We start from the raw sequence: 69839 nt of genomic DNA, 5'->3' as shown, positions 1-69839 counted from the left end.
ATCATACTTCCCCCCCCCCCCCCAACACGTGAAGAGTCTTGATTTTTGGCGTGACACCAGTGACTTGGTGTCAGACCTCCCCTGCAGTGATTTAACATTATATTGTTGAATGTTGACACTCACTCAGCAGTACTGCCACTGTGGGTGTGGACTGCACAGACGTGCCAGGGGGATTAAATCCATTTAATCCAGCAGCTCTCAACATTATTACGTTTAGCGCCCTTTACTGCAAACGTCCCTCAAAGGGTAAATGTAAGGATCAAATTTTCACAAAGTTATCAAAGTGTAAACCCTATTTTGTAGTCAGAAATGTGTTTATTTTAGGGCTGCAACTAACGATTATTTTGATCGATTAAATTTCCCATTGCCTTCAAGATGATTTGATTGTGATGTCTAAAAGAAAAACAATGCCATCAGACTTACCTAAAGGCGAGTTGACAATTTAAAATCTCCTTGTTTTGTCAGACCTACAGTCCAAAATTCACAAATATATAACATAATACTGTATACAATATATGGTGGACTATTTTTTTGAAAAATTAACAAACAAACATCAGAAAGTTTAATTAAAATGTACACTGTTCATCTGTTGGCCTGATCTACAGTTTTTGTCAGTGAAACTACAGATTTACTGTTTGTAAAGAAAACGGTGGATTACTTTGTTACAGTTTCTATGCCATTAATTATTTTCAAAGGTTTTCACATGTGCATTCATATCTGCGATAGGGACTTAACAGATGTTTGTTTAAATGAAATCTTTGAGATTATCACTTTTAAACCCACAATAATTTTCTCGTGTGTGCTCGCAAACAGCTGTTTATTTAAACATCCTGCAGACACAGAGAAATATTAGCCTTTATTTGTTGTGTTACTGACAAACTGATAAATCAGAGTCCAACATTTAGCTCAGTTTTGTTCTCCACCATCTTCTTAGCTTAATATCTGGAACTTTAAATGCTTAATGCTCCATTCGCTAGTTTATAGTAGGTCATTAGACCTTTTTTTACTAAAAACAACTGCACACCATTATGGAAATATAGTGGAGCATAGCAGAAAAGGTTTGGTCAGAAAACCAAAGTAATGAGCTGAAAGATGCAAAAAAAAATTGTAGAGCTGTGGCAGTTCGCCACAGGTCAGTTGCAATGAAACGCAACCCAATTCTGTGTTTCATTGCAACTGACCTTTGTCATGTATATAATTATATTCACTGGAAAAAATGTAATAGCTGAATGACCTTCTTTTACCAAAGCTTCTCTTTGAGCACCTTAAAAGGATCGTTTTTTTGGAAGTCCAGCCCTTAAACACAGTTTTTTGTTTACCAACATGTCGGGTGAATCAACGCTGAAAGTAAAAAAGAACGCAAAGGTTGAGATATCTGTAAAAATGGTCCGAACATAAACTATGCGTCACCTCTAAAATATTTTGCACCAAGTGTGAACTACGTTTTGATACAGGTTTGGATTTTGACCATTCTAGTCAAAAGAAGTATATTATGAAGATACACGGACTCAAACATGGCTTAGTGTTCACAGACCCAAATTCATTGTGTAAATATTTGGGCCTGGGTACACTCCATAGGAAATAATTTGCAGTTGTTCCATCCTGGTGGGCGTCGACCTCGGGTTAATCCTCGTTAATTTTTTAACTATTGGAAAAGCTTTAACCAATCGGTGTGTGGTATCCGGCCGAACCTCCACCACCGCTGTAACTACATTTAGAAAAAAACGCTCGACTTTAACGTCTCCACATTTACCCACTGACACCGGCCTCTGATTGGTCAACCCATCAAAGTGGCTGTGCTAATGTGAATGCAAACAGGGTTTCCAGACTGTAATAACAGCAATCTGAAACTGTGAGCAGCAGTCTGGTGGAGATGAAAATAAACTGAGCATCGATTGACCAGAAAATGTAAGGCTGTTGAGCTCTTCCTGGAGTGTCTTTAGTTTCCCTGTAACATTATCTCATAAGATCTGATGAGAGCTGGCCTGAGACATATTACCAGAGTCAATGAGAGTATCAAGTGTGTAATTAGATGTTTGATTCCACGTACAGATATAATGGAATAAATGAATTCGTGCAGCAGGACTTCCTGAAGAAATTGCAGCAGAATGCACTGCTTGCATTCGATGCAAAGGACTTTGTGTCTCTACAAGCTACAGGGTTTTATAATACTGGTGAAAAATGTCCGAAAGAAACAAATTGCAGATTATGATTGCAGAGGAGCTAAATCACCAGGATAATCAATGCTAAAGATAGTATCTGTATAGTATTTTTCTTGAAGAGACCAGTACAAAGTGTCACGTAAACATTTACCACTAACAGGAACTATGACTTCTCAAAGTTGTCAAGAAGATGATTTCCATGCTTTCCAAATCTCCAGATATGTGATGGATTTATTAATTCTTTATCTATTTTCCTGCCTGTTTTCACTTGTTGTTCTGGATCACATTCCTGGTAGAGTTATTTTTCTCAATGAAAGGCAGCTTTCCCAACAGTGTGTTTGTCTTCTATGTTTGTAGAGAGTTTTCTCTTAGCTTGACATAGAAGATATGGCAGAACAAAACTATGTCAGTTAAATATACTTCCTATTATTTTCGAGCTACTTGTACCCACAACAGTGAGGTGACTCTTGTCAGCAAAAGAGTGTTTCCACTTTTCTGCTAACAGATTACAGCAGGATTGTTGCTAAGTCACGTACATGTGTTTTTTTTGGACCCACCCGAATCCTGCCAGCAGCTAACTGATGTATGAGGAATAAATTTAGGCGGATACATGTGATGGTGCAATACTACAATGCAGGCTAAAATCTAATTTTCAAATTCCAACCACAGAGATTTTTCCAGGCAGTGCCCTTCACTTCCCGTCTGTGCTGCAACAAGAGAGTTAGAGGGGAAAAACAAAGAAAAGTTCAGTTGCCGTTCTCTATTCAAAGCCACAGAGGTTTAGAGCCAATGCACCCTTCCAATGAAAATGGTCTGTTTGACCACAAACAGTGATTCATAAAAAAAAAATCTGCATTTGAGATTCTTGTTAAATGAAGCTTGGTTTGGAAGTCCGACTCCTGCATGGGTTTGGACAACCGTGAATGTCTGTGTAAAGTTGGTTTGTGAATTGGCAGCAGGCCACGGCTGGTGATCAGCCAAAAATAGCATGAATGAGAGAACTGGTGTCTGACAAAACTGAGGAGAGAGACAAACACAATTTACCCTCTCCTCTCTGTCTGTGTGACAAGTGTCTTCTGCTGCTGACAGCTTATCCAAAGAATTCATGGATTTAATTTGTGTTGGCAGGCCATCTGAACACTTTACTCTGCTGTAAGCCTCCTTGACAAAAACCATCCACTGAGGACTCCTGACTGTCAAGTGTGACTGTGTCTTCAGGGCAATCAACAATGTTAAGACAATGTATTTTGAAATACGCTTCCATCGAGGCTTGAACTCCCTTCTTTAAACAAAGAAGCATTCATTCATAGTTCAGATTCCAGAGGTTGAAAACATATTCATCCTGTGGTTTCTGATAATTACTGTGGTTACATTAAGCAAAAGAAGGTTCTACTGCCAGTAGAGCCCCAGCCCGGATGTTTATGGAAATAACTTCTTACCAGTTGTCTGAGAGTGACATCTAAGGTCCAGTGTATACACATGTTTTCATGCCTCTTTAATTAAACTTCAGCAAACCGCTGATTCTATAGTGAGTCACCTGGTAGCACAGGGCCAAAGCACTGACCTGCTACCACAGATACCTGGGTTCAAATCCCAGTAGTGGATCACGCATGTATTTTAAGGAAACAGTGAGGGTATTACCAGACAAAATTCGGGTTCATTTTGAAACTTTTGGAGCAGCACCAAAACTGTTCTACCACCGCCATCGTTGGAACTCCTGCAACGTTACCCACCATGACTGGTCGCTTATTGGTCCACCCTTCACAATTGCTGAGAAAACCTTAATGCAAGCAGAGTTTCCAGACTATTATCATGGTAAAGACTGAAAGTGTGAGCATTGTTCGGACAGGGCCAGGCTACAGCGATAACAGCATTTTGGCTTACTTCCTCTACACTTTTGCAGACAGAATTTCCTCCCCACGTTACCCAGATTGCAGATTTGATTTTTGAGGTCACTGTTTCTCTGAACTGATCAGTTATCCAGTTTATGACTCTGCTTTTCTGTGTTTTTTGAAAGAGTTACATTTGTGTAGTGACATTTACACACCAAACAATTAAATGAGAAATCAATATATAAACAAAACAAATACAATTGTTAGTTGCAGGCGACCCTACAGCCATGATTGAAGTCATTGCTATTGGTGTTATTCAGTGTCACTACTGTAGTGAATCCTAATGGCCATTTAAGTTGCTTTCTTAAAAGACAGAGAGATGAGATAGCATGAGTCCTTGCTGTGATACTCATTTTTGGCTGATAAAAAACAAATGCCTTCCAACATCCTAATGAGGACCCAAATTGTTCGGGTTTGTTGTCACTAAAGTCGTTCCAATCCCTCTGATTCTGTTAAAAGGGAAACAAGACGTCATAAAGTGACCGCAGAAAGAACGTATTCACATATTTGAATGTTGTGGTGAATATGAGAAAATGTTATTGCATATTTTCTGGTATTTGTTGCGCTGTGCTTATTCACAACGCTTCATATGTCACAATTAACATTGAAGAAAGGGGGTTAGATGTTAAAAAAAAAAAAAAAAAAAAGATAAGTAAAGGGACCGGCCTATCTGATGCTGCAGAATTGGGTTTGGGATAAAACAAGTTGGTGTTTGTTTTTAGGGGGCTTTAAATTGCTGACATACTCTTTGAATCATATGCGGTATTTTTATGGCCCCTCTGCTCTCTAACGCCCAGAACAGCCTGATATTTGGGATTGTCTCTCCAGTGGAAAAACACGGTTTCAGCCAGAAGCATGACAACTGTTTCCTGTTTGGGCTGATTGTGGTAGAAGTACAGTAAAAGTTGCTCGTGTGAAATCCTCCTCCTACTCATCATTATTACAGTATCTTCTATTGTAACGAGGGTATTGTGAGGCTTTGACATCACAGGTGCCAGTCATCAACTCATCATTTGTCACAGATGTCATCACACTGCATCCCATTATGTTCCCTTCTCCTCTGCACTTCATTAGCTTCAAGCTGACTTATACACATTTTACAGTAAGCAGTAAATTTTATCTGACTCCTCTACAAGACACTGTATTTCCTGACTAAGGCAAATTAAATGTGCTCTTGCACTCAAACCACTGACTCATGCATCAGATTGTTGATTACTACAGCGTGCAATGGAGTACTTAATGACTGTATGTACTCCTCCAGGCCCCACTTAAATGTCTGCCACTGAAATTCATCACATGGCAGCTTTTTCTTTGGAATTTTATATGATATTTGATTAAATGAGATCAGTTTAAGTTCAGCCATCAGCCATCCTCCATGTGAAGGGTGCAAACTTGCAAGACATGTTTATGTGACTGCTGTGCTTTCTCCAGATATGATGGCCTCATGTAACTGCAATCCCTCTTTTTCAGGTGCCGGGGAATCTGGGAAAAGCACAATAGTAAAGCAGATGAAGTAAGTTACAACTTGTATCACAGTCCTGATAACAGTGCTCATCATATTATATCAAACTCCTACATCCTGTAAGAAATGCTATTTTTGTATTGCACTGATTAAACACAGTCCCCCTCCCTGTTTTAGCTGCAGCCTCGTTGAGTTCATTTTTGTGGAAATGCTGTGAGTCGGAGCCTCGTTTCACTCTGCTCATGCTGAGGAGGAAGCCCCCTTTTTGTATAACATGTCAAACAATGACCACAGAGGCCAGTTGTAGCCTGGCAGGACCTGAATAGAGTCCCCCGGTTCCCACATTAGGCATGCTGTATGCTCACTGAAGCTCAAATTCCAGCCCTAATGACAGTGGTGCATTAGTGTGATTTGTCCCACATTTGTTAAGGCGATTGTTCACACTTAAAAAATATTTATGTGAACTCGAACAGCCTGTTTGGATTTTGTTTCTGTGTCAGAATCATTCACGAAGATGGCTACTCAGAAGAAGAGTGCAACCAGTACAAAGTGGTGGTGTACAGCAACACAATCCAGTCCATCATGGCAATCATCCGGGCGATGGGCCAGCTGAAGATAGATTTTGGGGATGCTACGCGGGCGGTAAACTTACTACACTTATTCTACATGAAAATGTAAACATTCAAAGAGACACATGAAGCAACACAAGAATAATTTTACGATGTCAGCAGTTATTGATTTTGTTGCCAGGACGATGCCCGCCAGCTGTTTGCCCTGGCGAGCTCGGCAGAGGAAGGACTGCTGTCTGGAGAGCTGACCGGCGTGATTCGGAGGCTGTGGAGCGACAGCGGCGTTCAGGCCTGCTTCGATCGATCGCGGGAATATCAGCTCAACGACTCTGCTGCATAGTGAGAACTCACTTTAGATAAAGAGCACCACTGACTCAACAATTATCAACAACGCAACAACAATTATTAGATGAGCTGATTTGCAGATGACTGTGGTCTTTAGCGGTCTCAATTATTTCCAGAAAAAAGTCTGCAAAAATAATAGTAAACTAACTTTTAATGTGGCAATCAGCCTAAATTTTTTTCTTTTAAAGAAGTTAAATAATCCACAAGTAATGATTTTATTTGATTGTAAAGCAATTATTAGTCTAATCATCAATTATTGTATCAATGTATAGATATTTGGCAGCTATTCAATACATAAAAATTGAATTTCAGGTTCCAGCTTCTTTACTGTGAAAGGTCAACAAGTGGGTACTTATTTTTCTGTTTTGTTTGATGATAAATTTCATTTAATTTACTTTTTAAGAGACATTTTTGTCATCTTGTTTTCTTCATCATATGGAGGGTGCAAACTCTGAGTAAAAGTAGTTTCACTACTTCGTGTCTGCAACATTTTTACTGGAACAATTAGGAAGCAAGACGTGTCTTGCTCTTCGAGGTCCTGTGTCAGCTTGTTGCACAGCTGATCGCATTCCTGAAAAAGGCGAGAAACGAAGGAGAAACTGACAACTGCAAAATGTTTCTGTCCACTTCTATTCATTTATATATCACTTGATTTGACCAAATAGTTTTATTTTGTTATAATAGTCAACCACTGAATGAAACTGTCTGATGGACTTGAGAGAAAAATGCAAACAAAACGGTTTGAGCTAAATATAGTTCTGTCTTGTCTCGACCAATCAGACACGGATAAATCTCAAGGATCTCTGTTTCTGTAGCGTTTACTTCAAACTCGTCCTGAAAGAAAAAGTAGCTCAGTGTGAAGGGCATGTTCTTTGTTGTGAAAACAGCTGAGCTGTCATGACTCTCTGTCCACACTGAGACGAGGGGAACCAGTGGAGTTAGTCTGTTTTTACTCAACCCACAAGGAGCCCGTGTTTATTATCCTCGAAAATATGAGCCCATATTTAGTATCATTCTGTGGCGTCCTCAGATGTGTGCATGCAGAACAAGACCAACACATGACCAGATGTAAGTGTCTGACAGACATTTTGTTGCTGTACAGTACACTGTAAGGCTGGGAAGACAATTTTACCACGTTATTTGAATAAAGAACATACTGGGAGCTGGCTGTGCTGTAGATTATCTCATGGGTTTTCAATAAAATTAAATTATCACAATGCATTTCCTCTCAGATCATCCTCACGTACTATTTTTTCTGCCACTCAGCTACCTGAACGACTTGGACAGGATCTGCCAGCCGAACTACATCCCGACTCAGCAGGACGTTTTGCGTACTCGCGTGAAGACCACTGGCATTGTGGAAACTCACTTCACTTTCAAAGATCTCTACTTCAAGTTAGTACAGCTGTAATCTGCTCATGAAGGGCCCTGGCCTCACGTGGGCTGTCGGTGCCATAAAATCAGCTTATTAACCTTAACAGGCAGTCGGAGCCTGAGTTGGTTCATTGTATTGGTCCTCACCCCCAACCTGGAAGTTATTACTGGGGTAGAAACTGTGATTGTTTTGTGGGATTTTCTCCACTCATTGGTGTGTGTTTTTTTTTTTTTTTTAATCTCTTTATAGGCAAATTGTCATGACTGATTGCAAGAAGGCACCACTTTATATTAAACTTTAAATTAAGTTAAGAATCAGTGAAATAACACTATTATTTAACGAATGAGAAAAAACATTTCCTTCCCTTTGATAGTTTGTTTTTCAATTATTTAAAATACATTTTGAAATAACTACATCTTACTGGCAAATACATGCATGGAGGCAGGTTATATTATGTTGCATATATATTATTTCAAATTTATTCATACATTATCCATAGAGCTCATACTGAATGAGCCATGTGCTCTGAGCAGTGAGCCGGTTCGAGTCCTGGCTGGAATGACTACATGCTGCTTGTCTCTTATGTAATAACATGGTATTGATTGTTGATTCGGCTTGGTTGATGTTGCTTTGACAGCTTGTATATTGCAGCCCTGATTTTCAGTCCTCATTTATAACTGATGTACTGGTGGAATTCACCCCGATACGACCCACCTCTATGGCAGTTAATGTAATCACATCACTTCAGTCCTTTTACATGATTTTGTCTCGCTCCTTTACTTATAAATATTGGTGGAACATTAACTATAATTGCCTGCCGGGCCTGCCAGTGTATAGCCATAAACATACCCAAAGTCTGGAGGTGTGTAATAACTGAATTGTTGTTGGAGCACACAGCGGTCTGTCACTTCATTGGTGTGAGTTGAGCAGCTCGGTATAAATTCAGTTTGCCTCCAAGGAGCTCAGGTGAAGGCAGAGGCAGCAGACACAAACAAGGGATTAGAGCGCGTGTGTGTGTGTGTGTGTGTGTGTGTGTCTGTCTGTCTGTCTGTCTGTGTGTCTGTGTATTTATGCTCTTGCCCTGGATTTGAGATCCTTATAAAACCCTGAAATTAAAATCACATTAAAACTGATGTGAACCCACTTGTTTATTTATGCAGTTACTGAGTCTCTCTCTTCGTGTGTGTGTGTGTGTGTGTGTGTGTGTGTGTGTGTGTGTGTGTGTGTGTCTCCTCAGGATGTTTGATGTTGGGGGTCAGCGCTCAGAGAGGAAGAAGTGGATCCATTGTTTCGAGGGAGTCACAGCGATCATTTTCTGTGTGGCGCTCAGTGACTACGACCTCGTCCTGGCTGAGGATGAGGAGATGGTAAATGATGAACAGTGTGTTTATGGTTCACTGTCTGTATCTTGTCAAAATGTCTGCTGCAAAACATCCAATATCTACATGTCATTGCAGGAAGGACACAGGTGTTGCTCATCACAGTAACAATGGCTATGCTCTATTAAAAGGTGCCAGCTGAGTTCACACCACATGATTTCAGCCCTAATTTTCTACTTGCCGACAGGTTTTTGGAGATCTGAGGCAAATGAGTGTTTGCTCAGTGCTCCCAAATTGGCACTCGATCACTGTGTGTGAACTGTTCAAAGACGCCATCGTAGAGACTTGCCGATGAATCGTAGATGCCCAAAAGATATCAAGCAGGTTAAATATCTGGACCTGTCAGGGAGTTCAAACCTTGCACTGTGAAAAGTGTTGTGACCTGGTTGACTAATTAGAGCAGCAATGAGCTACAGCCAATGAGAACGCAAGAAACAGGGAAACATGGGGGAGCAGTTGAGACAGATTGAGCAGTTAATTTCTTCAGACCAAGTGACTCAAAACAACCTTCGTCTTCATTTCTTTCTTTTTCCTAATAGTTCTAAAGCAAAAATAATTCTGTAAATGTTAAAATCCTGTCTTCAGCACTTTATTGCGTTATTTCCTGTGTCACATCTCACGTACTTTGAAGAACAGACAGTCCTCAGGGAATCTTTGTGCCCAAAGATGTAATTGTAATGTGTGACCGCCGATCAGCAATGTAATGTGCTACACTGACTTCAAGATTTCCATTTACAAGACAGAAAGTTGTGCAGTGTGACGAGCACAGCACTCTGATGACTTTTAAAGTCATGTAATGTGTGTGTGACAGAAGTCAAAACACTGTGACTACGAGCTATATTTTACAGCTGGTGGGGCAGACATTTGACTTCAGCCTCTCCAAGATTTGTAAAGTATGTTTTTATTAGTCTGTTTGGTTACAGTGCTGTTTGTTCTCTAAGTGTTCGCGTATGTGCCACAGTGGGTCTTTGGTTGCATGTGTGTTTCTGTGTCCGTGACACCAGTTGGAGCGAACTAGCTCTGTGCTGGTCGGGTTTTGAAGCGCTCCGCAGGCCCTGAAAGCAAAGCAGCTAAATGGAATTCAGCAGGTGACGTGTCAACATGTCCTCTGTAAGAACCCATGTGCTCTTTCCTCAGAACCGGATGCATGAGAGTATGAAGCTTTTTGACTCCATCTGCAACAACAAGTGGTTCACTCTCACCTCCATCATCCTCTTCCTCAACAAGAAGGACTTGTTTGAAGAGAAGATCAGCAGGAGTCCACTCACTATCTGCTACCCCGAGTACTCTGGTGAGACAAACTCTTGTATTAGCATGGCAACTTTTGTGTAATTGCTCCTTGAGTGTTTTGATCCGTGGAGTAATTTATTTGTCTCTCTGCTGCATCGCAGCGTTGACTTCATGGAAATCTTGTGTAATCATTCTCTCTATTTATTTTACAAAGGATTTGGTTTCTGCTACAAAAGCCAGTTTTCAACTTGTGGTTTGTGTTAAATAAGCTTTGAATATAAATCCAGAGGCACTGTGTTTTAGTGTTGAGCTATTTTATCACATGGGAACTTCATCCTTTCGCAGTAAGCCTGTCTATAACCGAGTACGTTTTCTGCAAAGTAAACCTGGTGCAGCCAAACATAGCATCATTTCATGTTTAACGTTGAATAATTCACATTTTTCTCTTGTCAGTTTGTACAGCCTTGGCCATTTTAATGTGCATAATTTATACAGTAGATCTCAAATACAAGGGTTCGTGTCTTGGTTCATCTTCACACTCAGACTTGAATAACCTCTTACACAAAAAAAAAGAATAATCATGTGGAGTTCCTCATTTCAAATGTTTTGCACTTTAGATTTTTTTTTTTTTTTTTTTTTAAATGAGCTTGATGCATTATGTATTTCCCACAGTAAACAAAAACCTGCTTCAACAAAGAACATTAAATGAGGCCGTGGTTTGAAACAGTGGAAAATAAGCACATAGTGGCCACAGATTAATGGCATCTCTGGTTTGCTTTAGTCTGTTTAATGCATTGTAAATCACATGTTGAACTTCTTTCCAGAGATCATTAAAGGGTTGTAAATTATTCTATCCAGCATTTCCACAGACAGTCTTATCTTTTCTAAACTGACCCTTTTCACTGTAGGCGGTCACTCGTATGAAGAGGCAGCATCTTATATCCAGTGCCAGTTTGAGGATTTAAATAAACGAAAGGACACCAAGGAGATCTACACCCACTTCACTTGTGCCACAGACACCAAGAATGTGCAGTTTGTCTTTGACGCTGTCACCGACGTCATCATCAAGCTCAACCTGAGGGAGATTGGGCTCTACTGAAGCTTCCAGGTCAGCACTCTGACTTTCAGCTGCACTGCTGAGATCTGGCAACATGGAGTCTGTGTCAAAACCAACAACTTTAAATGTTAGATCTTTGCATCACCTCACAAACATAAGAGTCATGTCTCTGAAGTGATTTCACTCATAATGACTTAAACCTGTTGCCACTTTGGTCCACAGTGAATTTGAGAGTGATAATGCCATAATATAATATAATGATATTGCAGGGTAGTTTTACAATTAATGATAGTTGGGATTATATACAAATATTTTTATATATATATATATATATATATATATAGCGCCAAATCACAACATAAATCGGAAACAGTGTATTTTTAATTGCAGCAATAAACAAACTATATAACTAAACTGACACTACATTATTCTAATTTCTCTTCCAACAAAATCAGCAGCATGATGACAAACATGTCAACATATTCAGTGGTAATATTTTGTCATGATGTGACAACTTTTTATTACATAAACAAGGACCGTGTATGAAATGTTAGAGGGCTTTTAGTTTGAAACAGACAGAACCTTGGCTGACCAATGGTGTAACTCAGTCAGAGGGTTTTTGTCAATGTCAAGGATGCGTCTTTGCTCGGCTGCATTTCTAGTATGCTACGTCATTAAATCCTGCAAAGGATTGTTCCAACATAAAATCCTGAAAGTTTTGTTTTTATGTTTGATGTAATTTTTGGGCAAAAAAGAGGAGCGCTACCTTACCTTTGCGAGTATGCTTGTGATTTAGCAGATCTTCCACCCAGCCACTGAAAAACTGTTCGTGAGCTTCTATGGTTTGTAAACTTCTGCAAATTGTATGGATTTAGTTCATTTATAATGTCCAGAGGCTGTGATCTGGTCTCTGGCTGCCAAGTCATATGGTTCTATGTTGTTAATCAGTAGCAGTAAGAACTTATTCCTCCTAATATGCTGCCCCCGTGCCAACATGCAACATAATGTGACTCACCTTCACATTTCCTATTCATAGTGATGCATTGTATTTCCATTATTTCTAAACATATTAACAATCATTTTCCTTTTCCCTGAAGGTTACAGGAGAATAAGGACTTCTGAGATGTCTTGTCTGCAGAGGGGAATTGGAAAGTAGGTGTTACTAAGGACTAAGCTGGTGGCCACGGTGCGTGCAGGACCTAAATTGCACTAAATTTGGGGACTTGCAACTACAATCACTTTTGTCTTATAGAGTTAAAGATGTGGAGCACTCTGGGAGGAAGTAAGTGTTGGAAGCTTGTGAAATGACCATCGTGAGTCCAGTCATATTTAAGATCTTTGCGTCACTCAGGCACGTTAAGCCACTCTGACGTCATTAATAGTTTGTCATCTGCACAAGGACCAAAACAGACTCTCTGTTTATCAGCTCCATCACTGCATTCAGTTTCACAGCTAAAATATAAACTCTATTCACCCCTCTGTTGTGTTTAATCTTCTCTTAGCTGTACGTCAGTCTCACGGCGCCTTTATTGAATATTTGCATTTGTTATTTTTTGATTTTAATTTTAAGTTGCAGTTAAATAGTATTTCCACTTTTGGATGTATGAATGCCATAACTTATGTATGGAAAAGAGTTTTGTGTGAGCAGTGTAATGTACAGTATATAATATAACCGTTTGGGTCTGGGATTACTTAGCTAGAGTCTAATGAACTCTGTAGCAACACCGCTGTCTACATAGTTTTTCAATTTTAAGTAGACCACATTGTACTAAATATTTTTATTTTCGAGACACATCACTGTGGGTCAGTTTCTGAAGGGACATCTTGATTTTCCTGTTATTCAATAAGAGATCAATATAAATCTTTTTTTGAGGGTAAATTTTCAATCCAGTGGATATTGGTCAAGAAATATAAAGGATTTTAAACATTAAAAGTCAAATTGTTTTTTTGATATCACCAAAAGTCTTATTTGGGTTCTTGCTGTTGCTTTCACATAATACTGAAGACGTTTTTTGCCGATATATTCTGCAGTAAAGCACAGTTTGGGTCACATCCATCACTTACTCCACCAAATAATCCCAGTAGCTGCTTTTCCCAAAGGTCAAGATTTACATGGACAGCTCACTTTACATTTGAATATCTGTCATTTTAATACAATTGAATGATGGTACAAAGCTGTCTGACCGATTCCCTGTTCTCAAGGCTAAAATCGAACCCACAGGCAATACTAATCAGTTGTCGTCCACTACAAAGGAACCGTCTCACCTAAACAGTGCAGAGAAGGAGGTCAGTCAGATTGTTAAAAGTATTTTTAGACTGCAGTGACACATCTGTATGCCTGAGCTAAGGTCCAGCGTGTTCCAGCTGCTGCACACACCACAGCTCACTGATGTGCCCTTTTCTGTTTCCCTATAAAGTGGGGACGATTAAAATCAAACTAGTCATTCTACAAGTCAACACGCTAGCATGCAGGGACAGATTCTTTGAGCACAAAATATCAAGTTGTTGTTTTTTCTCATTTCAGTTTACGGGGTATACTCTGCAATATTCCATATTTTTCTATTGTCAACAAATTTCATGAGAAAACCTGCAATGTTGTAGTCAGTCTCTCAATACTTACAGACTTCTCTACACTGCCCCCAGCAGTCAGTTTTTATTTTTCCTGCTGAGGAAAAACAGCTCACAAATGAGTGAAAATTTTTATTTTTGAAGAAGGCTAAATGATTTGCAATTGTGATGCTTACTGATGTGTTTTTAATAGTTGTTGCACACAGTGGAGGTCTAATGTCACAGAGGAATGAGCTAAATCTGGTTATGGTTTTGATATTTGGTGGGATTTGTTGACAATAAAACAAATAAAGACTGTCATATTTATCCTCACAGATCTGCTATTTTTTTCACTAGCTGTTTAAACTTTGTGTTTTGATTTTGAAAGGGACACATCTGTATATGTAATACTGTTGTTCCTTTTTTCAGCTGCAGACACTTGATGTAGTTTACACTCGTTTTTGTCCTTCCGTCCCCGCACAATCTTCCCATAAATCTGGATTTACCTATTAATTACCTCTTTAATTTTTTCACTTTCTCAATAGGTTTATTGTTAATGAACTTCCATATACTGCCATTTCCTATCCGACTCGAACAGGGAACTTGCATAACAGCAGCATTGTCTCCAAAGGTAACAGCCCGAGGCGGTCCGTCAGTGTTGACAACCCTGATTCCCTTATTCGACATACATTGAATGAATGACAGTGTGATTGTGCAGTAAAGACACAGACACTGAAGTAAAGTTAATGCATCTTTATTTCATGCCTCTACATTTCATAGGAAAGGACAAACTCAGCAGATTTTTATTCCGTTTTCATAATAAAGCATCAACCCTCTAGTGTTTCCCTCCCCTATATTTTCATGTAGTTTTGTCATTCAAAATATAATGAATTATCTACTCTTATTTACAAAGTTTCTCTACCATGTTTGACCTTCTGAAATTTATTCATCACATTGAAATGTTAAGTGAATTGAATACATTAACACTATTTAGATTAGATACATGTACAATTTGGTTTGTAATCTGGATACACTGCAAGCACTGGGAATATCTGAGATATTTGCTCAGTAATTTATTACAGTTTAAATATCAAGATCACAGAGACTACTGTACTCAAAAACAAAAACAAGGTTGCCATGTTGCTAATCAAAGTAATAATATTTTCCCCGGATTTATCGTTTTATTCATTTTACAGAGCTTGATTTTAATAGTAAATATACCTGACAACAACACAGCGGTCAAAACGAAGCAATGAGGATCGAATGAGCAACTATTTCATCTTCATACCTTCAAACCAGCAGCTTTGGATGTGAGACAAATCCTGTACTTTAGAAGAACTGCAGAATATTGCAGAAAGCTGTTTGTCCACAGTGTTGATATTGGGACCTGATAGTTGTTTCAACCCAGCTGGACATGCACTGTGTTGCACGGATGTACTGTCAGAGATGGTGGGGATCAGTCAAGGGCAAGGACTTGCCATGGAAGTGACGGCATAAATGCAAAATCTGAGGATCCTCTGTGCTCCATCAGTTCACTTCTTAGTTTATGCCAATATGTGAGGGGTTAAGGTAGGAAAGGAAGTTCTGCAAAGTGGAGAAAGAAAGAAATAAGTCAAAGATCTTAAAAATATATCATAAAAGACATATTTCCCTGCTATGTTTAAAGGTAAACATGTCCTACATGTATAAATAATGAACCTACAGGTTGCGTGGTTTGGGATATTTCTAACTGAAAAGTAAAATTGTTCTGCATCTTTTAAAGGAACTGATTTTAATCACAAGTCACTTCAGGGATAACTTCATGGTTCTAATTATCTTCCTCATCCTCAACAGTCCCAAAGGGTCGAAACTGTACAGTTTAAGTTTGTGTTCGCTCATGTTATGGCCAGATTTTGTTGCCTGGCAACCCAAGATGACCAGATATGATTTGCTGTTTGAGGGTTAAATTGAATTGGCAGGGGTCTGCCTCATCTGGACCCCATTACTCTGTATCAACACGGTCCCTGGGAGTGATGTGCTGTGGTCACTGCGCACCTCTTCTCACTGTGGAACTGCTTAGAAAAGACCGCAATCCTTAAGGTTTTCTTTGATGATGATGTCTGTCACAGCGTTGAACACAATCTCGACGTTCTTTGTGTCTGTGGCACAGGTCAGGTGGCAGTAGATTTCTTTCACGCCCTTCTTCATGTTCAGTTCCAAGAACTGTGCCTTGATGTAGTTGCTGGCGTCATCGTATGTGTTGGGGCCTGAAAGAAATCAAGAGTGTCAAAATCAGATTAAATTTATACTAAGGTTTATCAATTTTATTCAGAAAAACAAAGATATTTTCATTAATCCTTCTGTATATGCTCTACTGCGCTCCCATTGTTTGCAGTTTTAATCTGAAAATTGCTCTCTTGATTTATTTAATCTTCATTTTTAATTTTGTCTTAACAGTTGTGGTCACAAGTAAATATCAGTCTTTGTTTCTATTTGTATTCTTGTCCCATTCACCAGTTAATCTGGTCTCCAGTGAATCTGAGCATGCCTTTTTTGGGAGTCTCAGTGTCCGTCTGAATGATGTGGCCCCCTGCTCTCTTCTACTGTTCCAGCAAACATGTACCAGTGTCTGTTAACAGTGCAGTTGTTCTCACCATCATAGTCTGGGAAGCAGATACTCAGATGGACTTTCTTGATCTTCTCTTCAAAGAGATCCTTCTTGTTGAGGAAAAGCACGATGGAGGTCAGTGCAAAGAATCTGTGGTTGCAGATACTGTTGAATAGATGGAGGGACTCGTGCATGCGGTTCTGAAAAGGTCCAAGAAGAACACTTAGTTACTCGCTGAAAAGTTTTTTTATTACACTGCTTGATGATTAGATCGCGGGGGTCCCAACTCACCACTTCATCATCCTCTACGAGCACCATGTCGTATGCGCTGAGAGCTCCGCAAAAGATGATGCAAGTCACACCCTCGAAACAATGGATCCACTTCTTTCTCTCTGACCTCTGGCCGCCCACATCGAACATCCTTTTCACCACAGAAGGTCAGAAAAACTCAGTAAGAATTTTGACACCACAGCGCTGTAAGGTTTAGTCAGTTCCACTGTGACTCACCTGAAGTGCAACTCTTTACAGCCAAACTGTTCTTCAATGATACCAGTTGTTTTGACTCGAGATCGCAGCACATCCTGCTCGGTGGGGAGGTAGTCTGGCTTGCAGATTCTGTCCATTTCATTGAGGTAGCTGATGATATCAGAACAAAGTCCATCAGTAAAGCGTCACATGAAATTCTCTTTATTTATAAACACAAGCGAGCTACCTGTTTAGATTTACTACTGTATATCAGTGCTAATAGGAGACATGGACTCACTATCCAGCAGAGTCGTTGAGTTGGAACTCAGCAGCTCTGTCAAAGCCAGCCTGCACACCAGTGTCTTTCCACAGCTTCTTGATCACATCACCCAGCTCAGTGGGCATCGTGCCTTCTTCAATGGAGTCTGACAAGTTCTGCAGCTTCTGTGCATCCTCCTGTGGTTTCATGCACACAGAACAAATATCCATCAGCCCTGACCTAGGCTACTATTTATAGCATTGTTTCATAGAATTGACTCAACAAGTTAATCATGTCTGGGGTTTATCATCGGAGTGTAACACGAGACCTGTGCGGAGGGTGCACCAAAATCAATGGTGAGCATCTCCATGCCTCTGATGATAGCCAGAGCAGACTGCAGGATGTTGCCATAGATGATAGCTCTAAACTCCAGTTGTTCCTCTTTTGTGTAACCACCTTGATGCAGAATCCTGCACAAGTAGAAGAAATGAGAGAAAAGGTTAGTTCTGGTAATAGCTTTGTGAAACTCCGCAGCATTAATCGTCTACTTTGCTGTGCTGATGGATAATTTATCTGTCCACAATTCATAGAAAGTATCGCAGACTTTTCTGGAACTATATTAACTTTCACTAAGATAGAATAAGGCGGTGCAGTGGTTAGCATTGGCGCCTCACAGTGAAAAAGTTCTGGGTTCAAATCCAGGCTTGGGCCTTTCTGTGCAGAGTTTGCATGTTCTTCCTGTGCTTGCGTGAGTTCTCTCTGGGTACTCCAGATTCTTCCCACCATCCAAAGACATGCATCTCAGGTTAATTGGTGGTTCTACAAATTGCCCTTAGGTGTGAATGGTCTTTGTTTCCGTCTGTCTCTATGTGGCCCTGTGATGAATCTGTCCAGGGTGAATTCTGCCTCAGCCCAAAGTGAGCTGGGATAGGCTCCAGCCCCCCGTGACCCTGCTCAGGATAAAGCAGGTATAGATAATGGATGGATGGAAGATGGAATACAACTCACTATGAGAGGCTCTACAGTTTAGATAACCGGTTGAATGAGTGCTCACAGTGCCACCCTGTGGACTGTTTCTAACCTCTTCAGGTTTTACTGCCAGAGTTTAACTGGCAGCACAAAACAAGTGCTGACAAATCCGTAAGCGGATGTTTGACCTGTCGACCTTTTACTAAAGAGCTTCACTGCAACAGACAGAGATGGGGGAGCTTTTGCCAAACGGCTGCATGCCTGACCAATGACATTAAACTTAAATCTTTGATTGCTTTCTGCTGACCTAGTGTGGATGACATTTTAATACTTACTTCATTTGTTTAACAATGGTGCTTTTCCCTGACTCACCAGCGCCTGTAAGAGAAGGCAAAGGTTAGTGCTGACACCATGACAGCTGTGCTTTTCTCTCTGACATGAGAAAATGAGCAGACACATACTGTAAGAGTAGTCTGCCCAAATATAGAAATTATGTTGATTAATTTGGATAATTTGAGATGTCTGCCTTCATTGCAAGGGAACACTGACGTAAAAAGGTCCAAAGACTTTCACAAGAAAACTCATCTCTGGCAAGGCTGCCCAACATCCATAACCTTTAATATAATCAGTTTCTGTTTTTTACTTTTTTGACAAACTGCCCAAGTCTCTGCAAACAGAAGGGTTTCATTCCCATGTAGAGCCAGACAGAGCTGAGAGTCCATTTATTATACAGGATCAAATTAAAATATGTGACATATGTAAGCAAAGATTTGCAAGATCAAAACATGAAGAGAAACTGTTGCATGCGCAGGGCCGTAAGTAGAAATACTGAATATAGAGGGCAATAAGAGGGCAGATTTGCACAGAAGTGTGCACAGAAGAGTTTTCTGTAAGTTGTTGTAAAGTTCTCTGAACCTTTCTGGTACTCAGTTTCATGTGAAGCCTTGTGATGCTTTTATAGGGGACACTAAAGTGGCCAAAGGCTTTGCTAGCAGAAAAAAACATAACAAACCTCTTGGGATATTTTTTTTCTTTTTCTTTTTGATCTTCCATAAGCAAATATTGTCACATTATGTCCAATTTAAAACTAGAAATATCACCCAGTCCCAGTGTGTTGGCAGACATCTCTGAACATTGGTAATCTGAATTGATAGTAATCCAGGCAGAAATACAAACATATTTTGCATCTCGACAACAGCTTCTGGATTACATAACCATTGTACATACATGCATAATGTGGGTTGTGCATATGAACAATTTAAGTGACCGAACTGTATGTGCTTTCTGAAGAAAAGCTTCCAGGCAGATCAGGCTCTCTGCATCACTGTGAGCTCTGGCCACAAGGAGTTTATCGCGTCACAGAGCAACCAAAGCCGACTGTTCTGCTCTCACTGAAGCTACATTAAGCTCCATCCTTAGACTTACTGCTAAGCGTTAAACACCTCAGGCCTTCGCTCATTTAGCCTCATCCAACCCTCTCAGAGAGAAAGTATTCACGTTCCTCTCCAGCAGTCAGTCATTAGTATCAAGCTTGTTTTGCTAATAGTGTGATGAGGAAGTAAAGGTGGCTCTCTGACAGTAAGAGTGGTTTTCAGAAGCTCTAATTATTTAATGAGGAGTGCTTTCATCTCCTCTGTGAGTCTTCTTTCACCTCATGCTCAGTAGTACATCCGCCTTTAGGCCTTGCGGGGACCTAAAGTTTGGGCTTTAAAGAGAGCTGTATATACATGTTTATCCTGCAGAACATACTGCAGAACATACTGCAGAACATACTGCAGACAGACAGTTTAAGGGGTTGCAAATCTGTGAAAATGCTGATTTTTACAAATTTAAAGTATGCAAATTTTTCTTTTCCTATTTATGACATGCAAGCTGTAGGGAAATATTCCTTGAGCCTTCTGAGTTAACGCAGTTTCAGAAAAAAACAAGGATGCTTTTTGTTGGTATTGAGAGCTGACTTCATAGAGATTTAAATAGACTTACAGTCAGTTTTACAGTTTTGATGTTACCTACAAGTTGGGCTTCTTTGGTGTGTTTTCTCGACGACAACAGCTTTGCAAATTTTGGTTTATGTAGTCTAAATATTCAGGGAGTGCCATGGATTATCACAAAATCTGAAAGGTTGCCAGTGGTTACTTTACTCTTTATTTCACTGAATTCAGCTGCAAGCCTGTAGATTTTTTAATAAAAACCTGCAGAGTTTTGGGACCTCTGCAGATTATCTGCCTCCTTTCACAATGTCCCCCAGAGCCCACAAGATGGCTCTCTTTTAATTTCTATTGATTCTGTTCTTAATGTCAGATCCATGATACAGGAGGCTGCAGGACAACTCCTCTGTAAATCTAATGGACGTAGATATCAAGTCTCTGAATAATGTTTCAGTTACACATTACATAAACTGAAAAATGATAACGTTGTGAGATTTAATAACCTCATTGATGTGGGGCAATAATCAACAGTTTTGGGTTTGACAGTAAGCAGTAAGGAGATTTATACAGTTAATATTTGATCGACCATAATGCTATGTTGGTACTAATAAAACACTTTTTGCACATTATGTGCGACTTGCGGGTCAACAAAGACTTCACCAAGTGGATCTGCACTAAACCAGTTAGCTAATAGGATTGACATTCACTACTGCACTGTGATTCATTTAGACCAAAGACTATGATCTTTTAAGCACCAATGTCCTTCCATTGTAAGTCAATTTGAATTTTAAAGTGCAATCAAGAAATTATAAAAACATTTTACCATTACTTTTTCAATTTTTATATTTCTGTTACATTGTAGAATTTTTTATTTTTTTTGCAGCTTTTAAACAACTTTGAGTTCTGCAAGTTTTTGAGAGTAACTCACCATAATGATAAAACCACAACTTCTCACCAGAAAAGTTTAAGTCTGTGCAGTATGTATATCAGGCTTAGACCGTAAACATGAATATCTACTAAAATTGAGTTGCTATTGTACTTTGTAGTTATATTGAAATTATTATTTTAATGTTTTATATTGTAAATCTGTTTTCTATATGTTTAAAAAGTATTTTTCTTCTTTTATTTAGCCTTATCTTAGACGTGGTATAAATGCTCAACCTGTAAACTTATCTCTTCGCTTTCTCGGCTGTTGTCCTTCTCTCTAATTCATGATCTTAAACAGCCTTCATATCTTTCTAGTAAACGAGGGATTTATCAGAAACACATTATCTGCACAGAACAGATGTCTCGGAACAGTTTAAGGCTCATGTCCAAGATGTAAAAAAGTTTATATTCGTGTGTATTAAATTCTCCATTTTGGTAATAAAAAAAGCATCACAAATGAATTTTCATCCTAAAATTTAGAACCAGTTGTTTATCTTCAATAAAGCTGACTGAAACACTTTCCCCAGAACACCTTTGCGTTTCACCTGTGCATGTTAACCATCAGTTACCACATGTTAGCTGTTTGCTCACTGCAAGACTTCTGATCTGATCTGCAGACCAGAGCCTACACAGAAAGCTTTCTTCAGTCCGAGACAGGAAAGTTAAACGTTAGTTTGTCTTAAATCTTCTGAAGTAAAAACCTGTAGCGCTGAATACTTTGCATCACCTGCTGTCTGGGACAAAGTGGACAACTTGGTGCAATAAGACTTTTAATGAGATCACTTACCAAGCAGTAATAGCTTGACTGTTTTAGCGTCCTTATCAGCATCTTCTTGGAGTTGCTTTTCCAACTCCTTGGACTTTTTGTCCTCGGCGCTGGCTCCTGCACCCATGCTTTCTTCCTCCAGATACTCAAGATCCTCAAGGATGGAAATTTTGACGGTCCTCTGAGAGCAGGTGCAGAGAATCTGGGTACAGCACTAATCGTGCTGAAAGACGATTTCTGAGAAGAAGGGGATTGAGAGGGAGGTGCCTTCCTTGAGCCTTCCTGGCCTTGTTTGTTAAGATGGAGTCCTTTCAAAGATCGAATCAATTCAGCAGCTCTGGCCAGTAGTGACCGAGCTTTAATTCCTTGTTCTTAAGCCCTGATTTAGGAGGTGCTTCTTCCTGATTGGCCAACCAATCCAATTTGTCTAATGAGGGCAATAGTGAATGATGTAAAGAAAAGGAGAATAAACACAATCACATACTTTGGGCACAGTGAAGTCATAGTTAGCAACAGCTTTTCCATGTGGGCTATCCATCGTATAAAGTATATGGGTGTGTGTGTGTGTGTGTGTGTGTGTGTGTGTGTGTGTGTGTGTGTGTGTGTGTGTGTGTGTGTGTGTGTACTGTTTAAATACACAAAGACTTACTGTGATTTTACAGCTATAGAGCATTCACAGGGATGACAGTACATACTATATTTCCTGTAATTGTAAAGACTGTTGATATCTAAACGTGGGCGTAATAACCATTTTCAACATCTTGACCAGACAAATATCTGACAGGGATCTAAACATTGTCCCTTTAAATAGAATAGTATCTTTTCTTTCATTCTGTAATGCTGGCCTGTTGGCCTCTTGACTTTAGTGTCAGTCACATGGACAAAGCAGGGAGGGAGGCATTAAGGTCTTATAAACTTCTTACAGTTAAGTCGTTTAAATCCCAGGTGGTGTGGTACCTGCTAAATAAAGCAATAGTCACGGCGCTCTGCTGTTTGGTAGGGTCTGAGTGATAACATGACCTAAATGTGTGTCCCAAATTACATAATCTGCATCAGTTCGAATATGATCTGATGTACGTGACTATCTGAAAAATACTCATGTTAGAGTAGAAACTTTGAAGAGGAGATGTTGGATACAGGAAGCGTGATGTTGCAGGTTGTGGGTTGATGGGCGGAGGTCAGTGGGGCTTGTCTCCAGGACTGTTACGCTTCCGGCCGCCCTGCGTGCTCAAGGACTTAAACTGAGTTACTGTTACTAATTCAGTCAGAAAAGAGGTTCACAAAAAAAGCCTACTTGGCTAAAACAAAGACTATAATGTAAACATGTGTCAACACGTTTTTTTGTACTCTGCATAAATATGAACTCCCTTGTTTTTTCTCCCATTTTTCATGAGTTGAAGTAAAATATCTAATACTTCTTCTGTGCACACAAAAGGTTTATTTCTTTATGTTTATGTTCACAAATTTGTTAAAATCCATGTTAGTGAGCAATTCACCTTTGCCAAGATGATCCATCCACCTGACAGGTTTGGCAAATCGAGGTGCTGGTTAAACAGCATGATTTTTGCATGGGTGTAAAAGGCCACTCTTAAATGTGCAGTTTTATCACACAACACAATGCCAAGGATTCAAGGGAGTGTGGAATTGCTTGATCAACTCTGTGTAGATGTGTCACACTGCATACTGACTGGTTTTCTGCCCTCCACAAGCCCCCAAGGGGAAAAAAAAAAAGCACACCTGTAAAATTGTGTCAAATAATGTAAAAAACGGTTTTAAGATAAAAACTGCTCATTTTAGAGTGACCTTTTGTTGTAAACAGTCCAAAGGACACCTGTGCAATAATCCTGCTGTTTAACCAGCACCTTGATTTGCCACGCCTGTCAGGTTTCTTGACAAACGTGAAGTGCTGACCAACCTGAATTTAACAAATAAAATTTAAAAAATTGAGAGAATTAATAATTTTTGTGTAAATGAAAGAAGTCTTAGATTATTTACTCAAAGTGTGGAGTTTAGATTATTGTTGCATTTAATTACTCGTACTGGCAGAAGGAGGAGACAAAAGTTTTGCACTGTAGGTTTGAAGTAAATCAACGGTACTTTATTTTAAGAGAAAAAAGTTACAGTTGAAATATGGATATCATTTTAATATTAATTATAAGAATGGAAGTGAACCACTTATACTTACACTTGAAGTAAGTGGCACCGGTATTGAAATCATCTAACTGATATGTAATTGTAGTTTAGAAATGTGTTTTCTCTTGACATTGAGCTCCAGGTGGATATTTTAATCTTTATTAAAATAATTCATCATAAAATCAATAGATTAAGTAGACAGGACCTAAAAATAACAAAGAATGTTTCATATCTATGTTTTGTCAATACAGTAAATTTAACTCAGGTACAATAGTCTTTAACACCTTGTTGCATAAACTGGCATACATCAGGATGTCTTTATAACTTAAAATAGAATTGATATTAATACCACCTGTGTGTTATGTAGTGACAAGCAGAAATTTATTTTTATAATTACATTAATTAGTTAAGTTGATATCCTGATTCATGTAAGTGTCTTAGTGATTATGGCAAAACATTACACATTTACCAAATGGAGCAGATGTGTTTGTTTGTGAGTAAAACTTCAGCATTACATCAGCAGCAGTACAATATATGTTCATCGGACTTCAGTGTTAAGATAAGATAAGATAAGATAAGATAAAATAAGATAATCCTAAATGGGGAAATTTACAGGATTACAGCAGTGGATAGTGCAAACAAGAGACATAGTAAAAAACAATATATCAAAAGTATCATAAATAAGTAATACAGTAAAGAATATTGACTAGCAAAAATTACAATCCACAATAACTAAAATATAACTAACCAAAGACTAAAAAAATATGATATATACAGACATAATAATTGTAATATTGCACAGTGTACTTATATTGCACAAATTGGAGTCACACCCAGCAGCTGCTGGACTCCCGACATACATCAACTCATAAAACGTTTTCATCAAATAAAATCTTATAAAGGCAGACCATAGCTGTCGCACTAAACCAGATGTGAATAATAGGATTTCTGAAAAGGGTTTTGTAAACTTTGCCCGCTGTTTGAAAATATTTACAACCTCCTCTGTAGGTTTTTAAAAAATTAATTAATTAAAAAAAAAAAAACTTTGCACTATTGTTTAGTTAGATTTAATTTAATTTAATTATTCTATTTTATTTTATTCTATTTTATTGTATATACTATGCATTTTTATATTTCATATTTTTTTACTGTTATTTTATTGCTTTCCTGTATCTATAAATGCTGCTGTAGCGAAAAGATTTCCCCTTGGGGATTAATAAAGTAACTATCTATCTATCTATCTATCTATCTATCTATCTATCTATCTATCTATCTATCTATCTATCTATCTATCTATCTATCTTTCTTTCTTTCTTTCTTTCTTTCTTTCTTTCTTTCTTTCTATCTTATTGTGGGTGGAGCAGGTATGACAGAACCTGGGTCTGTCCCTCAGGCAGACAGACCCGTCAAGATCCAGTTCAGTGACGTCAGGGTCAAATAGGCTGAACAGGCAGCTAAAGGATTGACAGACTTGAGATCTCTGAAAAAGAAAAAGTGTGACGTCAATGATGCGGAAAACAGGAAAAAATAATTTCGGGGAGTTTCACACGGGATCCATTCACAGAATGTTTGTTTCCTGCTTTAAAAAGTGAAAATACTATCTGACAAAGACGAAGTTTCAGTAACAAATTCCATGTGGAAAATAAAATATTTTATACATTTTTATTCAATAACCGTCGTAAAAAATGAACTGCCCAGCAAATTTAAAAACGTGAAAACTACTCAGATTATAAACATTGCTTTTTAGTCATACACACTGCATCGACAATGAATGGATAAAAAAAAAAAATAAAAAAAAAAATAAAAACAGCACTTTCCCTATTATAGTACTGCCTCACTTCTCTGCAACCTGTCAAGAGTGGCTCTGTCCTGAAATACCGACGACTGCCCTGGCGTCACTCTGCTCTCCTCGTGTAGTGCTAATTGCTTGGGCCAGGACGATTGAGGTCTAAATCCCCGAACGCTTCCAAGCAGGCTAATCGTGGTAGCACATCTAGAGATGCGGCCAATCCCATTAGGCTGGAGATGGTGTAGCTCCGCTTTGTACTCAGTCCCTGCGTCTCTGATCTGTTGACGAGATTACTCACAGAGCTTCAGATCAACCCCAGAGACAGGGGCTTAGCACATCATCTTTTTGGTCGATTGGTGAGCTAGAGAGCAGAAGAAAAAAAAAAAAACATACTGAAGTTGTGTTTTTACCAACATACTGCTGTACATTATAGATGCAGAAAGAGAGGAGAAAATGCTGTTTTAGCTACTTCACTAAGTGACCCCACGTAGGTCTCCGGGGACTGTTGATGCTTTATTGACAACATAACAGTTGTAAATTATTTTTACACCAATATAGAAGTAACAAAACAGATCAAACATATTATGTGCATCTAAAACCTTATAAATTGTTCTCCTGACAGAAACACACTGTCAGTAAAGACAGTAAATATTTTTGTAAATTTTTGTTCAATTATAATATAAGTCGTTCTTTATATTTATTTAAAGGTAACTGTGGGAAGGAGTTGTTTTGTGAGAGTATTGACAGTAGGTATTACATAATGGCAATGCTACGGTGTGGTGTCACCAAGGTTCACCCCCCCCCCCATACGTCATCAGTGGGCGTGCACCTATTTATTTTGCACACTTCTGTAAAAGCTTGTGGACTAAACCACATGAGCTAATCAGTGGGTAGGAGCCTCCTATAATCGAGCCTGCAGAGGATGTCACATTCAGGAAAAGTAAAGAAGATTAATGTTTGATGCATTGATTTATTTTGTAGGCTAGATCAATCTAATTTTATTTCTAATAATTTAGTGTATCACCCACATGATATAAAATCTATGTAAAGAAAAGTTTTTCAAACAAAAATGTTAAATTTGCATGTGTAAACAAAATGTTAACCACAGGTGTGTAAAAATGAAAGTGATAAGTGTATGAAAAACAACAGAAAATTATTTTAAACACTTTTTTTTTTTTTATTATTCCTTTTTGTAGGATTTCCCTTCAACCATACATTATATGGATAAATTGATTATTTGTACCGTATTTATGTTTGAAGATTGAGTTTGAATTTCCACAGTATATCTGAGTTAAAATCAGGTGAAAAAGTATAAGGGAAATTAAGTCAATTATTATTTCTATCCTGTGTCTACTCCTCCTCCATGCTCCTCACGTAACCCCACTGCAATCCAACCACTCAATCAAATGATTCACTGTGTTTAGGTCCTGGATTTGTAACCCATGCAGGGTGTAGGCAGGGACACTCACCTCCCCTGTGACGGTAAAGGGAACATAATCTAAATTATGTGTTAATACACTTGTTAATGGCTGCATTTATAGATGTGTCCTTACAGTATGGAAGGAAGCTGTGAGTCAAAGTTCATTTATATTTTCCTGCAGATGAATTGGGATTAACAGACCGGTTAAATTAAGAAAATGAATCATGGAAAAAAAGCCAGACTGAACAAGAGTGGACTTGAGGTGTGCCTTTCTGATACAACCCCAACTTGGCTGTCCTCAGTCAGAGAGCCGCATGAAACTGAGAGCATCTAATCTGTTCACCCACTCATCATCCCCATGTGCTCTAAAATTGTCCACAGGGGAGAAGGTGTTGTCTCATTACCAGAAACAAAACTGTCCTTCATCTCGCCTGCAAAACACTACAATCTCTGCATTCCTTGCTGCGCAAGGGTTTACTTTCCGACTATAGTTTTCATTTTAACGAACATTAAATCAGCATGTGCGCTTGTTGATCTATTAGACCAATAAAGAATCCACATATAGGCCCAGAACTACCATGGCATTTGTGTCACATATCCAAGCATCCGATTTCCCACAAAATAATTCTGTAGATCTTTGACAAACCAGGAAGATAATTTAACCAAATGTATTACTTGTTCTGTGTAAATTCAAGATCGAAATTTATTTTGTATTTTAGCTTCTATGGTGTTGTAAACATACTTGTATTTATCACTGTATTCTTTATGACTAAAATTTGCAGGGCCAATAGAAAATTGGAAATCAGTCATCAATCCTGTATTGTAACACTGAACCCTTGAAATTAAATAAATGTACTCCTTTTTTTAAACATATTTACAAACTGCGACCACCAATATAAACATGAAATTAGCATATTTTTCTTAAATTACTAACAATTGTTGAAATTTAGGGAAATACCAGGTTTTGATAAGTGATCAGTCTTTCACAGTAATCATTACAAACGTGATCAGGTAGAACCTGTCAACGCTCCTGATCACACACCAGGCTGATTGGCCTCCAGCTGACAGCAGTTGTGGTCATTTTCATGACTTCAGATTAAACCTTTTTCCCAGGAGACATTTTGATTTAAAGCAAGAAACTGCTTTTCATTTCGGCTTTCAGTGTCCTGGTATTGTGCAGTCTGTCGTGGTTTTCCAGGGATAGAACTGAGCCATTATAATCACATTTGTTTCACCTGTGATTTATGACAAGTCAAAATGTGTTCAGTGAAAAACAGATCTATGAAACCAGCTATACGTTGATGATTCCACTAGATGTACTGCAAGACAAAACAAAGAATTCACCAAGTTTGGAAAACTGCTTTCAAAAGGAAAATTGTCAAAAGGGCACAGGTCAGAAAATTATATAAAAAGATGTCAAAGGCTCTGAGTAATGTTCAGATTGATATTATTGAGAAGGAAAAGGCATATGGTGCCACAAACCCTTTGCCCTCCCTCTAAACTAGGATATTGATCAGGGCCAATGAGACTGGCCAGTCTGTGCATGTAGCAACAATCTCACAAGCCTTACATAAAGATGGATTGTGCAGTAAAATACAGCACACCACTCAAAACACACTATGCCTGCTTTAATCCCTCAGGGAGTTAACATTATGTTGTGGAGAGTTTCTGGTCAGCAGGGACCAGACAGTTGATCAGGACTGAACGGAAAATTGTGGCTGGCAGGAAAACCAAAAAGAAAACCAGTTGCCTTCACAGTTGAAGGTACTCAGGTGGTTCACCTTCCAACATGATAGTGAGACTAAACACAGTAAGGAGGTGGCCTAAGGATAGAAAGGTAAATGTTTTTGAGGTGCCAAATCAGAGATCGGATTTAAATCCATCTAAAAATATTCTAATGGGCTTTAAGAGAGCTGATTTTGACTGAACTTCAACAGTACTGCAACAAAGAACGATCAAATGTGTGTGCAAAGCACGTAGACACATATATACAAGCAGACTGATGGCTGCAGTCAAAGACGAGTTAATTTTAAGGACAGAAGTTATTCAGTGGGTTTTATCAGACTGTAAGATACTCTTAGTAGCCATTTAAAAGGCAATTGATGATTTTCTGCAGCATGGTATTATGCTGCAATCAGCTTCAATACTTCCTTTTACCACAGGAGGGCGCTGGCTCAACAGTGTACTCTGCTGCAATGCTCTTATTGGGTTTCAGTCTTGTGCATCAGTAATCATCTATTTACGTTCAGATTCTAATGTTACATTTTTAAAAGCGGAGGATTGTACATGGTGAAAGCATTATGAATATATCTCTGTGGTTTTTTTTTTCCAGGAGAGGACATGCAGCTCATATTAAGGCTGTGTAGACGTCAGGGTTTCCATCATAATAGTTTCACAGTTAGATCATGTCTGTATTCAGAAAAACATTTTTATATAAAACCCTCAGAAACCTGCTGAGAGGAAAGGGGCTGATTTCCATTTGTTAACTGCCCTCTTGATCAATGTTGCATCCTGCATTGAAGTCATTTAAATTCCTTTTGATCATTTTTAAGTTCTTCAGTTGCACAGCAAATGTCCCTTTCCTCTGTTAATACTTAAAGATTTCTTGTTTTGCAATGTATTACATCTGCTGTGGTGTTTGGTTCACCAAATGTGTTAATAATTCAGTGCAGCCTCTCTTTCTTCTTTCCTCTATTTCCTCTTTCCGTCTCTGAGATTTGGCAACCCAGTGAGTTGTTTTCTCAGAATGCTCTCCACCAGCAGGCTGCCTAATTTCAACTGTCTTCTCTAATCTTGTTGCCACTCAAGCTTATGAGAAATGGAAGTCACAATAATTAAATGATGAAAATAAATAGGGTGATAAAGTTTGTGTATTTCACACAACAGTCATCAATCAGAGCGACTCCTGCCGAAGGGCTGGAAGAGTAATTTTCCACCAAAAGTTCTTTTGTTCAAGTCTTTCAACTAGTGTGTGTGTGTGTGTGTGTGTGTGTGTGTGTGTGTGTGTGTGTGTGTGTGTGTGTGTTGTGTGTGTGTGTGTGTGTGTGTGTGTGTGTGTGTGTGTGTGTGTGTGTGTGTGTGTGTGGCTGGTCCTCATTTGACGGTTACGATTTGGTTTTAGGGTGAAGGTGGGACTTAGGTTTAGGTTTAGGTTACACTTAAGGTGAGGGTTGGGTACGCGTAATGGTTAAGGTCAGGGTGAAGGGCCAGAGATTGAATTATGTCAGGTGTCGTCACAAAGATAGAACGACAAGTGTATGTATGTGTTTACAATTTTGTGATATATAAACAAGCAATTCAATAACGATAATAACAGTTAGGCGCAGCCCTAAAAATAAGCAGGTGTCAAGCTGTTACATGTAGGCTAGTTAAAACGGATTCAAATATTAACTTGAACTGATTAGGTTTTGGTATCTAAAGGTCAAAGGTCACTGTGACCTCACACATGTTTGAGGCCAAAACATAACTATGACAACATTTCACACAAAGTCAACATCATACCTCAGGGACAGAAGTGGAGAGTGTGACGATATTTCACGTTTGGTCAGATGCAGAATTGGTGAATCTGTCTACCCTGAAATTGTGATGAGTAAGGCAATAGATCTTCTGTGTTGTTGACATGATGTGTGTGAAGCATCCCCATTTTACAACGTGTGGCTTCTTTTGCAGCAGCATCTATATTTAAAGCATTGGTCTTATATCAGTCATCTTTATTATATAAGGATTCCCTCAAAGTTTCCACAGATATGGATGTAAACAGCAATAGAGCCACGAGGCACTGGTTGTAGTCCTAATCAGTTTGCACCATATGTATGTAGGTGTACTTTCACGTAAGTGTAACTCACAAACATTTGAATTGTTGACTTCTGTAAACAACTTTTTTTTTCCCTGCTGATTTGCCCACACATGGATTCGTGGTTGTCACGGCAACAGCAGCACTGCGCAGCTGCTTTTTGCTTCTGCTGCTGCTGTTGCCGCTGTGTGTTTTGTCCCCTGTGTGCGTGTGTGTTTGTGCATGGCAGCGGGGGGGAGCCAAAGCTCCCCATCACACACACACACACACACACACACACACACACACACACACACCCTCCCACCAGCCTCCATCCGTGCTGCAGCTCAGGCACGGGAGTCTTCTCGGAGGGGGCGGGGCCTGTTTCGCTGCAGAGGGATGCTCCGCAGCCCCACGTTGGACCAATCAGTCTGGAAATCCATGCTCATGGGCACGTAGCACACATACACACTCACAAAAACATACACAGTGACGCTGACTGCCATCAAACTCCCTCATGCTCCCAGCATCTTGGCCACATCTCCGTCCCTGTCTGTCCTCTTGTCTTCTCTTTTTCTCCGCCTGCCTCTCCTCCTCTCTCCCTCTCCTCCGTCCTGCGCAGCTCTGACTCACCCCCCGCTCTCCTTTTCCCATCCGAGCCGAGCTGAACCATACGACCTGGGAACATGTCCTCTAACCTGCCCTCTGGGAGCGCAGCTGGGGGCTCCGCGGCCAAAAACAAGCCCCTCTCCCCCTTCAGGAAGCGCGGCAGCCTGCAGTACACAGCCAACACAGGTAAGTGGAGGGAGTGTGGGGGTTGCAGAGGGAGACGGGGTGAGTGTGTTGATCGTGCAACAGAGAGAGGAATTCACATGAAGGGAGACCAGTGAGATTTAGTCCAGGAATGTGCATCTTTATGTAAAATCAGACTTTTCATTTTCGGTTTTTCTGGAGGATCAGCGGCAGAAAGCAGCCTTCAAAAGAAGAGTCTGAATTACTTTTTCGTTGGAAGTAGTTTGGGGAAATACAAACCTGTTGATTAGACAGGTGAGGCAGAGGATGCTCTTTGTGGACGATTTCAGCATCCATAGCCTGCAGTTTCAGATAAGTGTGTCGACTTATAGCTTTCATCCCTTAGTTTTCAGGCTTATTTTTTTTAGAAATGATACAACATGCATCAGCTCAATCCTCGTCGGTAATTTGCAGTATGCACAGTCACTGCTGTATGAAACAATTTTGATGTTGCTTAACTTGTTTTTTATCAGGAGAAAACTCATACTTTGCCTCATTACGTGCTCATCTACAAATTGGAGACTGTTTGCTTTTGGCAAAAATGCATGCTTTAAGCATTAAAATATCTTTTTTTGTTTTTGTATACTTAATGGGGTGTCTCCCATGAGAACAGAGATGTGTTGCATAGGTAAACGTGACGAGGCTGTTTTTCACTCGGCTTGATGGCAGTATTTGGCCTGGAGAGAATATGTAGGTTTGTACCTCAGGGTTTGCTCTGCCACTGAATGGGAGGATTAGCCTCCACTCAGATGTATGCACACGCTGGTCAGCCTTTCATCCACTCTACAAAGAGAGTAGAGTAATCAAATACTAGCCATTTCTGTTCAGTCAGTGCCATATCCCAGTCTAATCACATTTGATCTAAACTGCAACACATTAATTTAGTTTATAGGATTAATTGATGTACAAATGGTGATGTTCTTAAAGACCTTTGACGTCTTCATGTAATCTGTGAAAAAATATGTCTCATTCAGCACAATGTTCAGACTTTGAGGGTTATCTTTCGTTGGGCAAGAAAAGTATACAAATGGGGTGAGATCATTTCAGCCCCACTGCAGGTTCTCTCTTTCCCAGAGATGAATATTAATATCCTGAATCAAGACAGAAGGAGAAAGATGGGCGTACTTCTGACGGGAAAGCGATCCCTGATATCTTAATGTTATTTTAATTGGCAGTTTTTTAAGATATTTGAATTGCATAATGCAGCCACAACCTTTTCCTTTAAAACATATTGCGTCTTTAAAAATCTTCCAGACACAGATCACATCACCACTGGGGACTGACAGTGAAATGCTGTGACATAACAATGACTGCAAAGGTAGCCAGAGATTGATTTTTAACCGTGTAGACAAATGCAACAGCTGGAAGTCGGAGTGATTCACCAAACCCCCCAATCAGGATCTACTATGTAATCACTCCGATTTACAGCACACAGCTGACAGTGGCATTACTAAGATGGTTTCCACGCTGAGAGAAATAATTGATGAGAGGAGGCAGTATTGGCTGAGGCAGATTTCAGAGGGAGTGCAGACTGTGTTCAGTCCTGACACCTCCAGTGTTTGATTTAGAAAGTCTTTTCAGAAGAACATTTAGATAACAGCCACATTTTATGTTGTTAAAGCGTCCAGGGAACCATCTCAGTAAGCAAAGATGACATTTTGGTGACTCATCTTCTTTTATTTTTTTCAAAAGGGCGCTCACCCAATCCAGGGCAGATTGTACAGTACAGTCTGTGTAAACAGTAGTACATGCAGTGAAAGCAGGCTGCAGATAAATGATCATTTAATTGTATTAGATGGGCTTTTTGAATCATTTCCGATGCCATGGCTTCAAATGCTCAACGAATCTTAAAGTGGCTTTTGTTTCTGCTTCAGCCAGTCATAACAGGATCATTAATACAGATTGTGTGGCACTCTCCTCTCACTAGTCTGCCTAAAGATTGTTTAAATGCCCTCTTTGCATGATGGAGGAGCTTCAGTTTATTAGACCCCTAAGAATCAGTAATCCATCAGCAGGATCTAATCAGCACAAAATGAGTTTGGATCCCTCACAGTTCATCTTTCTCTAAAGGCTCTGGACCCCCAAACACATAATATACTGTCCCATCGTGGCTACAGGCAGCACTTTTCTCTGCTTATTGTGTGATGGGCTGCAGTGTAGCATTGTCCATATTTAGCACATTATTGCAGGGTTTGTGGAGTGAACCTCAGCAGAGAGCGGCAGCTGGTGAATCACTTCTCTGACTATGAAAAAGGTAGTTCTGAGATTAGAGCAACCCCCACTCAGCAGGTAGCCTAGTCTATTCCTCGTGCTGTTTTGCACTTGTCAAACCACTTGACAATAGATGTATTTGGCAGTCAGTATTTGCTTGCGGATTAATTCTAAGGTTCACCATAACAGCTGTCAGATAAATGTATGTGGATGAGAGGGTGGGTATACAGGAATAGACGTGTGAAACTACGTTTCTCCCCTGCAGAGAAGCAGAACCACAACAGGATAAAAGATTAAATACCTCCTACAATATGACCGTTTACTAAGTCAAATGGTCAATCAGGCAGTAATGTAGGCCGATGATGTACCTTTGAACACACTTTACTTCGCCCACATCTCCTTTGGTTGTATCAGGTTTTGTCATCATTACATGCCCACACATGTCACGATCTGTGTCATGAACAAATACAGTGATGACCATAGAGACACCCTGCAGTCACTCCCCAAGTAATTGCTCAAATTCTTGTTAATGACTGACCGAGGCAGCGGGACGCCCTCCCCAACACACTGATAACCTTCAGTCAGTCACTACTCGTGTGTCTACAGCTACTGTTTAGGTGTTTGTGTCTCTGCTGCTCATATGAACCAACACCCAGCCTGATAGAGGTCTCATGGACTTGTGCCCGAGGGTAGGACCACCTCTTTGTTGTGTCATTGCTCATATTTAGTGGTGTGGTGATGCAGTAGGTACACTGTCCACATACCTGATGCCAGCTGCTGTTTGTGTCACATCAACCCAATCTTGTTTGAAAGGTGCAGTGAACGCTGCTTCAGGCATATTCTTATATTACACTAAATATCTAGTGACTGAAATATATCAGTATTTTTGTCCAATAAGTCATTTTATTCAGTGGTGGAATATAACCAAAAGTCTTTCGTGCAGTTTTGAGTTCCTTTAGGTTTTTCCATTTGATGTTACTTTCTACTAAAGCTTCAATGATTACCCCATTAATCCATTGATTAATAACTTTGTAATAATAAAAACTATTATGGTTTTAACTTCTAGAAAATTAATGCTTTCTATTTTCTGTAATCTTCTATGATAGTAACGTGAATATTTTGGCGTTTTGACTGTTGGTCAGACAAAATATGACATTTGAAGCGGCCGTATAGGCTTTTAATTGAGAATGTAATTAAATAATCAGTAATGACAATAATTGTTAGGTGCAGTTTGACTTCCACTTCACAACATCTCTCCACATTTTATATTATAAACAATTGTTTTTATTATATGCCCACACATGTCAAAATAATTAAATGAAAATAATCATCACATTGATTGTCTTCATGTTATTAATGGTGCATTGCAATTATGAAAATGATCAACAGTATGTGACACAGTTACAATCGGCTCTATCAAGATTGGATGTAAAATCAATTAATGATTAGTATGTTAGTGTATCAATATTAATAATTCATTAATATAATTAGCACATATAACAATATAAAACATCTGCATAGTTTTACTTTTGTCAGTGAACTTCTGCTGCTGTTTTTTCTATTCATGAATTTAGGGTGTTTTTCAGGCCTCGAGAGTTTCATTAGGTCCTTTATCGAATGCCTCACTCCATAATGAGCTCTGTGTGATGCTTTTTTTGGCCATCTGAGGGAGCTTGGTCTGAATAAATGCAGTCAGGCTGATGAAGCAATGCTGTGTACCTTTCAGGACCTGAACAATTTTATTAGACCTCTTGGATTTGAAAACTTTGAAATCATTTAACCTTGAGAAGCAAAGTGGTAATTTAGTCATATTGACTCTGTAATGCTCTGTTTGTTTGTTTTTGTCAACAATGTGTTTGAGTCTGCAGTTTGAAAAGAGGATGTGTTTTATTAGTAGTACATGATGTCAGGACTGTTAGGATGTTTTTTTTAGGTCATTGCTTAGTTTGTATTTCCATACAGTTGTATAAATATGAAGTTGTATCTGCGTGCATATCGTATGGAGTTGTTTGAAAATTCAGGTTGGATATTTGCGGTATTAAAATTTACAAAAATGATTGTTTAAAGGCTGAGGTTGGCAGGATTAAAAAAAAAAAAATGATTGTCAACAAATGCCTTGAAAAGACCAAAACTATTTGTTCCCACTGACATTTATTGCCACATCTTGATATCTTCTTCTTATGTTTCATAGATCTCATAAACACTGTCATAAACAGAATACCCAAGTCTGTGTTTGAAAAGTTGAAGGTTTCTCGTTCAGGTTTCAGTTAACTTGAGAAAAACTACCGGTGAACTCTAGTGAGTATTGAGCAACAGAAGATAAGATAGGCAATGCAAACATGAACTATACAAAGTGGTTGATTGAGTTTAAAATGGATTAATGATGCTTATTCCCCTCCTGAAAAGCTCCTCTTGAAAGGTCAGAAGCCTTGTTTGGTGGACAACTCAGATAAATGTCCAGTTGTCTTGATCTGGAAGATCTTAATAGAAAAAAATAATTTGATGGAAACAAGTCTAACACATATTGGGGAGGAAAATTGCAGCCTGCCAAAATCTTCCTGTAATTATTAACTAAGACGCTAAGAATTTTCAGCACATTTTTTTTAAGAATCCCGTTATCCAAAGCAAATTTACATTCATTACAAAAGTATAACAAGTAAATAGTTATTCTTGCAGATAAACTTGCACTCGACAGCTTCAATGTAGGGTTTCACAAACATTTATTTTTCTGAAATCAGATCATGGAATTGCAACAGCTGTCCGTGTTTTTAACGTAATCTTTTATTCAGTCTAGTCTCAGTGCTGCTTTATTGCATTGGAAAGTATGTTCCAGAAAATGCTGCAGCCACAGTAATGGGGACAACGTGCTGGCCCTTTAATTTCATTCATGTGAGAGGAGATGGAGGCAAGGTCTTATTTATTAGACCGTCATCCCCCTCAGACTAATCCTATCCAGCACCGGGTGAGAAAAATAAGACTGTGACATCGCAAACCTTGCTGCTGAGACAGCACCATTACACACATAAACACACATACACATACACACTCACACACTCACACACACATACAAACACACACATACAGAGATGACACAAACATCCCGAACACATGGTCCCCTCAGCAAAACACAGCATGGACAATAAAGTGGACAAGACAGGGGTGCTGTTTGAGAAATTCACAGCGGGAGAATCCACATCCTCTGGTGAGGTCCGGCGTCTCCCCCCGCCTCTTTGTCCTCCTGTGGTACATTCCAGATAGATGTTAGAGGCATTTAAATGAGGAGGATCAGCTCCAGAGGCAGCTAGTGCAGCGACAGCTGGCCTGAACCAGGAGGCAGACAGAGGGGGGTCACACGCTGGGATGTGAGGGGGAGTTCATGGATCTGCTGGACCAGCTCTTTGTATGTATGACAGGGACAGAAAAAGGGAATAGAGGACATGACTGTTTGACTCTGTGAGCGTATTGCGTGTGTGTGTGTGTGTGTGTGTGTGTGTGTGTGTGTGTGTGTGTGTGTGTGTGTGTGTGTGTGTGTGTGTGTTTTTGCCAGTTTTGACATGTGACTGAGTGTTTGAAGTGTTTCTGTCTTGTTTCTCTCCTTCCCTCTCCATCCCTCCTTCCCTCTCATCGCGTTTAACCCATCTTGAAAAGACAGCAGACGCCATCCTGGGCCATTTGCTGTTTGGCACGCTCCATCTCTCTGCCAGGACAGCCTCTCTCTCCCTCTCTCTGTCTCTCTCTCTCCTCCCTCGACCCTGCTAGCTTCTGGTTAACGCAGGCTCAGAGGAGACAGGTACGCTCCACTACCCTCATCCCTTGCAAAAAGCACCAATAACCCTCTCCCCTCTAACCCTCCCCCCTTTTTCTTTCCCTCTTTCTCTCTTTCCCTCTTTCACAACCACAGCCACTCGCCCTTGCCTGTCCCTTGACGGCTTTGTGTAACAGCCCCTAGCAGTGTTGTCTTTAGTGTGCCGAGGAGAATGTGTGTCGATTGATTGCCCCACAAACCAGCTAGCTTTCTCATGTCTTTTGACGCTGGTGTAAAGGTGCAACTGTGCACAAAGAGGCAGCACGGGTCGATAAATTGTGCTACACCTGCAAGAGTGGGATCTGTTCGAAATGGCTTTAAGGGCGAGTGGGAATTCAGCCTGAATGTTTGTAGTGTTTGTTTTCTTTAGTGTTCGAGTGAGAAGGCTGACTTCAGTAAAAGAAATACATGAAAGACATTTCTACTGGAACACCAACACCTGCAGACACGCAGTCGGTGCAGCTGCAGAGACTAAACCATCTCTGGGCATAGAAGGACTTTCATAACACATCTTGAGAAATGTCCACTGTTTGATGCAGAGCCAGTGAAATATGCTGGAAGAGGAAGCATCCTTCAGATTAGCAGAGGAGGATCGAAAGACACTCTCCCTGCTTCATGCAGGTGTTTTTGTATTTTGGATAGGAAACTCACAACATGATAGTGATGTTTTGGTCATTGTGAAGTGTTTGTGTGTGACAATTTCTGATGAAACACCTGAAATATTCTGTTTAATTTTGTGATTTTATTCCTGTTTCCTGTGGGAGACAAACCTCTTTAAAATTGTAGTTGGTCAATGAATATTGATGATTTATTGAAACTGACTGACCAAAATGTATCCAGAGCAAAGAATATAGAAAACTCCCAAGTTTGGAAACCGGTTTTCAGTGACTGTTGAGATTTGTAATCTTCTTTCTCGTCATTTTTCAAAATACCTCCAAAATTAAATACAAATTTGGCCACTTTTAAACTGTTCTGTGAAGCAAAACTTCTTAAATGACGTTTAGCTTCTCACTTTGCATTTACTAAATGTTTTTTTGAAGTAAAACATTTGTTATTCCACCCAATCTTCAACTTCAAATTAACCTCCATTACTGCTTTGTTTATATTCGTCATTACACTTAATCCTGCCTTCTCAGCAGCGCTGACACATATGCGTTATGAGAACATACGGCGTTCGCTGTGACACATTTGCCAAAGAGGCTCTGAGTCACAGGGTTTTTTTGCATGCTGAAATCTGTATAGTCAGTGGAAGCAGGTAGACAGTGGTTGATGATGCATGGCTGGCTTGTTGGCAGATACAGAGAAGATGGACTTATGAGGTGAAAGAGAGTGAATGTTAGATATAAACATCGAAAATTGTAAGTTATTTATGCTGAATTTTTATTGGTCAGAGAGTCTTGGCTCTCTCTGGGAAGTTTCCTGACAAAGGTGAGAGAAAAACAAGCAGATCCACAGATGACGCTCCACAGGATGTCTCATGACCCATGAACTTTCGCCTGACTCTGGCTTGTAGGCATCAGATGACTTTCCACTTGTCATTGCATCCCCGAGGACTTTTTACGCTGCATCATCCGGTCTGAGTTAGACTGGAGTTAGGATTCACCATACTCTGTTTTGCCACTGAAAAATGCATCTTTCTGCAAGCTGATATTATCTGACCTTGTTTTGAGGCTCAGCGGCAAAATGGAGCGATGAGCTGTGGACGATTGTGCTTCGTCTTTGATTCAACATGTTTTTGTATTGAGCATCTCATAGAGCCGGTGATAGTTTAAAATCTGTTTTACTTTTGTTGTATCAGGCCCTCGTGTTGTGCTCCTCCTGCCATATATAAGATCATTAAAACCTTCAGCCGACTTGATCCTGTCGTATATGTCCAAGTGAAACATGGCTGACTTTATTTCTGAGTGGTTTGCTCTCCGACAGTGGGGGGATGAGCTATTATATAACCATAGATGCTACTGATCCAAATATAGCAGCCATTAGGGGATTAGCTCCGGGTCTGGTAGGCTTGGCTTTACTGTGGCCCAGCATGGATGTCTTTGCCACTGGTCACCTCCTGCTGTTCACACCAGTGTACACTATAATCACAACAGTTTGACATGCCCCGGACTGACAGCACAGACAACATCTTAGCTGGCCGTTACATTGCACAGACGTGCCCTTCCTATTAGCAGAGGAGCATCTGTGTGGCTTGAGCTTGACAGGAATTCAACACAGTTAGCATTACAGCATGTGTGCTCTTTTTTATTGACTGCAGTTTGCTTTGGAGGAGAGAAAAGTCAATGGATTAGTATTATTTTAATGGTATTGTTTTTGATTAATACAAATATTTTACCATACGGTCTAAATCTAACCAAGGTTTTTTTTCATGAAGTTTGAAAAAACAGATTTAAGGTTTTTACCACTTAGGCTGCAACTAACAACTATTTCCATGACAATATTTTTTCAAAGACTCAAATAATTATTTGTCTGTAAAAAGTCAGAATATGATATTTAATATATTTTCCTAATGTCCCTTCACATGTCTTGTTTTGTACCCCAAAATATTAAACTTACAATATTTTAAAGCAGACAAAAAAGCTGCTGTAACTCTGGTTAATGGAAAATGGGTCAAATTGAGCCAATTGTCAATAAATCTGGAAAAATTTACCTTTATTACTTTCTGTAAAAACACATCCAGTTGAGATAAATAAAATAGTTACTTTACATATATTAACACAGAATAAATTAAAAATAAATTTATACTTTTAGACAGTGAATTTAATTTTCACTCTTTAAATTCCTGCGGCACTTCAGCTTCTAGAACTTCTTTGCTTTCATGTTTTCCAACTATATGCTTTTATTTACTAAATTCACTATTCAGAGAAGGAACTATACCAGGTATGATACATGAAATGTCATGTATTATTTCTAATCTTAGTCACAGATTTACTCTTTTGATCTTCATTTTTTTTTCAAATATCTCACAGTGGTCAATTCTCAATAACACTTTGCGCTTCCTAATTTATTCTTATTTAGTAAAAAAAAATTACTTTTTTCTTAAAGTCCTCGTGTAAATTATGTGAGAAGAGGTGATCTCCTTGCTCATCAGTTTCTGTTATCATTTGTGTCATTTTATCTTACTCGGGCTTAAACCTCAGTGTTGGATGTAGTGTATTCAGCTATTATAGGGCAAAACATGAGCACAATTGAATATTTATACACAGTGTGAGTGTCCCTCACTAAAGTATTTCAGTCTGAGATACTGTGTGTTTCCACATCACTGCCTTTTGGAGCAGAGAAATTTGTCCTGTGTGTTGAGTGGGATGTGTTGATTGGACAGTGTTAAGTAGAAGCTGATACACGTGTGGTGAGTTGTGGGTCCAGCCAATTATTTTACCGTCATGTCTTCATAGCAACCGTTCTGTGATTTTATACATTTTAATTAAGCTTTTTTTGTTGTGAAGTCTGATCGGTCCAGTTAACCGGTCTCCTTTACTGTCCCCACAGACAGAGCAGACACACTTAGACATGCTGCGTTAAATAAATCAGACTGCATATCATAGTGTTCCCTCTTTGACCTTCTTCTGTGTGTGGTCTATAAATACTGGTGGACAACAGCCCCACTGACACTCTAGCATGCACCAGATGAAATATTCAGTAGGATGATGAATATTTCAGTGGCAGGTGCAGAGTTTCAAGGGAAAGATTAATGTCCACCTAAATATACACCCGAGGGGAAACACAGCTGTGACGACACTCTCTCTACTCACTGTTTCTGTTTCTCACCAGCGAATGCTCTCTTATTTTCCTCATCACAATGAACAACCTTCGTAACCAGCATGCACTCACAGCCGTCCTTGTCCCAAGTGTTTTTCTCAAGGACAATCCCCCCATCAGTTTTGCCTGCTCGCCTTTCCATGACAACTGGGTTTGTTTAAAACTGCAGTCTAGCGGTGGCAACAATGGGCCGTATTGGCCGGTGTATGTGCTGATGGGCTCCCCACCTGAATGGTCCATTGTGTCTCAAGGCACAAACAGTCGCTGAGCTCAAACCACCACTGCTGTCTGAGAGCAACAGCAAGCGTCTGCAGACTGTTTTCATCACTGTAAAATATAAACATAAATATTTATTTATCAGTTGACTGAGCAAGTTTAGCTCATTCATGGACATGTCTAATTTGCTTTTTTTCATGTTTGCTAAAATGATAAGACACTTTCCATTTTCATCAAAGTTTATAAGCTCATTTATTGACAATTGATAAAATCAAGGGTCGGAGCTGATTTTTGGTCTTTCCTTACTGAAATTAATTGATATGAGGAATCCCTGTCTGACTGAAGCCAGAGGATGATACAGAAGCCTAAAAGTAACAAACAGCGGCCGCTATGTAGAGGTGTTCAGCACATGTACAAAACAACCTAAAACTACGAGTCTTCATAGTGAACTGAATCACCACAGTCACAGCTCCTCTCACTGGTGACCGAGAGCTCAGCTGTGTTTCAGAGTACATTACTTCATGGTCAAAAGATCACAGCTGCCACAGAAACAATCATAATCCGATAACTCTGAGGCTGCTGAGCTAATAAAAAATATCCCCTCGGGGATTAATAAAGTAACTACCTAACCTAACCTAATAACCTCATAACAACCCAACGGTTTATCCAACAACTGATTGAATGTGCTTCTAAGATTGGGACAGAATCAGTGCTAAAACTAATGTAAATATTTAATGATGTGATTGTCTCACGATGAAAAAATGAAAAAACTCCACTGTTAATGACAATGAATCTTTGAACTGAACCAAATTATTCAAAATTACAAAGTGACTTTTAATTTACACTTTCACCGCTATAGTAAATAATCATAAATGCTAAGTGTTGTGTAACAAAAGCACAAGTAGGGTCTTTAAGTCATTAAGATACTGAGCAGTATCTGTGTAACTAACATTAGGCACCATGAGCTACTGGTCCTACCAACAAAGGTGCCTATTTTTCTTATGAACATTAACTTGTTGAAGAAGTAAAGTACTACTTCTGTTATTCAAAGTTGTACAATAGTGTTTTAATGTATTGTTATTTATTTAACTCTGAAAATAAGGCATGTGAGAATAGATTATCAGAGAACACACATTTTTCAATACTTCCTAAATCGCCGCTCTCTCCCCCTGTTTATCTGCAGTTGAGCTCCGTGGTGCCCGCCACCTCCTCACTTCCCAGCATTCCTTGCCTGGGATCCCCGTGGCCTTGAAACAATCCATTGACCTTCGTACTTCCATGGATGGGAAATACAAAGAGATTGCAGAGGTCAGTGCTCAGTAATCCTGCTGAATTATTAACATAATAAGAATTATTTTAAACGTACTTGTGGCCTTTGTACTGTGTGTGTGTGTGTGTGTGTGTGTGTGTGTGTGTGTGTGTGTGTGTGTGTGTGTGTGTGTGTGCGTGTGTGTGCGCGTGTGTGCGCGTGTGTGCGCGTGTGTGTGCGAAGGAGCTGTTCTCCCGCAGTCTGGCCGAGAGTGAGATGCGAAGCGCCCCCTATGAGTTTCCTGAGGACAGTCCCATTGAACAGCTGGAGGAGAGACGTCATCGCCTTGAGCGACAGATCAGCCAGGATGTCAAGTGAGTGAGATGAAGGAAAGAGGCAGATAGTTAATGCAGCACCACATGTGACTGTGCTTGCAGTCAGACTCTGCTGATAATCCCACAATGAGCTCAGCCTCTCTGTCCTTAGGTTTGAACCTGACATCCTCCTGCGAGCCAAACAGGAGTTCCTGAAGACTGACAGTGCCACAGATCTTGAGTGAGTCAACAGTGATCTCATGAGTAACACTGAGTCTGTAACTTAAACCACCGGAATAGTCGTTTATGATATGTTTATTGATCGATCATTAGATACATGAAGGAGCAGAGCCAATCCCCTGACCTGCAGGAGAGAGAGCCGGTCCCAGAGAAAGAGTACCAGCGAGTCTCTATTTCTGGAGAGGAGAAATGTGGGGTAAGTCATAGTGGTCACTGATAACGTAAAACAGCAAGCAAACGCAGACTTTCTTTTGTTGTATATCTCTCAGTTAAATAACACCTCTCTAACGATTACATGTCATTCCTTCTATCTTGATTCCTTTTTGTCCTGTTGTTCTTCTGTCAAGGTTCCATTCACAGATCTGTTGGATGCTGCCAAATGTGTGGTGAAAGCTCTTTTCATCAGACAGAAATATATGGGTCTGTCGATGCAGAGCTTCTGCAGGACCACTGCTCGTTACCTGCAGGAGCTGAGTGAGAGACCTCTGGACTTAGACTTCTATGAGGAGGAGTTCCCAGAGACCATATTCACTGCAGGTACACATGTACATAATATTTGCATCATCACTTTATTCCCCTTATATTCTGCATAGTAAAAACCAACAAGAAGTCCCAATTTGTGTGGAAATGTTTAGCTGAATAATCAGTAGCTCGAGTGACAGTGAAAATGATTTTTCCAATTTAAATATGCAGCACATTTTCTGATTCCAGGTTTAGAATTTTAGAGATTTTCAGCTAAATGTAATTAAAACATTTGTTTATTTACTAGCTTAAAATTTGCCTCCAAAATATACAGCATCCCTTAATTCAGACAAAAACTCCCCTGAAAAACTTTAACCGGACATACAATTAATTCAATGTGATCATAAATATTTCTGTGTATTTGCAGCTCTATTCTTAAGGACTCTATTCCAGCTCTGTTTAACTAAAATAATTGATAATACGATGTTTAATGTCATGTGCAGTTCTCTCACATTAAGACATACCCAGGCACACCTACAGATTTCACAATCCGTCTGTTACACACCCCTGAACAGGCTGTCACAACTTGTAGGCCAAAAAAAGTCAGACCTCGATTGCATGTGCGTGCCCACCTCGTTCAAAGCCGTGATACGGTGCGACTTCTGTCTCCTCTCAGATTCCACAGTGCACCCACCTGTTTCTGAAACGCACCCCTACGAGAACCAGGACCCTGCCAGCATGCCCCCTGATATGGGTTACGGCTGTAAAATGGTGGATGGTGTCATGCATGTGTACACTACGAGGAACATTATGGAAAAGTGAGATATTTATGATGAATCACTTGGTGCACGCATGCTTAATCCTCAATGTGAAAGGATGCTCGTCTGTTTTTAGACCCAGTTCACACATTTCGTTGGCAGCAAAGAAAGTCTTCTAGTTGTTATGTTGTTAACAGGAGCACAGAGCTGGACCTGCCGTATCCAGACCTGCAGGAGTACATCGCTGACATGAACGTCATGATGGCCCTCATCATCAATGGACCAGTGTGAGTTTGATTTAACAGAAACTTCTTATATTGATCTGATTTTGTTATGTGCCTTCTTTGTATTATCTGGTAGAGAGACAAAAAAAAAAAAAAAAAAAATACCAGTAAACAGTGAAGTTTATCATTTAAAACTGTAAGTGTCTGCCTTTGCCACAGAAAGTCCTTCTGCTATCGTCGTCTGCAATACCTCAGCTCCAAATTTCAGATGCACATCTTGTTAAATGAGATGAAGGAGCTGGCAGCACAGAAGAAAGTCCCACATCGAGACTTTTATAATATCCGTAAGGTGAACTTGAGAGTTTTTTCTTCTTGACCTAATCATTTTATTATTTTAATCCAGCAGAATGACACCAGTATATACATGTATATATTTACTTTTTCTGGATTATTTTATAGGTCGACACACACATTCACGCTTCATCTTGTATGAACCAGAAGCACCTTCTACGTTTTATCAAAAGGGCCATGAAGAAGTATCCTAAAGAGATTGTGCATGTGGAAAGAGCCAAGGGTCAGACACTCATGGAGGTGTTTGAGACCATGAACCTGACGGCCTTTGACCTGAGTGTCGATACCTTGGACATGCATGCCGTGAGTGACGCCCATAAAAGATAGATAAAAGGAACCACTGCCTGTGGAAATGAAAAGATACTTGTGTCCACAGTAAGAGATTGTGACACAATGTTTAAATTATTTTGCAGGACCGAAACACCTTCCATCGATTTGACAAGTTCAATGCCAAATACAATCCCATAGGCGAGTCCATCCTGAGAGAGATCTTCATCAAAACAGACAACTACATTGAGGGGAAATACTTTGGTCACATTATTAAGGTGCTCACCGAGTGCATAAACAATCACCTGCACCTCGCCCACATGGCATCTGATACCTGCAGAATGACTGTCTGAGGCTCTGGTGCCCTCTGGTGACTGTTTGTGTCTCGGCTTCTCAGGAGGTGATGGCCGACCTGGAGGAGAGCAAATACCAGAACGTGGAGCTCCGGCTGTCGATCTACGGGCGCTCCAGAGATGAGTGGGACAAACTGGCCAAGTGGGCCGTCAAACATCAGGTCTACTCCGACAATGTGCGCTGGCTTGTGCAAGTGCCACGACTCTTGTGAGTTTTCCAGGAATGGAACGTAACTAAGTGCATTTACTCAAGTACTGTACTTACATACCGTATTAAGGCTCCTGTACGTTTCCTAAACGCAGCTGTATACTTCTACTTTACTTAAAAATATGTTACTTTTTACTGCACAGTATTTGATAGACTATGATGATATTCAGAGTTGTGCATTTTAATTTCAAAAACAAAACATACGGTTTATACAATATATTGCAATCTAATGATCTACACAGTAAAATATTGAGAAGCTGTAATTTGCTACACCTGTGCATATTAATTCAGTATTAAATGTAAAAATCTTTAATACACTTGTATAGCAAGTAGTGGGTCTGTACCTATTTGGAAGGTGAGTATCATATTCATGCAAATATCATCAAAAAGGGGGGATTTTTTTTTTTTAATTATTATTGGAATTATCACTGCATAATATTATAAGAAGGAAAGGTTGTTTGTCAAAGTACTAATTAAACCATCTCTCTTTGTTCAAGTAAATTTTGTTATTTGACCCAGATAAATCGAAAGTTCCTATCAAATTTAGTGTAATGTTTTGCATCTGGTCAAATTAATTTGGTTGCAGTCTGCTTCATGCAGGGTGCTGTTGTATTAGTTATTGTATTGTACTTTTTATGTTGGAATAACCTCCCTTACTTTCTTTTTTTTTTACTTTTAATATTGGGTTTTTGCCGTTGTTTATTTTGGTGAAATTTGGAATACAGGATTTTTACCTGTTGAAAATGTTGTATTTCGTACTGGTCTAGGGACTTTCATTAAAATCAAAGATAAAAACCCTTTTTGAGGTTTACCCACTGCCCCTTCAATGAATAGTCATTTTGTAAATATTTGGCATACATAAATCAGACGAGACAAAATAAGAAACACTTCATCAACACAACTATATTTATCTCCCAACTGACTTCTTGATTTGGTTATATTCTCCCTTCAAAGTGATGTCTACCACACAAAGAAACAACTGTGCAACTTCCAAGAAATGCTGGAGAATATCTTCATGCCTCTGTTTGAGGTTACAATCGACTCCAGAAGCCACCCAGAGCTGCACCTCTTCCTTCAGCACGTACGATGTCTTTGTAAATATATGCATCGGATCAAATTCCCTGCAGTCCATCCTCAGAGGGTTTCATGGATCTGTTCTTGATCTCTCACACAGGTTGTGGGTTTTGATAGTGTGGATGACGAATCAAAACCAGAACAACATATCTTCAACCTGGACAGTCCGCTGCCAGTCAACTGGACAGAGGAGGACAACCCGCCCTATTCCTACTACCTCTACTACATGTATGCAAACATGACCGTCCTGAATCACCTGCGCAGGTACGTCAACCTTACCTCAGTTAAAGGTGCAATATGCAAGATTCCAGTCCTGTCTTGTTATATCAATTTGCACGTTAGGAGGTGATAGTGAGTCATTGTAGCATCCATTTTGTCCCTCAGTCCAACTCTCAGAGTTTCAGCAGTTTGATCAAATTTTTCATATTCTTTCCCTGTTGTTATTCGTAGTTGGTTCTTTTTTTGTAACTGTTGATTGTAAAGTTTGATTGATGCCAACAGTCTGGGATTGTATGTTTTTGGTGTTTATAGCAACAGTAAAAAAAAACAGCAGTGGGTGTTCATATATGCAGACTACTGCGGAGCCCAAACAAATCTGAAGTCACCCTCCAACGATCTGTGTGTCTTTTCGTTGCAGGCAGCGGGGGTTTCACACACTTGTCCTGCGTCCTCATTGTGGGGAGGCGGGTCCGATCCATCACCTGGTGTCTGGTTTCATGCTGTCAGAGAATATCTCCCATGGGCTGCTGCTCAGGAAGGTGCGATCTCAACACAATCACAACAGTTGTTCATTTCACATACACACAGAAGAGGTTTTCTTTCCTGGAGTGTGAAAGGAAATTTTGAATTTAAGAGACGTGCTCATCTGGCTTATTTTTGTTTGATGAAATCATACTTTAATTGTCATGTTTGTTTCTTAAAAGCTAATGTAAAATCAGGGCTACTGTACTACTGATTCTGATGCACTGCTTGTTGGTTTCTACACAACATTACACCTGGTGTTCCTCCAGGCTCCTGTGCTGCAGTATCTGTACTACTTGGCCCAGATAGGGATCGCCATGTCCCCTCTCAGCAATAACAGCCTGTTTCTCAGCTACCATCGTAACCCTCTGCCAGAGTACCTGTCCAGAGGCCTCGTGGTCTCTCTGTCCACAGATGACCCTCTGCAGTTTCACTTCACCAAGGTCAGCCAAATATTTGTATAACCCACCTTTCTTCAGTTATAAATTCACTGTAAATACAATGAAATTATTTATAAGGTTTATGGTGTAAATTTATAGCTCAACTGCTTGGGATATAACGTATTAAAATCCTTAAACTGGCAGTGTGTGTTTTAACAGTTTATTTTTTGTAGGAGCCCCTGATGGAGGAGTACAGCATTGCTGCTCAGGTGTGGAAACTGAGTTCCTGTGACATGTGTGAGCTGGCCAGAAACAGTGTGCTGATGAGTGGATTCTCTCACAAGGTATCAATTATCATTATAGCCCATTACAGATGTACAATTTTACTGTCTGCAATCATACCGTTCCCTCCTCAGTCTACAGTTTCATTTCACTCTGTCTCCTCTCCTGGATCAGGTGAAGCGCTACTGGCTTGGACCAAACTGCATCAAGGAGGGACAGGAAAGTAATGACATCAGGCGCACCAACGTTCCCGACATCCGTGTGGCATACCGGTACGAGACCATGTGTGAGGAGTTGAATCTAATCACACAGGCCATTCGCACAGATGAGCTGGAGACCATCTTGGAGGAGGGGATTCTGTGTATGGGGGCTGTGCAGGCAGAGCAGTGAGCAGGTAGCACAACACAAACAAAATTCTCACCACATTCCCCGTTTTCACATCAGGACGATGTACAGATTCTCCTACAAACATATCACGCCTATGAAAAGAGAAGAGATACGTCACGAGAAGATTATAAGAGTTAATACTGTGGCAATATGAGAGAGGACCTACAATCTGTGTACCCAAGGTGTTTGCTTCCCTTAGTCTGTTTGAGTCATCCATTGTTTGATTTGTCTTGGTGATTTTATACTGTCTCTTGATCATTCACTTTGAAAATCGTTTTATTCAGTGGTTTATGACCATTCAACTCAACATTTGTATAATGTCTATGATTCCTGTATGAAGCCTTGAATAATATTCAAATTTAAAATTTAACCTTTTGATAAAACACTTAAACTACATGCAATTACAGAAAGAAGACAATCTGGAAAAACTGGAATAATGACGTCAGTATATCTAAAATCCTGGCTACAGCTTTGACTTCTTACGAAATCATTACCTTTTTCAGCAAAATTGATTAAAGATGTGATGCAAAAACCTTGTAAAGAATATTCACGGTTGATATTTTCCACTGTAACTATCCACAGGACAGTACCTCATGTTTTATAACTTTTATTTTATTTTATTTAATGTTATTTTTTTTGCAGTCTTTACAGCGATTCAGTGGGGTTGCATGAGGGCATGTCAATATTAGTTTCTTGTGTGCAATGATGCTCCTCACTCGTAGTATGTTATTATATTAACTCCTATTTTGTGATATCATTTCTACGGAACGTCTGAACTTTGACTCTGGTACCATCTGTCCTTTCTTTCATAGCATAAATAGGCTACTTTTCTGACTAACAGTACAGTGAATGATGCATGACATGATGATCCGGTCCTTCACTTTTCACTCCTTGCGCAAGTTCATCCAGTGCCAAATCCAGGAATAAACTATTTTTTAGAGAACTGAAAGGCAACTAAACTGACCAACCCTTCTTACACTCCTGCCTTCAATTTGGGTCTTGGTATCATCAGTGGGCTGTTTGTTGCTATTCCAAAGCACTGTGTGTCCTCGCAGAGAATTGTATGTGCTGTTTGTGAAATATTATTTAATGTAATTTGTGTAAAAAAATAAATATTATTCATGTTGGAGTGCTTTTCTCTTTTCAGCTTACACAAAACTGTAGGTTACAAAAGTTACAGAGATAAAAAATATTTGGAAAAAAAACATGATTATCATTTATTTAGGGAAAAAAGGACCATTTTTGTCTCAGTGGTTGATAATCATCCAGGGCTCTGGGGAAATATGCACATGAGAATAAGATTTGAAACAAAGAGTGCTTTGTGTGGTCTGTCTATATTCAGTTCATTACCCTCTAATGCGGATCAAAGTCAGCAGGAAGTTCAACACAAAATTCATACCAATTAAAAAACCTCCATTTCAAAATTAAAGAGTTAAACCCTGGCTGCCAACCTCAAACACACATAACTGTGGTTTTTTTTTTCCTGGGTCATCTATTGTGTGATAATATACAAATTGTTGGTGAGCTTGCATGTGAAAAGAAGGCTGTTCTATTTTAATCTGCTGATGATAATCATGTTGCAGCTGAACATTCTGGAAGAAGCTTGTAATTGGACTTTGACGTGGTCAAAATGAACTCTTAATCTCTATTTCTTTTTTGTGTGGTAGCAAATATTTGCACAAAACCCCTCCTAAAAGCAAAACCGTTTTGTATGCAGGTTACAATATCCCTCTATGTAAAAGGTTTATGCAATAATCCCTGCATGAATTGTGTGTTTCTGCAGTTATCTGTCATTCGGGTTTCTCTGTCATGGAAAAGTTTAGACTTGCAGTCTCACCATGACTCTGGATAAAATGTTTTTTTTCAAACACAATACCTGGTGTCAGTCACTTGTCAGGTGATGCGGATTTATGAAAAACAGATGGCTACCAGATTAGCTTATTCATATTCACACGCCATGAAGATGTCTATGGAGGCCCGAAAATGCCACATCAAAGTAAATGAAGAAATAAGTAAATGACTCAATAAATAAATTAATATCCTAATAAATGCACCCAATGATAAGCCAATACAGTGTGCTGACTTAGTCAAGTGGGATGTAATCATATCTTTTAAAAATGTGCCTTTTGATGAAACAGTCAGCCAGATACTTCATTTAAGCACTGGGAGTGATATGCCCCACTTTGTCCACACCCAGTTTAATTGTTGTTTAACTGGTGAAAGTTCAAGTCTCTCAACAATTGCCTAACCTCGAGCCATCAGGTATGGCTGCAACTAGATCATTCTTTAAAGGTGCAATATGTACGATGTTTAGTTTTAAAACACTCAGAAAGTAATCAAAATTGTCCACATATCAGCACCCTGATGATCCATCAAGCCAATGAAAAACTTTGAATGACAGACCCCTTATTTGCATAATAAAGCAGAAATACATGACATGATGTAAAAAAATACAAAAATACATGAAAATATAAATGGGGGGAATGCAAAGTACAGAAATAAATACATCATTTAGTAAAATTGATCAATTAAAAACTTAAATGGAGATGCAAATGAGAAAATAAATAATAGGGAAATGAATACATAAGTAAATAAATACAGAAGCAAAACAGAAATAATACTCTCCAATTCTCAGTGAATTAATGTCTTATCATTCATTCATGTTTTTGTTGCGGTGCATTTAATTGCATATAAATAATTTCAGAGAGTCATTTCTTTGTTTTAGAGTTTTGCAGTGTCGGTACTCCATACAGGTCATGTCAGCACAAGTCGGAAGAACCAGAAGCAGCGCAAGTGTGACAAGGTTCGCCCCGCCCAATACCTCCGCCTCTCCCCTCTCAGGCTGCAGCTAACCACTCCGTCTCTTCTGCAGCGATCAGCGCTTCGCTTCAGTCTCCTCTTGCAACGTTTGGTCTCAGAAAGTGATTCAAAATGACGATGAAACTGGCTTACTGGGATATTCGCGGGGTAAGTTCGCCGTCTCCGTCGTTACGTGAAATAACGACCTCCTGTTGTTTGCAAGAAGCAGCTGGAGGTTCACCAGACCTCGGCCCGCCTCGCCGCCTCTCAAACTGTTAGTGTCGTCTGTAAACGTTTTCACTTTTATTGCGCAACGTTATTGTGATTCCTGAGCATATAAGAAGTGCTGTCTGCTCGGTCAAATGTGCAACACCCGGAGCGGCTTTGCGTGCACGTGCTGAAATTGTGTTGTCTCCATCAGTGACGTAACGAGTTTACAAAATTGTCCACAGAATGTGAAGAAATATCAGTTTTGATTTTATATCAAAGATGTTTATGTATTGTGCTGCGGAGATGTCTATGGGAGTTAACATGCAAACCCGCATGCACTGTTCAAAATGCAGTCGATTTATGGTGGGGTTTTTTTTCAATGGCTGTTTTTGTGCCGCTATGGTAAGAGATAAGCAAGCTATAACGTAAATTATAGGCTAAACTGATAATCATATTCTTTAGTCAAACCGCTACTGGTCAATACAGTCTAACTTTACAAGTAACTATTTAAAAAAATTTAAACTTTTTTTTAAATAATCATCACTTTTGATTGTTCTGGTTTATAATGATCTCAAGTAACTTGAGTCTAAACCTATGTTTTACCAGTTTGCATTTAATGAGACCAAGAAATTTAAAAAAAAAATACAGGAAATTAGGAGGCAAACGGCAAAGAAATTGGGGGCAAAGTACCCACATACTGCTATCTCAGCTCTAGGTTTTATTGTGCATGGACTTGAAAATATTTTGAACTCGCTCACTATCAAATATGTCAGATGTCGATATTGCACACTAGTGCACAATGTCAGGTCCTCAGGAACATACCAACCAAGTTTGAAGCAGACGGGACGAACGACTGTCAAGCTTTCGAAGGACATGCATACATACATACATACTTAGAGATTTATTGGATTATAGTATGAATTACTTAAATTTATGTGATTTCCTTTAAACAATTAAGATATGATTGCCATCTTTTAAGTTGATCAACTAATTACTGATTGGTCGGTCTAATATGTTAACATCTTAAAACTAAACTAATGTTTTAGCCCCCAAAAGTACTGCTTGTATATACAGTTTAAAAAGGTAAAACAACTGTTGAAATTATACCAAGAAATGTCAGTGCGTGACCTCCGTCCACATCGTAAACCTCAGATCTCAAACGTGTGGACATTAAACCAACCTCTCTCTCCCGTCCCTGATTGTGAACTCTTGTGCAGCTTGCCCAACCCGCTCGCCTCCTGCTGGAGTACACCGGCACCAAGTACGAGAACAAGTTTTATGTCTGCGGTGAAGGTAACTTTGCATTTCCTCTTACAGCTTTCATACGTTTAACAAAAGATCTGGCTCACTTGTGTGACCTGCATTTCTCTCACACAGCTCCAAACTACGATAAGAGCTGCTGGTTCGACGAAAAAGACAAACTGGGATTGGCCTTTCCCAACGTAAGAGAGTTTAACGTGTGATAATTTTTTGTTGAGCAGGAAAGTTTAAACCATCAACTAATATTATGATTAACATCTCACCATAGCTCCCCTACTTGGAGGATGGAGACAGGAAGATAGTGCAGAGCAATGCTATCATGAGATACATCGCTCATAAGCATAATTTGTGTAAGTATTGTGTGTTCATTCCACAGACTTTTTTTTAAAGAGATAATGTGTTTTTTATTTCCATTTTTATTAATTGACTGGCCAAGCTGATATAGCCACAGGTTTTTCTCCTTTTAAACAAAAGAAGCATAAGTATATATAAATTCCAGGCTTCAGGTGCAGCAGGTCTGTCTTTATTTCCTGAGTGGAAACTGTGATCTGATAACAGGTGGAGAGACTGAGGATGAACGGGTCCGAGTGGACATCATGGAGAACCAGGCCATGGACTTCAGAAACGGCTTCGTGAGGTTGTGCTACTCCGACTTTGTGAGTATATATAATTTAATGTAATTTTAGGCCTTTGAACCTCCTCTAATGCCGGTCTCACCTTTCTGACATCAGGATAACCTGAAGCCAGAGTACCTTAAGACGCTGGCAGGTTCACTGAAGCAACTCTCAAGTTTCTTGGGAGACAGGAAGTGGTTTGCTGGTGACAAGGTATGTAATTTCATGGTCTGTCAAACAACAACAATGAGCTTTAAAAGGTTATAAAGCCTCAGAGCTGAGAGAACTGCAGAGTTGCGCAACTCATTCTCTGGGGTTTTATCACTACGATCGAACCTGTCAACACTCTCGTTGTTCCTGGGTTTCGCCCATATGTCAAGGACATCTCCCGGTGCCTTTCCGTTTTGTTTTTTGTGAAACTCAAGTCATTTTCATGATCGTCAAACTTTATTTTAATAATCATCTTACACGGATGTACAAATTTAGTATTTTTGTCTGAAGTTGCAAGATCGTCAATGAAACGACTGCGACACACCCAAACCACACGCTACACACAATTTCAACTCATCCAGCACCACCCAGTTCAAGGGGCGTATGCACAGCTGCCCCCTGTTCAGGCAGGCAGGCCAGCTGGATGCTGCTTGAATGAGCCAGCGAACTTGGTCATTATCAAAAAGCGTTCCACCTAAAATACACACCAGCAAATTTGGGCAGAGGTGGACTGAACTGTCACCATTTACACCTACTCCTCACCAGGATGGTGGCCACGCCTTCTGTAAAGTCTGCTAGATTCAGTTTAATATGCAACAACACGCGTAAACTCAAAAGAAAATGCATACATAGACACATTTAGTGATACTATGTTAATGAGTATTTTAAATGTTGCTATTGTTTGGTACCACAGTGTTGAACTCCAGTGTGATAAATAGATGTTTATTTTATCCTAACTTAAATATAAAGAAGAATACAAACAATTCTGGTTTGTATTTTTTTTTAGGTAAAACTACTCCCTGACATTTTCAAACCTCCATGTTGACCTGTATGCTATTGGTGACGTCCTGTTTGATTGTCCATACAGTATAAAACTATTGACTATTGATTTAAAGTCTGCTCTATTTTCATTGTCATTTTTATTGCTTTTACCCTGTACATGTTGCCATAGCAAAACAAATTCCCCTTGCAGGATTAATAAAGTATCTATCTTAAGCCATTATGTTACTTTTAACTTGTAAATATGTTTCCTTCACGACAGATCACTTTCGTGGACTTCATCATGTACGAGCTGTTGGATCAGCACAGGATGTTTCAATCTACATGTCTGGATGACTTCAAGAACCTCAAAGATCTTTTGGACCGTTTTGAGGTGAGAACACTCAACTTGAACCAGCAGCACATCGTACACTGAAAGTTAGTCAGGAAATCTAAGTACTAATACTGCACCTTTTTTTTTTTCCTGTGTATGATGTATCAGTAGAGGTGCTTCTGTGTTGGTCTTGCCATGTTAATAGTGTTTTTTAATCAAATCATTTTGTATATCCTCATAGGCTCTGGAGAAGATTGCTGCCTACATGAAGTCAGACAGGTACATGAAGACTCCTGTCAACAACAAGATGGCCAAATGGGGAAACAAGAAAGAGTAAAGAACAATGTATTCATGCCTTAGAGAAATACTGGAAAGAAAAATGTTCACAAGTGCAACTGACTCGCTGAGTAGATTCAAGACTAGAAGAAAGTTGGTCTGTACTATTTGCCCTTTTACAAGCTGTAAACTAGTTGGTTAGTTAGGTTTAATGTCCTTTAACATTACATTGTTCAAAACCATTTTTAGTTTGATTTATATTTAAAAAAAAAAAAAAAAAAAATTTTTTTTTTTTTTTTTTTTTTTTACTGTTGTTACCAAGTTGTAATATGGAAACTTTAATTTGAAGCACTTATTGTTAAATTTGAAAAAAAAAAAAAAAATTTGAACAGATTAAAGTAAATCTTGAACTAACTTTGTTTCATGGATTCCGTAATAAAAGTTTAATTTCACATTCTGTACAGTAAATCACATTTCAGAAACATTAATTAAATATAAAAATATAGACATAAGTTAATGCAGCAGAAGAGATTTATATTTTATACGTATCTCACAATGACGTCCAACATGGTTAATAAGAGGAAAGAGGTGTTGGATAGATCATGAATTTCTACACATTTATAGTTTGGTATTTGATCAATTTAGAAGCATACAATTTACTTAACTAGAAGTACAGTTTAAGTAGAAAATTACAGTATAAATTAACTTTGAGTAACTAAAAAGTTTTGCTGATGATAAATTGTACAACATATAGAAGTTTCACTCACTCAAAGTGCTTTCCCTTAAATAACAGGCTAACACAGCACGTGATGTTCAATTCAAGCGGAAAGTAGAAAAATCATTTCTGCCATTAAAGGGTTAATTCTGACACCATTGAATCCAGATGTTGATCCGTGGATGAAAATTCAGGGGGGAAGAATCTTAAGGACGGGAGCAGTGGTTTAGTAGCGGCTGTCGTACGGTTCACTGGCCAGCTACAGGGAACAAGATAAAGCATTAGAGTGTGTGTGTGTGTGTGTGTGTGTGTGTGTGTGTGTGTGTGTGTGTGTGTGTGTGTGTGTGTGTGTTGTGTGTCAGTCATATGACCTGTTACTTACTGCAATTGCTGACTTAACAGCCTGAAGCTGGAAGAAGACCTTGCCTCCTTCTTCTGGACACACAGTCCTTATCTCGTCTTTACTCATTCCCAGAAGAAGTTGTCCACTCAGCACGCCGAGGGTTCTGACCGTGCTGTTATACAATTGTATACAATTCTTGTTTATAGTGCAAACATCATGAAGTGCCCAACTCCTCTGTTAAAATGTCACTCACATTTTGGAGAAACCTTTGTACTCAAACCAGGCTTTCACCTCTGCGGGTGGGGAGGCCATATCCAGGGTCACCGGGCCACGAGTGTCCTGCTGTGAGGAGGAGTGAGGGGAACAAATTATCGCACGAGATCTGTTAGGAGGGTTACTCACCAGTGCTACACATCACTCATCTCACCGGTCGATCTTCCATCGGTCCGCCGCTCCTCATCGGCTCCAAAACATTCTGAGGAACGTTGCCTTCTTGATCATGTGTGTTGCGAACAAGCCACCATTGCTTAGATTTCTGAATCACCTGTAAAAGACCAGAACATTTTGTTAATACTGACAGTGATGTCAGCTGTGATTGAGACCATGGTGAATATACAAACTTAACTGGAAAAAGCCGCTCATACATGAATGTAGTTGGAAGAATTAAAACATAAAGCCTGGACGTTGGCTGCCCTCTGCTACAATTCTGGTTTCTGCTGGAAGCATTTCAGAAGCCAGCTTTGTGTTTTAATGTTTCTGCTTTTCACTGAATTACAATTCCCTAAATTACAATTAACTGAAGTCTCAGGGTGCATTATAGACGAGAAGGTAGGACATTTTAATATTGGCAGGAAAATAATATATGTTTGATTTACACATTCAGCCAATATAGTTATACACTGGAAACATTTTCAGCTGCTTCCAGTGGATGTGACCACATCTGTACTTTAGTTTTATTTCTTATGGAGCTGAAACATTTTCTTTTGCATTTTTATAATTTGCTCATTATATCCACACTGACATTGTTTGTAAACAAACATCATGTGGACTGTTGGAGAATTTTTTTGTAACATATAAAACAGATTCTGTGAGTGTAGGTGGATGTTTAAATCCAACTGCGTGGGCAGTAAATTTGAGACCAGTTATTCTAATTAATTTCATTTTCCTGATGTAACAAAGTGGTTTGTACAGCAGACAGTAAACTGCTCCAGACATAGTTGATATGAAGAATCTTCTAGTGCTCGCCGTAAATTCGATTTCTATTCAAGCAATCTTTGCCCTGTGTCGCCGAACACAAGGATATTTTTTGTATTCCTGAGTGATCTAGTGATTCTAAGATGTTTGTCATCTCACCTGAACCACCTCGCCCTTCATGATACTCAGCTCCCGGTTGTTCCTGGCCAAGAAGTCGTAAATGACCCGCATGTACTGGGCAGGCTCGCTGGAGCTGAAACAGCAGCAGACGGAGACACTTTGTGACAACAATGCTGATAACCAGAATAAAACACAGTGAGCACTGAAGGGATGTTTGCATCAAATGTGCTCATGAAGCCATATTTACTGCTGTGTATTGATACTTACTGTGGTGGTGTTGGTGGTGCTGAACTCCATGGACCGCTGGCCACAGGCTGTAAAAATACACCATTATTAAAATTATTACAAACCTTTTGACAATGGCCTCACTGGAGATATTTTTCCTCTCTTGTGGTTTTGAAAAAAAATATTAAAAGTAGTTGATTTCCACAGGGGAGTATTGAATATAGCCACTTAAAAGCTTGTCCATCTTTTGAAATGGTGATATTATAGTTTCAACGTCTGTCTTAATTGGTATCACTGTAATCTACCATATGGGAAAGTTAACTAAGCAACATATCAGTATGGCTGCACTTCCTCAGGTCAAGGTGTCGTCGCATCGCTGTGGTTGAGCAGCTCTGACTTACACTGGGTTGGCCGGGTGGGAAGCGCTGGCTGCTGCTCCGGCTCAGTGCACCGTTCTGATAGGGGGGCAGCGAAGATACATGAGGTGGTGCAGGTGGCTGCCAGCCGTCGTAGAAGTCAGGGATGTAAGGTGGAACATCATCATCCGGCCATCGAGACCTGAGGGGGGACAGGGGAACAGAAAACTGTCAGCCAAGTAAAAAACAAAAAGAAACTGGAGGAAATGGAGGAAATGTAAATGTAATCCACAAACAGTACAAAGCAGGAGCAATTTTAGGAGTGTGGTTACAAAATACTTTGGTAACACTTTCTAATGAGTGACAAATTACAGAAATAAATTGACATTTTGGGTAATAACTGGTGGAGTTTTTTTCTTGCTGAGAGATAGTTAAGAAGGTCACATGAGACAGCCAGTAGCTGGTTTGCTTAGCTTCAGATAAAGACTGGAAGTAGCCTGCACCAGTGCAAAGGTTAGAAAACCAGTACCTCTAAGGTTTACTAATTAACCAAAGTGTAAAAATGAAAAGTTCTGGTTTGACAATGAGTGAGTCTCCGCTTGTTGTCTGGCAGTAACTTCTTGTTTACAGGCAGATTTTTTTTTTTTTTTTTTTTTTTTTTAATCTTTTATCTGAGGTAGGTTAGCAGTTTCATATTTAAAAGACAGACATTAGTTGTATCAAGCTTTTTTTCTTTTTCCCCAATCAATTGTATTCTCCAAAATTTTTAACTATTTATTTAATGGTTTATCAATGGTTAATAAATAAATCAATGTTGTATAGATCGTTTAAAAGCTCTTAACAAGAAAATTAAAAAAAACATTGGGTTGCCAGGTTTTTGTTTTTTGCACCTAAAATGCAGCTATAAATAATTTATTTTACCAATTTGATAACCCTAAAGCTGTTCCTCTCATGTCTAATAACTGATTAATGAGCCATTAGTAAAAGATTAATATATTCTTAACAGAATCTCATTGTTGTACATTGCCAAACTTTGAATCTCAAAAATAATTTTATCATCTTAAAACTGAAATTATTGTTAGTTTCAAATTAAAATGTCCCTGTCTACCTTTTTTTTTTTTCCAGATTACATGAATGCAGCATTATCTCTGGCCTGTATTTACATATCAGCAAACAGACGCACTATGTCCCAAGTTAAGGCGTGCCATGGCAGGTCGGTGCACTTACTATCAGAGGCTTGCATACGCTTTAAAAAAGGGCCTCACCTCGGGATGTTCCAACTGTCTCCTAAAGAGTTCCACAGGCCGTCCTCCTCCGGGCTGAGGACCTGACTGAGCAGCCTCAGAGCTGTCTCTGTCAGCAGGGGAGAGAGAACTTTGGGAGGCAGCTCTGCAGAATAATGAGGAACTATCTGTGGAAAAATTAAAAACAAAAAAAGTATTTGCTGTCACAAAAAAGAGAGCATCGATATGAACACCAGAACTAAAGCAGACAAATAACTGGAACCTTGAAACAAGAACAGCGGTGTCGCAACCCACTTGGCCTTTTTGAGTGTATGTGTGCATGAAGAAAACAAATTTAAAATATTTTTTCAAACCTACAGAACTTCTGCGCTTTTATTTTGAAAGACATACATTTCCCATGACGCAGGACATGAGCTGTATAGCCACTTGCTGTTGCCATAGACTATACAAAAGGGCTGTTGAAAGCGTTGTCATGACAGTAACGACCAAAACTAACTTCGTCACATCGTAAGGTCTGATTCGAGCACTTTAGTATTTGTAAACAGGTTTAGGATTAGGTAAGTCTGACTATTAATGTCATATTTCATACTGTTCAGTTTAAATTCTTAAAATTTGGTGAGGATTACAAGTTTTACCGTGTTTGAAAAGCACATTATGCTCATGATTCAAAATAAGTCCGTTAATTTTTTCCACTAGGATTTTAGCACTATTTGCACTTTTTTTGTTTACTCACCGTTCTTTAACAGTGGGCCCACATTGTGTATTACTGCACTATATTTGTGAAATGGTCACCACTAAGAAGATCTTACCGTGCCTAAGATAGTGAAGAAGATGTGGACAAAGTCAGGGGCACTGGGCTGGGTGAGGATACCGTCCAGCTGGCCCTGTAATGTTAGGAAGGAAAAAAAAAAATTCAGTCCCACCTGCTGCAAGCACACACTCCAGTTAACACATTTGAGCATTGTAAAGCGCTTTATTCACCCCTTCACACACTAGTGAGACTGCGCTGCCATGCAAGGTGCTCACCATCAGGAGTACATTCACACACATTCACGGTACGCCATCAGGAGCAACTTGGGGTTCAGTGTCTCGCTCAAGGCATGTAGGAGCCGGGGTTCAAACCACCAACCTTCCCACTAGTGGGCAACCCGCTCTATCATCTGAGCCACAGCCTCCCAATGTATGTAATCTGTGGTGATATTTATCTGAACATGTACTTACCAGCAGATTGAGCCCATATTTGATTTTCTGAAGAAAGGAGAGATATTCCTGCCAGGGCGGTATTTTGAGAGCTGGTGTTACAGAAGAGATACAATCACATTAAAAACTCCAGACAACAAACATCTCTGCTAAAGAGTTTACAGTTTATACCAAGAGGAGGTTGGTATAACATGTCTGTGGAAAAGAGAAACTGGTGAAAAATTTTACCATTTTTCTTTGATTTCATCTTCATATATGCATTTTTCTTCTTCTTCTTGTCCTCTTTCTGTGAGGATATGTTTACTACAGCCATCACTTTGTTCATGAAGATCTCCAAATCATTTATGACATGGTTTAAAATGTCCTAAAAGAAATAAATAAAATTTATTAGTGACTGATATAATCCCTTACCTACAGCTTGTGTAAACGGTTATTATCGCAGCGCTAACCGTGTTCCTGTCCGATTCTGTTTTCTTGGGGCCGCGCTGTGATTCATGAAAGTCAGGATGGCGCATTGTTTCCTCTTGTGAAGCATGGAGTCGTGGAAGAGGCATATAATCTAATTGGAAATTTTTTTTAAAAAGTTTTTTGGACAAAAACTCAAGAGCATGTTGACGCAGTATAAAACAGATTCGTATATTGCTTGTTTGCAGAGAACACATCCATAAACTGTTGTTGAAGAAATAAAAAAATGTACAAGTCAGTTGTAGATAAGCAGTTAACTCGTGTCAGTGATGAAAGTTTATTTTCCATGTTTACAACGTACCTGGCTCTCTGTTGCTCCACTGTGTAGCCAGCGGGTCCGGTGCTGGTGGCAGCGGTGGCTGGCCCCTCCCTTGCTGCACAGGATGGGGCCTGACCTGCTGGAAACTTCCTGAGGTATGTTGACCGATGATATTCTCAAGATTAATCCTGAAAACATCAACAAACAGCAGTTAATGAGTTGTTTTTCTACATTTGTTCTTCTCCTGCTTTCTCTTAAGTCTGATTACATTTCTGTTTATTCATGTATCTTAACACTGCACCTGATGTCAGACAGCTCTCTGCGTGAGTCCAGATCGCCTCCTGTTCGGATTGCCTTGTCCAGATCACTCTTAATGAGCTGTGCCTGTAAAACAGACCTCATTTTAATCAAACTCAGTGACACCACATCCATGTTGTTATGAAGTACAGATACCTTCTACAAACACCTCTCCCTTCTCTTGAGGTCAGAGTTAGCAGATCACTGCTGCTTCTTGAGAAGTGGGACTCACCCTGGTCTCCTCACACTGGAACATAAAGACCTGCGGGACCCGTCTGCTGCGCTCCTGCACAGTGAGTGTCAGCACAGAGTTGTAGACGCAGCTGTCCAGCACAGCTTTGGTTTGTACGATGCAACTCAAAGGGATAGACTCCAGCTCGGCCTGAAGAGCCAGAGTGACGGGACCACAGGTTAATGGACGTGAATAGACAGTTAATAGTCAATATTGAAAGTATTGTCCAAGCATCTAAAAATGTCTCTTTAATATTTTGTTATGTCAGACTCTTAATGTTTATCTCGTGTACAAATTTCTATGATATACAGTTATGTCAAATCACCCTTCAAATGGTTATGTTTGTGTAATTTTGCCTACCTTGGTTTCAATGTCACTGAGCAGAAGATGAACTCCCTGAACCTCCATGATCATCTCTTGAGGCCACAGACGACCTTTGGCATCCAGGCTCTTGAGCTTGGCCACGCAGTCGTTCACCGTCTTCATATCCTGGCCATCCAGCTCCCCGGTGAACAGATGCTGTGGAGACATTGTGGAGGGTGAAGAGAGCTGAAGGATGTTGTTTGTAACATGCGTCTCCATGATGTTGATGTCACAAAACTTTACCTCCACTCTGAAGTTAAAGTTGTCAGGTTGTCTGTTCAGCCCCTCCGAGTACTCCCTTCTCTGCACTGATGTAAAGGACATTTATGAAATCATTTTACTACCACATAAGTGAGCATAGAAGCAGGTAGGAGCTGTTTTAATGTCTGAACATACTATATATGGATCTTCCACTGGGTCTGGACATGCTTTTCCGCAGTGAAGAATCTCTGAGGTCATTCTGTTGAAAGGCCTGTCTCTGTTGAGGGAGGTCTTCTGGTGAGAAACCCCTGAGGAATAATAAAAGGTAAGTTATTAAAGCAGGTGGAGTCGGGTACATGAGCCGACTGTCAACAGCTTGGGCCCCTTACATGTCAGTAAAAGCATGTTGGTCACCAGCACAGCGATGTGGAGATAAGCCTCAACTCAAATCAGCTGCAGTTACCACAGCACAGTAGTGTTTTATGAGGAAAGGGTGTGAACAGGTATGTAGAGTGCTGTAATTAGACCTCAGATGGAAATTCATAAATGACTGTTGCACATAAAAGTAAAATTGAACATTTACTGACCTCGGGGAATAAGAGAAATGGCTGGTGTTTCCAAACATGATCGCCTAAGTTTTTAAACTTCAGATTGGCATGAATCACCTGGAAGCCGCTCCAACCTGTAAGAAAACACATCTCTCATGTTGGTAAAGTTATACAGTACGCATAGTGACACATTGCACTAGTTTCAGACTCAACCAGGAAAGATGGTCGTATGGACTCACTCCTCACAAAACGTACAGAGGATGTGTTCAACAAGTTTGGATACATACAGATTCTGACAGTTTATGGCAAAAAATAACACCTTGTCTAACACCTCAAAAATAAAAGTTCAATTTATAAGCAATAAGAGACACGCTATCTAAATCGAACAGACTCGGGTCTAACTGCTAGTCTTTATTAATCTGGTATCACCAGCATTTTAGGAATGACTAAACTTTGTAATATTTTTCTGTATAAGTGACATTGCTGAGGTCTGTTTTCTACTTGTGTAACTACATTTTATCGTTTAGTGATCTCATGTCACTACTGTGTGATAGTCAGCAAAAGTCTGAGTGTGTTGCTTTAAAACTGAATTAAAGTGCAAACAGAAACGATAATAAAGCACAAAGAGGGAAATCCTGTTAATCAATTACAAGAAAAAGTTATAAATTTAGGTTTAAGCGAGCAAATAATTTCAAGAATTATTAAACTAGCTTGAAGAAGCTCATGAGTACACAGACCAGCATCTACAGTGGATCAGTATAAATTATATTTTGACCAAAGGTTAAGAGTTCTTTCAGACACCTGCCCCAAATCAGCAACATGATGTAGTACACACATCATCACTTTAGTTTGTTTTAGATTCAGAAATTAACTTAAAATCGTCACATACCTCCGGGTCTGAACGTCGGCTGTAAATTGAGATTTCCGGGTAACAACCCACTTTCTGCAATAGTAAACACATTTCCATTTCAGAACAGGATGCAATGCTGCTCCCAGTGAAGATTTATTTAACCTCCTTCAGTTATAAACTCTAATCAAATGACATTTACAGTTTCTATAGCCAGTTATTACCCGTCAGTGTCAGCTCTGCTCCAGTGTTACGGTTCCTCTTTCAAAAGGATTTGCCACCAAAACGTCTCACAGCAGAAAGCACCTGCTCCTCACACAGCTTTACCGAGATTTTCTTGACTTTCACCTGAAAGCACCAGGATCAAAGTGCAAGGACCTGATAGGAGCGACGGATCAGGAGGGTTGGCCTGATTTGTCATTTGTGGTAAAGTACTCAAGGTAGGGTAGAAGGCAGTAGATCTGTGGCTCATTATGAGTCCAAAGGTTTATGCATGCTTCACAGTACCTCCTCCAGAGTGATCAAAGGTCTTAAGTGCACCAGAAATAAGTCTACTTGTGCAATTATGCAGCTTGTAAGTATATTCTATCATGTCATAAAATGGTGACGTCAGGGAGACTACATAGCAAAGGTAACTAAAACATTGAGAAAGGAAAAAGAACAGTGCTTGAACTGGAAAAATTCAAACAAAACAGTTGAAGTTGAATAAGAGAACCATTTATTTTACCATCTGTTGACGTGTAAATACTGTACACACCCATATTATTGACAGAGACAATTGTTAAAGAGGAAATATTTTATTCTGTAAAGAAAAGTAACGTCTCGTCTCGGGACAATGAGTTAGGGGTTAGAGCAGCCTCTTCTAGAGCCAGGACAGTTTAGACTGTAGCTTTGGCCTGAGTGGCCTTGGCCAGCACCTTCAGGTCTGTGATGCACTTGGCGATGCTCTCTTTCTCCTGAAAAATAACAACAAAAAAGACAGAACTGGAGTTAAAATATCTTGTATCCGAGCCAGTATACCAAGTAAACAACACAAAAAACTGGTTATTCGTAAAAACAAGCCACTAACCTAAGTAGTACATAACAACTTTTTACAAAAAACAAACTCACCACAATAAAGCAATATGTTTACATGAGCAATCTCCCAAGGTGAGAGTCATTGTTTAGCTGGAGGCTTCTGACAAGAAAAAGACTGACCTGCTGAGGAGTGATGCTGCTGATGACGCTCTTCTCCACCCAGTTGACCATGTGCTCCTGCTCCATCCGGTGGTGGAGATCCTGCAGGGCGATCTGATAATCCAAGCGCCTCTTCACCTCATTGGTCACCATATGTAGCCTCTCTCTGTAGTTGGTCTCCAACAGCATTGCCACATTATTCTGAGAGGGAAAGAAGAGTCCATGTAAGTCTTTGTAACGGCAACAAAAAAAAAAATTGCATTTTCTAGTCCAAATGCATTTTTTACATGCTCTTAATATTGTGTTGAAATTTAAGTCAAAACAGTTTGAAAGTAGATTTAAGTGACCAGCGAGAAAAATATATTGATGCAGTTTTCTCCTTAGCCCATACTTTAGAAGTAAATTTGACTTCAGTCAAGAGGTGACACAAATCTGACCTGTGCAGCCAGAATTTGGACATACAGTACTCTGCAAAACTATTAGGTGCTTCAGAGGTGAGGGAGGCATCTGGTTGGTCCACAAATACAATCTTCAGCATGACAAGAAATCCAACCATAATGCCTGGGCATAAAGAGCCGTCTTCAGCGACAAGAACAAGTAGCCCTTCACCAGATAGTATGACCACAACAGAGCCCTCATCTCAACATCATGGAGTCAGTCTGGGATCACATGAAGAGAGAGAAGACACTGAGACGAAAAGTCTAAATCCGGAGAAGAACTACATTACATTCTGTTTCAAAATCCTACTTGCAGAGTACCTTAAACTTTATGCACAAATGTACTGAAGAAAACTGGAACTGTTTTAAAGACAAAGGCAGGAAATATTTTTTTTTATTTCACTTCTCTTTTGGTGCCTGGAACTTTTGCACAGTGCTGTATATCTTTAAACAGACTGCTGATTTCTAAAGATAGCAAAAGTTCATTTATCACTGCAAATATATGAATTACAAAGGGCAATCAAAAAGTTCAGCGACTGCTCCTGTGGCACGCGAACAGGATGCAGCACCGTGGCGAGCGCGGAGGGGAAGCTGCGCCCCTGATCCGCGTATTCCAAGTTATGTCACTTGATCATCATGAGTTCCTGAGTTACACATGTTTTTGCGACCACTGGTCTGAGCATATTGGCAATTTCTCCATGAACATGAGCAGAGAGCACAGATCAAACATAGTGCTGAACTCGGGAAAATCAGCAAGAGAGACCATTGAAATGCTTCAGAAAATCTGTGGCAATGGAGCAATGAGCCGGGTGAGGTGTTTTGAATGACATTCATGTTTCAAAACGGGCAAACCAAGACCAAAGAAAGTGCGTCAGGTCAGGAGCGACCAGGGTGGGGTTTTGTTTCGTTATTTGCAGGGTTGCGCACCGTGAATTTGCTCCTCGGGGTCAGACTGTCAAACACAGAGTTCAACTGATACCCTGAGGTGTTTGACGGAAAACATTCAGTACACACGACCTAAACCGTGGCAAGATGGCACTTGGGTTCCCCAACATGACATTTGCCGACTCGCAGCATGTTGACAACACTCAAGTTTCTCACCCTCAACAGCACAATTGTTGCGTCCCGCTCCCTGTACTCATTGGTTTTGCCTTGCCACTTCTTTTTGCTCCCTAAAATTGGAAATGTGCTCCGACCAGCTGCATAGAAAACACGTGTAACTCAGGTGCTCATGTGGATCAAGCGACGTAACTTGGAAAACGTACTCACGAAGGTTATTGCTTTCCAAAGCAAACGTAAAAGTGCTGCGTTTTTTTTCTACACAACAGTAGCAGACTTGGAATTTGATTGCTTTTTGTATTTTTAACAAATACACTGCTACACTGTAAAGATCGATGTTAATTCCGACATGCTTTTATTAATATTCATATCCTCAAATTTTTCCAACATATGGGTTTGTTTTACTCCTAGTCACAGTTCCTCATCCCAGTACTGTCCAAGCAGATTTCTTCAGTCTCTCACCTATTTTTCTTTTGCAATTTCAACTTCTTGCCAGCAGAGGTTGAACAATGTCAAAGATTACTTACTGCCCTTTCAGCTGAAAGTAGCAACTGTCAACGTGCTTTGAAGTGTAAAAAGTATATTATCATTAGTGAAGCTATTAGGAAATAAAAATTGAAAAGTTCCGAGCTACTTACCCTCTTGGCGTCGAAGAGCATTGATCTTCCCTCTGCTCTCCACTGTTCCTTCTTCTCATCCTCAATAGCTTGAGTCAGGTTGGTTATGGCGAGGTCCTTCACCTCCTGAGCCTTGGCCACTTTGTCCTGGGAAAAAAAAACATGGCAGAAGGATAAGGGATATTGGAAAGGTTAAAAAGAGAGACGCTACAATCTTTGATCTGAAAGCCAGACAGTTATTAAAAAATTCTTAAGTATGAACAGTAATCTAGAAAACCAAAATATGCATCCACACTCCAATCTGTTAAATTGTTTCAAGTATCCTATTATTAGCTATAAAAAAAAATAAAACAGATCAGGTTTCCAACCTACCTCGTTCAGTTTGTCAGCAAAAGCTGCAACATCTGGACCAAACTTCTTGACACCATATACGATGACAGCACCTATGGAGGCGGCAGCGATGGTCTCATGGTTGACAACGTAGATTTCCTTGGAAAGCATGTAGAAGAGGAGGCCAGTACCGAGCATGTAGGGTCCTATTGCGAGAACAGAAAAAACAAACTCAGTTTTGATTATCTGGGGAATTTCTTTTAGAAAGAGATTGATCAAGCTACAGCTCATTTTTGAACAATTTCTAATTGTGAATGTGGTCCTAAAACACAAGAGTGAAAACATTGCACTCATTGAAGACAATGGATTATATTTAGAAGACTTTCTTTTTGGTAGAAAATATGAACTTGAAAGTCCTTACTCTGGATTAACAATTACAGACCTGTGACTCCAGTTTTGGGGTATAGAAGCTGGAAAATCTCCTCTGGGAAGATTCCATGGCGGACTTTGCCTCCTTTCTCTGGCAGAGGGGGCACTGGGGCCAGACTCTGGGACGATGTGTGCAGGGAGTGAGACCCATGGACTAGCCTGTGGGAGACGGCATTAATAACTTTGAGAAGAACAGGCCTCAAAGGATTTATATTCTTCATTGCTGAAATGCATTTTCATGTTGGTATCAAAGATACAAATAAAACAATGCTTCAGATACATACCCAGCTCTGAGGGGGCCACTGCCTTTCAGGGCACTGGCTGCAAACAACAAGTAAGACAAGTGTGTCAGTACAAGGCTATAAGTAATGTTTGTATTTATCAATATATTAATTTGCTCATTGTTTTTTTTATTGATAGACACTTCTTACAAACAGTCTGACTCAATGAACAATATAACCTTCATTACTGGAGGACTAATTGACAGTTATATTGTTGAATTATAATCGGGCTCTTGTATTAGACCTCATACGTTTTGTCAACTTGTACCTGAAAACAGTAGAGACAGTAGAAACAGTAGAGACAGTAGAAACAGTAGAGACAGTAGAGACAGTAGAAACAGTAGAGACAGTAGAGACAGTAGAAACAGTAGACAGTAGAAACAGTAGACAGTAGAGACAGTAGAAACAGTAGAGACAGTAGAGACAGTAGAAACAGTAGAGACAGTAGAAACAGTAGACAGTAGAAACAGTAGAAACAGTAGACAGTAGAAACAGTAGACAGTAGAGACAGTAGAAACAGTAGACAGTAGAAACAGTAGAAACAGTAGAGACAGTAGAAACAGTAGAGACAGTAGAGACAGTAGAAACCCGACCGATGTCAATAAGGTGACATTTGCAGGCGTGCAGCACTAACGTTAGCTCATGTAGCTTCAGTTAGCTTCGCTGTAACCAAACAGAAATCGAGTTTTGATCATACAGAAATGAAGAAACATTCAAAGACATTTCCAATAACCGTAAATACAAATCCACATGCAGTAGACGAGCCGGTTTCTGAGCCGATACCTCGCTTGTAGCGACGTATCTAAGCCAGCCAGCATTAGCACGTCTCATTCAAAGTGCGGCCTTCACTTTACCCTTCAGCTTCACTTTCAACTTTTACTTCTCCCACTTGACAGCTGGCTCGCGTCACAGATTAAATGAGTTTCAATATCGTCTTTGAAGCTACTGTGATGCATACCTGAGACAAAGACCAGCCTGGACAGCATGTTTGAAGGGTGAAGTGCCGAGTTCTTCCTACACCAGCCTCTCCGTGCCCTTCTGCAAAGAGCCACAAGGATGGCGGACACACGAGAAGTCCTCCTGAAACAACGCGAGAGTAACAACGCGAGATTAGAGCACGGCGCTCCGGCGTGATTTTAGTGACAGCAGCCTCTAGGTGACGCTGCGTGCAAAGATACAACTTTGTCCTTCGTGTGTATTTGGATGATTTAAGGTGATTAAGACCTTATTGGATGGAGTTTGCGGTTAAATAATGATAACAAGAACCGGAGTTTTATATGAAATATGAAAGCTAACGGTCAGTAAAGGAAACAGCACGTGTGCACACACACGC

At 39.7% G+C, this 69839-nt stretch overlaps 6 protein-coding genes across 13 annotated transcripts in view; 3 read left to right on the top strand and 3 right to left on the bottom strand.

Annotated features, from left to right (window-relative positions):
- The window catches only part of gnai3 (guanine nucleotide binding protein (G protein), alpha inhibiting activity polypeptide 3), a 16060-nt gene extending 1235 nt beyond the window's left edge, over window positions 1-14825 (top strand). Inside the window, exons 2-9 of one of the 2 annotated variants that reach the window (XM_069141078.1) lie at window positions 5525-5567; window positions 6017-6158; window positions 6267-6424; window positions 7697-7825; window positions 9043-9172; window positions 10322-10475; window positions 11323-11522; window positions 12576-14825. In XM_069141078.1, the coding sequence (XP_068997179.1) occupies window positions 5525-5567; window positions 6017-6158; window positions 6267-6424; window positions 7697-7825; window positions 9043-9172; window positions 10322-10475; window positions 11323-11513 (947 nt within the window). In that variant the 3' untranslated portion in view covers window positions 11514-11522; window positions 12576-14825. Of the gene's footprint in view, window positions 1-5524; window positions 5568-6016; window positions 6159-6266; window positions 6425-7696; window positions 7826-9042; window positions 9173-10321; window positions 10476-11322; window positions 11523-12568 lie in introns of both variants that reach the window. The other variant, XM_069141077.1, reaches the window with a different exon arrangement.
- A 1248-nt stretch (window positions 14826-16073) lies between these two features.
- gnat2 (guanine nucleotide binding protein (G protein), alpha transducing activity polypeptide 2) lies at window positions 16074-22046 on the bottom strand. The gene is made up of 8 exons (XM_069140454.1): window positions 21941-22046; window positions 18634-18676; window positions 17658-17799; window positions 17369-17526; window positions 17113-17241; window positions 16897-17026; window positions 16652-16805; window positions 16074-16264 (listed from the first exon to the last, which is right to left on the bottom strand). The coding sequence occupies exons 1-8, from the start codon at window positions 22044-22046 to the stop codon at window positions 16074-16076; spliced, it is 1053 nt and encodes a 350-aa protein (XP_068996555.1).
- Window positions 22047-31463: 9417 nt separating this feature from the next.
- ampd2b (adenosine monophosphate deaminase 2b) lies at window positions 31464-50233 on the top strand. 7 transcript variants are annotated; one of them, XM_069140638.1, is made up of 19 exons: window positions 37338-37436; window positions 37689-37826; window positions 43000-43124; window positions 43309-43439; window positions 43552-43620; window positions 43713-43815; window positions 43967-44156; window positions 44758-44899; window positions 45037-45126; window positions 45283-45412; window positions 45523-45717; window positions 45828-45959; window positions 46079-46242; window positions 47197-47323; window positions 47417-47580; window positions 47954-48074; window positions 48327-48500; window positions 48671-48781; window positions 48894-50233. In XM_069140638.1, exons 3-19 carry the CDS (start codon window positions 43095-43097, stop codon window positions 49107-49109), a joined length of 2289 nt encoding a protein of 762 aa, XP_068996739.1. In that variant the 5' UTR covers window positions 37338-37436; window positions 37689-37826; window positions 43000-43094; the 3' UTR covers window positions 49110-50233. The 7 variants fall into 7 exon arrangements, with proteins under 7 accessions (XP_068996742.1, XP_068996743.1, XP_068996737.1 ...); XM_069140637.1 differs by having other exon boundaries at window positions 37341-37436; window positions 37685-37826; XM_069140636.1 differs by lacking the exons at window positions 37338-37436; window positions 37689-37826 and adding an exon at window positions 31466-31828.
- Window positions 50234-51927: 1694 nt separating this feature from the next.
- LOC138193251 (glutathione S-transferase Mu 3-like) lies at window positions 51928-55828 on the top strand. Its single transcript, XM_069141166.1, has 8 exons — window positions 51928-52073; window positions 53333-53408; window positions 53493-53557; window positions 53644-53725; window positions 53934-54031; window positions 54107-54202; window positions 55242-55352; window positions 55534-55828. The coding sequence occupies exons 1-8, from the start codon at window positions 52038-52040 to the stop codon at window positions 55627-55629; spliced, it is 660 nt and encodes a 219-aa protein (XP_068997267.1). The 5' UTR covers window positions 51928-52037; the 3' UTR covers window positions 55630-55828.
- A 202-nt stretch (window positions 55829-56030) lies between these two features.
- Window positions 56031-63407, bottom strand: eps8l3b (EPS8 signaling adaptor L3b). The gene is made up of 19 exons (XM_069140569.1): window positions 63370-63407; window positions 62978-63090; window positions 62825-62889; window positions 62579-62737; window positions 62219-62368; window positions 61991-62073; window positions 61732-61877; window positions 61415-61524; window positions 61137-61329; window positions 60987-61057; window positions 60575-60649; window positions 59787-59932; window positions 58567-58723; window positions 58208-58254; window positions 57980-58067; window positions 57054-57170; window positions 56880-56968; window positions 56666-56798; window positions 56031-56542 (listed from the first exon to the last, which is right to left on the bottom strand). Exons 1-19 carry the CDS (start codon window positions 63405-63407, stop codon window positions 56510-56512), a joined length of 2013 nt encoding a protein of 670 aa, XP_068996670.1. The 3' UTR covers window positions 56031-56509.
- A 1471-nt stretch (window positions 63408-64878) lies between these two features.
- On the bottom strand, window positions 64879-69576 carry atp5pb (ATP synthase peripheral stalk-membrane subunit b). The gene is made up of 7 exons (XM_069141101.1): window positions 69465-69576; window positions 68510-68546; window positions 68239-68384; window positions 67839-68002; window positions 67488-67613; window positions 65375-65554; window positions 64879-65133 (listed from the first exon to the last, which is right to left on the bottom strand). The coding sequence occupies exons 1-7, from the start codon at window positions 69490-69492 to the stop codon at window positions 65056-65058; spliced, it is 759 nt and encodes a 252-aa protein (XP_068997202.1). The 5' UTR covers window positions 69493-69576; the 3' UTR covers window positions 64879-65055.
- Between the last annotated feature and the right edge of the window lie 263 nt (window positions 69577-69839).

The sequence above is a fragment of the Embiotoca jacksoni genome, unplaced genomic scaffold (genome assembly GCF_022577435.1).
Source record: "Embiotoca jacksoni isolate LCO1_2020_lvr unplaced genomic scaffold, fEmbJac1.0.p SCAF_9, whole genome shotgun sequence".
NCBI classification, from domain to species: Eukaryota; Metazoa; Chordata; class Actinopteri; family Embiotocidae; genus Embiotoca; species Embiotoca jacksoni.
This window is presented reverse-complemented; position numbering and strand designations above follow the sequence as displayed.

What these genes read in the sequence shown, in the direction of transcription:
- eps8l3b (XM_069140569.1), bottom strand. Translation starts at nt 63,407, where the DNA reads ATGTTTGGAAACACCAGCCATTTCTCTTATTCCCCGAG. An exon ending in GTGGAGCAACAGAGAGCCAG is followed by an intron (nt 61,525 to 61,731) that starts GTACGTTGTAAA and finishes ATTTCCAATTAG; the next exon opens with ATTATATGCCTCTTCCACGA. An exon ending in TGAAGGGCGAGGTGGTTCAG is followed by an intron (nt 57,171 to 57,979) that starts GTGAGATGACAA and finishes GGTCTTTTACAG; the next exon opens with GTGATTCAGAAATCTAAGCA.
- atp5pb (XM_069141101.1), bottom strand. Translation starts at nt 69,492, where the DNA reads ATGCTGTCCAGGCTGGTCTTTGTCTCAG. An exon ending in CAGGCTGGTCTTTGTCTCAG is followed by an intron (nt 68,547 to 69,464) that starts GTATGCATCACA and finishes TGTTGTTTGCAG; the next exon opens with CCAGTGCCCTGAAAGGCAGT. An exon ending in AGTGGCCCCCTCAGAGCTGG is followed by an intron (nt 68,385 to 68,509) that starts GTATGTATCTGA and finishes CGTCTCCCACAG; the next exon opens with GCTAGTCCATGGGTCTCACT.
- ampd2b (XM_069140636.1), top strand. Translation starts at nt 31,720, where the DNA reads ATGTCCTCTAACCTGCCCTCTGGGAGCGCAGCTGGGGGCTCCGCGGCC. An exon ending in GCAGTACACAGCCAACACAG is followed by an intron (nt 31,829 to 42,999) that starts GTAAGTGGAGGG and finishes GTTTATCTGCAG; the next exon opens with TTGAGCTCCGTGGTGCCCGC. An exon ending in CTCATCATCAATGGACCAGT is followed by an intron (nt 45,127 to 45,282) that starts GTGAGTTTGATT and finishes CCTTTGCCACAG; the next exon opens with AAAGTCCTTCTGCTATCGTC.
- LOC138193251 (XM_069141166.1), top strand. Translation starts at nt 52,038, where the DNA reads ATGACGATGAAACTGGCTTACTGGGATATTCGCGGG. An exon ending in TGGGATTGGCCTTTCCCAAC is followed by an intron (nt 53,558 to 53,643) that starts GTAAGAGAGTTT and finishes ATCTCACCATAG; the next exon opens with CTCCCCTACTTGGAGGATGG. An exon ending in AGTGGTTTGCTGGTGACAAG is followed by an intron (nt 54,203 to 55,241) that starts GTATGTAATTTC and finishes CCTTCACGACAG; the next exon opens with ATCACTTTCGTGGACTTCAT.
- gnat2 (XM_069140454.1), bottom strand. Translation starts at nt 22,046, where the DNA reads ATGGGTGCAGGAGCCAGCGCCGAGGACAAAAAGTCCAAGGAGTTGGAA. An exon ending in AGTCAAGCTATTACTGCTTG is followed by an intron (nt 18,677 to 21,940) that starts GTAAGTGATCTC and finishes CTTCTCTTACAG; the next exon opens with GCGCTGGTGAGTCAGGGAAA. An exon ending in CTGCTTCCCAGACTATGATG is followed by an intron (nt 16,265 to 16,651) that starts GTGAGAACAACT and finishes GATTTCTTTCAG; the next exon opens with GCCCCAACACATACGATGAC.